Source organism: Diabrotica virgifera, chromosome 1 (assembly GCF_917563875.1).
Source record: "Diabrotica virgifera virgifera chromosome 1, PGI_DIABVI_V3a".
Classification (NCBI taxonomy): Eukaryota; Metazoa; Arthropoda; class Insecta; order Coleoptera; family Chrysomelidae; genus Diabrotica; species Diabrotica virgifera.
The window spans coordinates 31701735-31773823 of NC_065443.1; the positions used below are offsets into that span (position 1 = coordinate 31701735).

The 72089-nt window shown below is 32.8% G+C and overlaps 2 protein-coding genes across 3 annotated transcripts in view; one reads left to right on the top strand and one right to left on the bottom strand.

The window, feature by feature from the left end:
• The first annotated feature begins 11906 nt into the window (after window positions 1–11906).
• Window positions 11907–43922, top strand: LOC114325634 (uncharacterized). Of its 2 annotated transcripts, XM_028273749.2 has the most exons (3): window positions 12196–12356; window positions 42126–42233; window positions 43411–43922. In XM_028273749.2, the coding sequence occupies exons 1-3, from the start codon at window positions 12339–12341 to the stop codon at window positions 43543–43545; spliced, it is 261 nt and encodes an 86-aa protein (XP_028129550.1). In that variant the 5' UTR covers window positions 12196–12338; the 3' UTR covers window positions 43546–43922. The 2 variants fall into 2 exon arrangements, with proteins under 2 accessions (XP_050511643.1, XP_028129550.1); XM_050655686.1 differs by lacking the exons at window positions 42126–42233; window positions 43411–43922 and adding an exon at window positions 36144–39095 and having other exon boundaries at window positions 11907–12356.
• Window positions 43923–67453: 23531 nt separating this feature from the next.
• Window positions 67454–72089, bottom strand: part of LOC126887815 (zinc finger protein 726-like) — a 10180-nt gene continuing 5544 nt past the window's right edge. The window contains exon 2 of the mRNA XM_050655661.1: window positions 67454–68499. Coding sequence (XP_050511618.1) covers window positions 67571–68499 — 929 coding nt within the window. The 3' untranslated portion in view covers window positions 67454–67570. The remainder of the gene's footprint in view (window positions 68500–72089) is intronic.

Here is a 72089-nt window from a genome sequence, read left to right on the forward strand (position 1 = left end):
GTGAGCTGCTTTACCCGTCTTATGGATTATGCATATAATTGCTATCTTCCAATCTCCCAGAATTTCTTCTGTGTTCCACACATCTGTCATTAGTTTACGGAATGTATTTATCAATGTAGACAGCAGAAGGGGTCCAGGGAGGAAGAGACGCTCGTATCTAAACCTTGCGCCAATGGATTCGGATTGCCATTCAGATCTGCCGTAAACAAAGTCAGAATAGCCATGCTAATTGCCAACGTTCTGAACGGACAAGGTACATGAAAAAGAAGATTCATAAATGTATATCCTCCAAATATGAGAGTTTCAGCTGGCCTGTTGTCAATCTCTGGGGCTTTATTATCCTTCAGTTCTTTAATGGCATCCATTATCTCCTGTCTTGTGGGTGGGTACGTTAATTCATTATTCTAGTTCTGATATTCTCTTATCTCAATATCAGGTACTGCATGGCTGGGTTGGTTTGTACTTGCTCTGTACGCTCGAAATAGTTTTTCCATCTTAATTTTACTGCTGCGTCGTCACTGATAATTTGTCTTAGTATTTGGTCGTTTTTGTACCTCTGCTTCTTTCTTCGTTGTTCTTCAAATTTTTCACGCCTTTCTCGTGTTCTTCTTTGAGCTTCTACTTTGTACTTTGTATAATTACCAGGAGTAATTTTCCAGGTTTCTTCAATGCACTCTATGTCTCTTTTTACTTTTTTAATAGGCTTGAGTTTTGGCTTGAACTCTCGTCTTAAATATTTAACTTTCTTAAACATAACGTTCATAATTTTCATGGCGGTTTGTACGTTTGCATGTTAACTAAAGATAACTGACAGAAAATAGAATAGTATAGTTGATGAAAGAAAATGTTTCACCGATATTTTGGCGAAGGTTTTATACGATAATTTCTAAAATATAAAAACAGACATAAAACTGGTAATGATATAATTATCGATACAGGTTATATGACCATATTTAAAAAAAATTATTAATGTAAAGCACCTTTATGGTTAATTTACACGCATTAACCAATAGAGTGACGGAACGCAAAAGTTGAGATATGAACAAGAATCGTGAACCAAATAATGAAGGGGCGAGAGAAAAAAAGTGAGTAAACTTTGAAAAAAAAATTTTTGGATTAATCCTTTCTCTGCCTTTTTTATTTAAAAAGAAATTTCGCATATACATCTTATGCAATATATCATTAAGCCTTAATGGGCACAAAGCAAAGTGTGCAAAATGTGTGAAACAAAGTGCACTGCTGAGGAAGAATATCATAACACAACATGGAAGTGGACTATTCAGATGCTTCAGAGCAGAATAATATCCACAGACACGTAAGAATATGCCATCAATCTGAGGTAATAAGGGATGCCCTCATGGCGGTGTATTGGCACCGTCATTATAGAACATAGTTGTCGATGATCTGATTCATGGGCTAAGCGCCCAAGAAATCAGGATATTCAGGGGTAACTCACTTGGAATACTTATATTAACAATATAACCACTATGGTTAAGCGACTCTTTTATAACTGCAGACGAGTTGTACGAGTAGGTAAATCCTGGGGAGTGAAACCAAAGGTAATCTGTTGGATATACACATCAGCGATATGACCGACAGTCACTTATGGTTCAGTACTCTGATGGAGAAAAACGGCTTTGCATTCTTGTGTGACCACTCTCACCACCCTACAAAGCAAAGCGCTTCTAAATATAACAGGAGCCTTGAATAGTACAGAAACGGTTTCATTAGAGGCTATCACAGGTCTCCTTCTACTGGAATTATATATTTCGGCACCAGCCGTTATGACCATCCTAAGAATCAAAGCAAACAACACTTGGAGGTCAATGTATGTATTGAATAACCACACAAACACTACTGGGAATATACTTGAGGAATCCATCTTTAGGATGAACTCATATATATGATAACACAAGAACTAATCTTCACTGAGAAGAGTAACACAATTATACCATCTAGAGGATAAACAGTCTCAAATATTAATGGGGACTTAATATGGTTCACTGATGATGGTTCTAAAACTGCCCATGGTACTAGATCAGGAGCCTTTGGGCAAACATGCTTTGATTGACTGCATTGATGAAATCATTGATAAAGACCCTAAAGCTAAGAGAATAAACAATACAGATAGTCAATCGGCTCTCCTAGATTTAAAGAAACCACTCACCAAATCAAAACTGGTCTCCTCAACAACCTAGCAAAACAAGGCTCGAGAGAAACTTTTGAAGGCACAGAACCTTTCTGTGACTGCCATGCACATACTATGCCATTGCAGTGTGCTAGGTGATATAAGGCAGAACTTCACTGGTCAAATGAGGTTTGAACCAGAAGAGATCCTAAAACTACCAATAATAAAACTGTTGGCCTTCGTTGAGTAAAGGTATGGTACAAAGGTCTTATGACCAACTGCCAGAGACTAAAGAGTCTCGCCTGAGTTAAGATGAAGAAGAAGAACCCTTAATGTGCCAACAGATAGCTTAGTATTGGGCGTTTATTTTTCACTAGGTGAAGAAGTTTGTACTCCAAATATAAACTCTTAAATCAAAATTAAGTTTTAAATTCTGCAGTCCAATTTTATATATACCTACGGGGGTTCTACAGCCTCTGCCGCATCCCGCATTTCGATCTCCACCTTTTTCGGTCGGTCCATTCTTCCTCATTTATGGCTCTATCTCTCATTATTTCTCTGATTCCTTCTCTCCATTCCAGTGCTGGTCTTCCTCTTCTTCTTCTATTCCATGGGACATAGTTTAAAGCCTGTTTTGGTCAGTCCAATTGTAATAAGCAAAAATACAAGCAAAAGCAATTAACAAACGTATTATTTCAAAAACAATTCTGTATCTACCAAATACTGGTTAATTGGTAAAGTAATGGCTTATTTTTAAAATACCAAGTTATTAGCTATTGATCGCTTGTTTTTAAATTTAAGGCGTATAAATATAGAATATTCCTTATCTTCAAAACCAATAAACAAAATGAAAATCAATACAGAAGATTTTGGAGACAGTTCTTGTTAAGGCGGAAATGTGTGATGAAATTGTTGATAATCTCAAGAATATTTTGTTAAACTTTGATTTGTAGTTGTTTATAAGAAAAGTATGAAATACCTATCATTTGTCTACAAGAAGATGTGGTAGGAGAGGAAAGTATGCTAAATGTGCAGTAGCTCGAGCGCTTTGGGGACCTATTGGGTTGTGAAGAGTAGGTTCTAAAACCAAAAAAAGTTAAGTAAAGTTTTCCATTTTAGTGGGGACTTTCCATTTTTAATTTAATTTTCCATTTCCAACAATCGCTTTTTCCGATTACAGCGCCATTTATCCATAATTCGAAAAAATGTGTCAAATAAAAGTTACTTAATTTTACGCAAGGAATCCGAATCTGCAATAAAAATGTGGGCTACTATTAAAAATTTTAAAGGGGGAGGGGGTGGTGTTTTGGTGCAATTAGATAGATTTTTCAAACATATTAAATAAGTGTATTTTTCAGTTTTTCGATCTGATGTTCATTTCCCGAAATATCGCGGGATTTGGCACGCAGACGAAAAGACAAAAACACTAACATAGAATTAATTCACCATTAAAATATGTACCATCAACAAAAAACACGAATCATAATTCCTGGGATAACAATAATGAAAGGGTTAAAGCAGAACCGCCGTTTGTTGGCCTTCATATTTAGGGTATATCTCAAAGCCCTATTACAGAATAAAAAATAAAGGCTGCAGTAAAAAACAAAACATAAGGCGGATAAGAATCTATCTACCTTAAGATTTACATCACATTGTTTTAATCAAATATAAGTACATCATTTTTACAAAATTCACTGTGTTCCTTTAAAAAAGCCTACAAAATGATGTTTGGTAAACCTTAATCCAATAACTAACGGTCCTCAACGCCTAACAAAAATATTTAATGACATATATTTGAGCGGAGTAATACCAAGTACATGGCTGAAGTCAACGTTTATTGCTTTTACCAAAGAAAACAAACTCCGCATTCTGCAGTGATTTCCGAACCATCAGCTTAATGAGCCATATTTTAAAATTATTTCTAAAAATTATACATCAAAGGATATATATATAGACTGTGCGAAGAGAAAATCAGCCGTACACAGTTTGGTTTTCGGAATGCATTGGGTACGAGAGAGGCTCTCTTTAGTATACCAGAGTGCTATTTCAACGATGTAGAGACGTAAATTGCGATATTTATGCATGCTTCATTCATTACCATAAAGCGTTCGATACAGTAAAGTACGACAAGCTGATGGAGATACTAACCAATATTGGAATAAACACCTGTGATTTAAGAATTATCAGCAATATGTACTGGAATCAAAGATCAACTATCCGGACAGAGGCAGGAGAATCAGACGATATCAAAATCAAACGTGAAGTCCGTCAGGGATGTGTATTACCACCACTGCTGTTTAATATCTACTCTGAGCATATCTTTCAAGAAGCAGTGGATGATGTTGAAGCCGGAATTAGAATTAACGGAGAATGTATCAATAACATAAGATACGCAGACGACACTGTGGTATTCGCTGACAGTTCTGAAGCCCTCCAGGAGTTAATGCACAGAATCACAGAAGTCAGCCAGAGATACGGACTTTCACTAAACACTAAGAAAACAAAATGTATGATGATCTTTAACAAGGAACAGCAACTTGGACGAATGAGTGTGAACGATCAACAAATAGAAAGAGCAAAAACATACACCTACCTTGGTACGATCGTCAATGAAAACTAAGACCATTCCATAGAAATTAAATGTAGGATAGAGAAAGCAAGATTTGCATTTCAAAAAATGGCTATTCAAATGTCATGATTTATCATTGCCGATAAAAGTCAGGTTACTGTGATGTTGTTATATTTTTCCTATACTGTTGTACGGAGTTGAGTCGTGGTCTCTCGCAGACGTCACCTGCAATAAAATTGAGGCTTTTGAGATGTGACTTTATCGTCGAATCCTGAAGGTATCTTATACCGACCACGTTACTAATGAGGGTGTTTTGGTGAGAATGCAAAAAAAGAGCTGTTAACCACAATAAAAGCAGCCAAAATCGAATACCTCGGTCACATCATGAGAAACAGCGAAAGATATGGACTACTGCAACTAATCTTGCAAGGAAAAGTGGAGGAAAAACGCGGACCAGGAAGGCGAAGGATTTACTGGCTGAAGAATCTACGCACATGGTTCAACACAACAACCACAACAAGTCTTTTTAGAGCAGCAGAGTGCAAAGTAGAGATTGCCATGATGATCGCCAACATCCGAAACGGAGTGCAAAAATATTTTTTACTTGTAACGCGACTGAGTTTAGAGTAATCTAACTTTATAGCCGCTCAACCCATTAAGGGAAACACCACCAGCTTTGAAAATAAACCTTAATTATAAGATAAGTAATATTTATATAACAAAGTTATAACAATTATTATCAGTCAGGCAAATATGCAATAGTGCATATGCATATGCATTTGCATATTCTTGTAGTTTCTTTTGAATTTTGCATATACTGGTATATTTAAAAATAAAGTGCATATAATAGGTTTTCAAAGCGAATTTATTTGTTTATTCATGGTTCAAATACCTTCGTACCTGATATTTCTGTGTGGATCAAGGCATCCAGAATTGGTCATTGATATGGGAAAATTATTATGCTCAGCATGCAGTAAGTAAATACAAAGTAAACCTTAATATTTTAAATTGCATCAAAATAATCAGAAAACCAAAAAAATATACATTTTTAATTTAAAATGCTTTAAATAACCCCCGATCTAAAAATTATTTAGTTTACTGTAGGATTCTTTTTGCAGATTCCAAGCAAAAAAAAAATTCCAAAAAGTCCAGCATTGCAAAACTGCTTTACACATCGGTAAAAAAAATAAATTAGAATCGGGAGAGAAAAAGCAAGATTCGATATATAGGTGCTTAAAATCAACTAATCGGAAATCAAGTGAGCAAGAGACATTTTTAATGGGAAACAAGCCACAATTTTACCAAAAATGATTTTATTAACGTTTCGAAGCCCAAATCGGGTTTCGTTGTCAAAATAGAAAATACTACTAAAATAAACAAAAATGTTGTTGCTAAGTAAAAAAATTCTTCTAATAATTTATTTAATCTGACTCATTTATATTGGCAATTTAGACGTATATTATACATTTTAAAGTAGAAGACTTTAAAATGTTATCGCCAATATTTATGAGTTGCGTTCCTGGGACGACTTTACTAAAAGATAGTTCATTCGATTTCATGAAATCAATCCTAACTCAAGAATATCCGTTACAAAGAAATCATAGCATGTGATCTCTCTTTAAAAAGACAACCAAATGCAACGATGACAGTAAAATTCTCGCGTTAGAGATTCCATAGTAAATCACGAGGGAAAACCAGGAAAAAACCTCGTGATACTATCCCGACATCGTAAGTATTTGGTCTTACATTTAATTTACTTTCAAATAAATAATACCACATTCTGACTTTAATATGTTTAAATTATAAATAATATTAATAATACATAGATATACATTCAGTAATAATAAAATATAAAATTTGTACTAACTTGATATGTTATTGACTTACTAATCGTGGTATTTTCTTTCTATTGACTTCTTCTTTCAGTATTGGTAACCACATCCTACTGCATTCTACCGAGGAATTTGCAACACAATTGGTTTCATTTAGCATAATTAGAGCCGCCTCTTTGATTTTTCTCTTTTTACTATCTGATTCTTTCAGGACTATACTTGAATCTCTCCACTGAACTCTATGTTCATTATCCCATGCGTGTTGACATATTTGAGATCTATCAAATTCTCTATTTTTAATATAAGACTGATGTTCACTTATTCTAACATTTAGTGGTCTTGATGTTTCACCTAAATAAAATTGTTCGCATTCACAAGGTATTTTATAAATACAATTCTTTGTTCTTTCTTGTTCATTGTTAGGTTTAGTTTCAGATAGAAAAGATCTCAATGTGTTTGTTGTTTTGAATGTTGTTGAAATGTTGAATTTGTTTCCTATTGTTTTAAGTTTCTCGGATAGTCCTTTTATATATGGTATTCATATTTTCCTCGTATTATTTCTTGTGAATGTTGTAGGATCCCGTTCTAAGTTGTTTTGTTCCACAGAGTTGGGTCGGATACTGAAAAAAAGTATCCGGGTACCGGATACGGATACTCAAAATATATCCGGATACTTTTTAAAAAAGTACGAATACTTTTATTTAAAAATGTATTCGGATACAAGTATCCGGATATTTTTTTCGGATACTTCCTAGGATACTTTGAAGGATACTTTTTTTAAGGACATAAATTATTTAGAACTATGTATTAGAACTATGTATTATAAAGTATTAGAACTATGTGATGCATGTATTTTAAATGTAATATATAATAATAAAAATGCATTAAATGATGGAGAAAGAAATCAGAAAGTACTCAAAAAATTGTTTATTGCTTATGAATAATAAAACTAGAATATAAACTTATAAGGAAACATTAAATTAAAATAAAAACGTACTAATACAGAAAGTATTCCAATTGCTGACGAAAGTGCCTTTAAATTTGCCTTTGTAAGTACCAAGACCTCAAAGTGTTCATCGCTTAAAGCTTTTCTTTTAGGCGTATCAATCATAGTTGCAAAAGAGAAAAGTCTTTCAACTGGTGCTGACGAAGGTAAGCATGTGTTGTACTTTATTGACACCCTTTTTAAGATTGGGTATTCATTTAAGATGTTCAAATTGGTTCTTTTGTCCTCCAAATATCTTAGCAACTCCAACTGTACTTTTGAAGTTTTATTATTGATGCTGGAACCCTGTTCATTCTGTGTATAATTAATAGTACAGCTGTTGTCCACTTGCTGGTCTCGAAAATTGCTAAAATCAAAAAAGTCATCCAAATTTTGATCTCCACTTTCATCTGATTCATTGCAACTTTCCAATTCCATTTTTGTTTTGGCGACAGTTATAACGCATTTTTTTTATATCTTCTATAGTTTTTTTGGGATTTTTTACGACATTGTACCACTTAAGCTTAAATTTAGGAAGAAGAACTGCAGCTATAATTGGATCTTCCCATTCCAAATTTAAAATGTTTGCAAAACGAGTATTTAAGCTTTTAATGCACATTTTTGCTAGATGTTCTCCTCCATATTTTACAGATTAGGTAAAAACAAAGCTCCATTAGCTATACAGTGATGAGCGCGCTAATAACAGGCAAAATAGCGCAAAAGATGGAAAACATAATACATTGCGAAACAAAAAGAGATGAAACTAGTGAAGGTGAAAATGATCGTTATAAACGTATAAAATAACATTAAATTACATAGTTTCCCACCTTTAGACGTCTGTGACAGGAGTATTTTATAAAATTCTACTGTCACAGTGACAGTTGTCATACTCCTCTAATACGTCTAAAGGTAGGAAACTATGTAATTTAATGTTATTTTAGACGATTATAACGATCATTTACATCTCCACTAGTTTCATCTCTTTTTGTTTTGCAATGTATTATGTTTTCCATCTTTTGACCTATTTTGCCGGTTATTAGCGCGCTCATCACTGTATAATAATATATTATAACGGTGACGAGTACGAAAAATGGGATTTAACATATTAGACACATCTGTATTGAAGGAATGGCAGTGTTATGCCTACGTTAGGTGCATTATCGGCGGGCGATAAATATTTAAAAGTATCCGAATATCAAGAAAAGTATCCGGATGCCGGATACTTTAAAATTTGATCACGGATACGGATACCGGATACAAAATTTAAAAAGTATACGGATACCGGATACAGCTTTCGGATACATAAAAAGTATCCGGATATTGTATCCGGATACTACCCAGCTCTGCTGTTCCATTCGATCCCATCTTGACAATTCCTTATTTATAAACGATAAAGGATAATCATTTAATAAACCAGATGTTAACAATTGTTTTTATTCTAAAAATGAATTTTCGTTAGAACAAGTAATTTTGGCTCTATCATTTTTTTTCCTGGTTTTTTCCTGGTTTTCCCTCGTGATTTACTATGGAATCTCTAACGCGAGAATTTTACTGTCATCGTTGAATTTGGTTGTCTTTTTAAAGACAGATCACATGCTATGATTTTTTTGTGACGGATATTCTTGAGTTGGGATTGATTTCATGTAATCGAATGAACTATTCTTTTAGTAAAGTCGTCCCAGGAACGCAACTGATAAATATTGGCGATATCATTTTAAAGTCTTCTACTTTAAAATGTATAATATACGTCTGAATTTCCAATATAAATGAGTCGGATTAAATAAAATATTAGAAGAATTTTTTTACTTAGCAACAACATTTTTGTTTATTTTAGTAGTATTTTGTATTTTGACAACTAAACCCGATTTGGGCTTCGAAACGTTAATAAAATCATTTTTGGTAAAATTGTGGCTTGTTTCCCATTAAAAATAGTTGATTGTAAAAATGCCACAAGGAAATAGCTTCAGAACAATAGCAAGAGACATGATTTGTTCGAAGCATTGTTAAGCTAAAATATATCTTTGACCAAATTATCAAACGAAAATTTGCGAATATTTCTTGGAAAATACTGCAAATGTAATATTCCAAGTGAAAGAAGCTTAAGAAAAAACGAAGTCGATTCTGTAGGTATATTCTGCGGTACTGAGTAACATAAAATTAGAGACAATAGGAGACAATTATTTTTATGTATGTGTGGATGAAACAATTGATTCTTCTGGACGTTACATCGCACATTTATTAATCGGATCTCTTAAAAATGGGCAAGCTTGTAAATCGCATTTAATTGTTTCCAAGAAGTTGAATAAAACCAACGCACTAGGTAACAGTTTTAAGGGTTTTGCAAGACAGTTTAGCAATTTTTTTTTCTTCCTTTAGCTGTTCCCAACGAAAAATTTTTATTTTTCTTTCAGATGCTGCACCTTGCATGGTTAAAGTAGGAAGCAATTTGAAAATGTTTTATCCTCGCTTAGTATATACAACTTGCCTAGCACATGGTTTAAATAGGGTCGCAGAAGAAATTAGAAAAAAATTTCCTCTAGTTAATAATTTTATTTCAAATATGAACAAAATATTTCTTAAGGCACCTATAAGGTATCAGTTGTATAAAGAACATTTGCCGAATCTTCCTCTTCCACCAAAACCTATTGTTACTGGATAAGAACTTGATAAGAGGCTGCAATGTTTTATGCAGAAATTTTTGCTGAACTGAAGCCAATAGATTCTTCCGAACCACTTATACTTTTCAAAGAATTGGTGAAAAATAAAATAGTACCACAGCAACTTTCATCCTTAAAATATTATGTACATACATGCATATTTGACACAAATAATACATGCATGTACATGCATATTTGACATAAATAAATGCATATACATGCACATTTGATACAAATAATATGCATATATTATATGCGCATATATCTTCCTTTTCAGCCTGCATATTTGCCTGACTTTGATTATTATGATTACCGGCCACCGGGGTTATCATGATATTGACAGAGCCCATTTTACTTCAAATCAGGCTCGAGGCACCACACAATTTTCGGGCCCCTAAATATAATTTAATAGTAATAATAATAACTGTTTTAAATTAATTATTTAATAGAAATATATTTGCACCAGAAATTTAAATTTTTATTGCCAATAAATAAAATTTATATTTTGACAAAATAACAATTTGATGATCTTTCCCGGGCTCCATTAAAATGCGGGCCTAAGGCAGGTGCCTCACGGGCCTATTGGTAAAATAGGCTCTGGATATTGAATGTATGATCCGCAAAATCATAGAAAAGTACTGGAACTGGGGTTTAGAAGTGAATAACAAAAAACGGAATATATGTGCGTTGGAGGTATACAGCAGAATCTAGCGTTGGAAAATCACTGTCAGGAATATAAATAGTTGCGGCTTGAAATTATACAAGATAGAACATTGGACAAGAATATCCAAGAAAGGTGCACACAACGAAGGAAAGCTATCGCATTATTGAACACAATCGTTTGGGAACAAAGTATCTCCAAAGAAAATTACCAGCAATTTTAAGAGCATTATAACATATAGCAGCGAAGTTTGGCCACTTAAAGAAAAATCCGAAAATATGCTCAGAACAACTGAAATGGATTTCTAGAGAAGAGCTGCTGGTATATCAAGAATAGATAAAATCAGAAATACAAGAATATTGGAGATAATGCGGATGTAAAGCTTACTATAATTGACGATATAAAAACAAAGCAACTAAGATGGTTTGGCCACGTACAACGTATGAAAGACGACAGATTACCCAAGCAAGTACTACGATGGACACCAAAAGGACGGCGGGAAAGAGGAAGACCTAGGAAAAGCCGGATAGAGGGAATTCACAGGGAAATTAGAGAAAGAGGCTTGAACGAAGACATGTGTTACGATAGAGAACAATGGGGGTAGTTGAATCGAAAATATTACGGTGGATGTTGGGTAATACTAGAAGGGACAGGTCCAGGAATGACTTGATTAGGGAAAGAGCTAAGGTGAATATAGTCACCAAAAAGATTTAAGAACAAAGACTGCAATGGTTTGGGCATGTCAGACATAGAACTGAAAACTATGTGTGATGAAGGACAAAACTGTAGAAGTTAAGGGGAACAGAGCTAGAGTGACCCCTGAAAAAGGAAAAGCTTAGGGAGAAGAAGAAGAATGGCTAAGACTCAATGATTTACTAACGTCCAAAAATAATAGAAAAAAAATGTTTAATATACTAAAAATTACCGTGGAAATAGATTTCCCTGGTTAACAAAACTGATAGTGAGAGGAATTATCCAAGAACACATTTTTATCTTATTTTATAAAGGTATAACAAATTAGAAAGTTTAATTGTTAAACTTAAAATTCTTGATAAAAATATGCTGGTTTACAAACAATATTCATAAAAGCTTAGTCATTGCTCATAATACTAATCAATAGTTTATCAATACCGTTAAAAAGTACACAAGTTAAAATAACGTGAAGCGTGGCAATCAATTCTTCTTGCTGCAGAACAACACCAAACCAAAAGAACTGTCTCTCTTGATATCGAAAAACCTCGCTAGGTTACAAATTGGTCAGCACGAGGCTCCGTCAGACTTCCTGGATTGGACATGATGTCTCCCCAAGTGTGATTTTTACACTTCCTTGTGAACGTGATATAACTTTTATCAATTGGACTTTTAACCTAGATACCATATATAAATTATAAAGAAGCTTTTGCTGATCAATTCGACTTAAGATTCTGTAGTATGTGATTCCGGCATCTGTAGCGAGTTCTTCAAATTAGTGGGTGAATATTTTCGATATTTTGGAATAATCCAGACATGGCGTTACCTTGTGAGGTTAGTCATTTTTTTTGTTTTTATTTTGATGTCGCAGTTTTCAATTGTTTAGCAACTGTTTGGTGATAGGTAACTAAAAAATTACTATGTAGTAATTATTACAAAAAAGATTTAAGTCAACATCATTTCATAATAGAATATAGATAAAGAACATTATAAAAAATTATGTGCCTGTAATATATTTAATAATGTTTTTACAGTATGCATATGGTACATTCCATGTCTAATCACTCAGGCAAAGAATTTTGGATCTCCGATTTGTCTGAAAATTGGTATATAGCTTCTGCGGGACGTAAAAATAAGATATTTAAGGTCAAAAAATCTTCTTCTTTTTTTCTCAAAATGTGATTTTATGCGATTTTACAGTGATTTGGTGTTTATTTAAACAAATTTGCATTTTCTGTCGTAAACTATCAATGAAAAACATAATATTTTAATAGAAAGGACTCGAAAATGTCGTTATATGGCATTATAACAAGTTATTTTGAATCAAAACAAGTTTTTGATCAAATTTTATAGTGTAAAAAACGTTAAAATACCGTTTTTTACATTTTCCTCCATTCCCAAAATACACCATCATCGATTTGGCTGAAAATTTGCCCACAGATATCCAAAAGATAGAACTTTAAGTGGTTAGAAGGATTTGAATTATATTACAATACCAAAAAAGTTACATGCAGTAATATCAGACTCAAAAGTATATATTAGTCCAGTCGGGATAGCATTTGACCTTGAATGCCGAGCTGCCCAAAATTTTATTTTTCTGATCTTTAAGGGAGTCAATAGTAGCCTAAATTTAAAATCACGAATGAATTCCTCCGTTACGTTAGCCGCCATCTTGATTTTAAAGGAGAACCTGTTTGGCTCAATATCTCCGCCATCTTTAACTTTTCGACAAAAATGGTAGGAACTGAAATTGTTCCAAATAAATCGTATTTACAATTATTACAATTTCTTTTTAACAATTTTTGTCGTGAGGTCGATATTTTCGAGTTAATTTTACTTACAGTAGACGCCTATATTTTTGACTATAATATTGCATGTAACTTTTTTGGTACTGTAATATAATTCAAATCCTTCTCACCACTTAAAGTCCTATGTTTTGTCTATCTGTGGGCAAATTTTCAGCGAAATCGATTATGACGTATTTTGGGAATGGAGAAAAATGTAAAAAACGGTATTTTAACGTTTTCTACACTATAAAATTTGATCAAAAGCTTGTTTTAAATCAAAGTAACTTGTTATAATGCCATATAATGACATTTTTGAGTCCTTTCTATTAAAATATTGTTTTTCATTGATACTTTACGATAGAAAATGCAAATTTGTATAAATAAACACCAAATCACTGTAAAATCGCATAAAATAACATTTTGAGAAAAAAAGAAGAAGAAGATTTTTTACCTTAAATATCTTATTTGTACGTCCCGCAGAAGCTATATACCAATTTTCAGACAAATCGGAGGTCCAAAATTTTTTTTGCTCCAAAATTGAGTGATTTGAAATGGAATGACCCATATATATTCCTATAACCGGTATTCTAATAAGCGGGTTCGACTGTATTATAAGCAAAATAGGAGGACTTACCAACTTTTTATCTAGTCTATCTGTCTAATTAGGTTTCTTCGGTCCATCTTTTAACATAGGCTTCCCCGCCTCCCCAATCCTTTTCCATTATTCTCTGCCTGTCGCTATAGTCATCCACCTAGAGCCCAGGTGCTTCTTGATATCATCTGTACATCTCATTTGGGCCCTTCCTCTGCTTCGTTTATATTCTCACGGTCACCAATTTATAAGAATTTTGTTCCATCGGTCTTCATTTTGTCTTATATTGTGTCCGGCAAATCTCCATTTCAATTTTACAACTTCTAACATCCCTCATCCAATAACTTTTGTTTTCTCTCTTATCCGCTCGTTTCTCTTTTTATTCATTAGTCTTGTGTGTAACATTTGTCTTTCCATTGCTGTTTGCGTTTTTATGATTTTGTCCATGTTTGCTTTTGTAAAAGTTCACGCTTGGTAACCATAAGTGAGAACATTGAGTACAAATTGATTGCATACCTTTGTCTTAGGATGTTGTGGATATCTTTTGGTTTTAAGGATGTAGCTCAGTATGCCAAATGCCTCCCATGCCAGTCTAACTCGTCTTTTGATCTTTGCCGTTTGTCTAATACATTTGGAAAATTAAACTTTTCGATCATATATTAATAATCGTTACTAATGTGGGGCATGCCCAGAAAAATTAATATTTTCTCTAAATTTTATAAGGCTTTTCATACTTGAATACAAGTATTCCAATTATTTTTAACTTACCAAATATGTACCACGTGTTAGCAAAGCCGCGTCTGAAAAATTTATATATAGTGGAACCTCGATTATCCGTCAGGGCACCGGACCAAGGGTATGACGGATATTTGAAAAGACGGTTTAACAGAACATTAAAAAAAATAAAAATTCGTAGTACATATAACTCTCAAATTGTATTTGTATGTTTTATTTGACAATATAATAGGGATTTATGTTAGTACAGTAGAATCAATTTGATTTAAAACATTCCGAAATCTTTGTTTGTTTTATTGTTATATATCCAGAGCCCTGAATAAGAACAAAAATAATTTACATAAAAAGATGCGGTGGTGGCATAACTGCACGTATACATTTCAACGAATTTCGTTTGGCTTATCGCAATGCTCAAACAAAATGAATTGATGACATTTTGCAACGGCTGGATTTCTTAATCGAATTAAAATCATCAAATTTAATAATTATTGTGCTGTGTATTTTTATTTTCGGCTTGCGATTCTAAAAATAGAACTCTAAAAGCACGGTATCATTATTTATCATTACCTATTTAAATTGAAATTTAATCCAGAGCCCTGAATAAGAACAAAAATTATTTACATAAAAAGATGCGGTGGTGGCATAACTGCACGTGTACATTTCAACGAATTTCGTTTGGCTTATCGCAATTCTCAAACAAAATGAATTTATGACTAAATTTTTACTTATGTAGTCAATATAACTTATGTATGGACCCTGACGGATGATGAGACGGATAATCGAGGTTTCACTGTAATGTAAAATTGTTTAGCTTGTCTGTGGTTAACTTAGTATTTTAGTTAGTGTTATTGATTCATATTTTATCAAAGTTGAAACATACCAACATGTTCTCTTAATAAATTACGTAACTGATCATCATAATAATAACTGATCAGCATACTTATTGAGTCTCTATGAATTTTGATAAAAAGAACAGGTTTTAAGTTAAAAATGGTAAATTTATTATTAAGGGGGTAGGCGCAAAATCTTGGTGCAATGCTATTTAAACGCATTTATTTTTTTCGAATCCTGAGAAAACTAATAAATATTTTTGAAAAATTAAACGCAGCATGAAAGATTACATTATTACCGAGGGCTGGAAGTCCCTTAGAATAAACAAAAAGTTTCTTTTTAAAATTTTCTCTTTTATTTTCCACCCCTCTAACTTTATTAAAATAAACCCACCCCTTTAATTAAAATAAACATTATAGAAATTTTCAGGGACTTTCGGCCCTCGGTAATAATATAATCTTTCATTCGGCGTTTAAATTTTTCAAAAATACTTATTAGTCTTCTCAGTATTCGAAAAAATGAATGCATTTAAATAACATTTGACCAAGATTTTGCGCCTATTCCCTTTTAAATTAAAATGTTGGGTTATGTAGAAAATAACATGTCAGGTTTATAAATACCTTTCTCAGTTTTGATGTAAGATATAAACTTTTACTGGATTGTTATTTTTCATAAAGGTAATTATTTTTTTTAATACGTGGACTTGATGGCATAATCCCGTTTTCAAAAAATAGAAATCCAACATACACCACACATAAGGTAACTGAAATATATGTCTCGTGTGTTACGGCGTGACAATATCTTTTTGAAGACACATGACATCTAAGTGTACATTTTGCAATTAAGGTGCAAAAGTGAATTATCACGCAGCAACAACAAGTATTATTGACTATAACTACCTAACTGTCTAACCAGTAGCATTTTTGAATAGAAATCGTATATTCTAAAATTCCCACCAAAAAAACTCAAAAAAGACGTACAAAACTTCATGATTTTAAAGATTATTGATGTCAAGTTGAAGCTAGTCTCCATTTGTTGTAGTTTTTTTTAATCCGGCATGTATTTCCTTTTGCCACAAAACATTTCATAACCGAACTCTCTTAGCTTTATGTAGTCAGTAAACTTCAATTATTGATTCACTTGAAATGAGAAAGAATGACGATCAATAGTTATTTTCCTAACAAGTGCAGAAAGTCATTCTTTTCCGCACGCGACTGCAGTTTGCCGAACGACGCGAAGCGGGAGTTCGGCAAGCAGTCGAGTGCGGAAAAGAGACTTTCTGCAAGAGTTAGGAGCAATATTTTTTCTAAGAGTCTTTAAAAAATGAGCAAATCTTAATCAATTCATTTAATTAATATGAAAATACATACACAAATTATTTCTTTGACAAGGTTGTCAAAACCAAACTTTCAATATAATTAGTTAGCATGACGACGATCTTGGTTTCCATGACGATGATTCAAAACGACTATTATTGTCTACCGATTTGACTTTCGAATATTATGTCAAAATAATTTTATTTCATCGAATTGTCGCGTTAATTTCATTAAAACAGGAACACAATAAGATATATTTGAAATAAATTAGTAAATAATATCTAAATATTAGTTTATTGCATGTATTATAATTACTTTTAAGGCCATATTAACATATCTAAATTAACACGCGTACGGAAAAGTAAAAAACGCGTGCGGAAAAGTAACACGCGTGCGGAAAAGTAACACGCGTACGGAAAAGTGAAACTTTCTAACTAAAAAGCGTGCGCGAAAGTAGACATTTTTGCACGCTCGTAGAAAAAATAATTTCAGCAGCATAAATACGAATTTTTTTTATCTTTGCTTAGGTCTATAGTAAATATTCTCACAAGGTTGTAGTTGACGTCTTGTACATTTTGGTGGTGACAAAAATGCAGAAATTCTGCAAACAGTTTTATTGAAATTACTCTGTGACTAGTTTGCCATTTGTGCATATTTTCATGACAGAAACGTGAGTCATCCGAGATGTTGGTCTTACAATCTTGTTGGAGACTTCCTGTTGGTCTTCGGCCTTCTACCTTTTTTTCTACTCTCTCTCTCTCTCCTATTACGCTACAGTGGCGTCCCCTAGTATCCGCCTCCAAGTATCTCTGTCCCTGACTGCTCTCTTCCAGTTGTCCACCCTTAATATCTCTTTAGCATCGGTTCTCACTTCGTCTATCCACCTCTTCCTTGGTCTTCCTACTGGCGCACGTTCCACCATAGTTCCGCTAAGCGTTCTACTAGGTGTTCTGTCCTTATCCATTCTTAAAAGGTGACCTGCCCAGCGCAGTATTTGTGTTATTGCATAATTTGCTATAGAGGGTTCTTTGTAATGTTGATATAACTCGTGGTTGAACCTTATTTTCCATATAGCATTGTCGCAAATGGGTCCCAATATTCTCCTTAATATCTTTCTTTCAAAAGTATTAAAAAGGTTTATTGTCTATTCATGATTCAATAAAATTGTGTTTTGACTAGGAAAGTTTTGGGGTAGTTCTGATTTCTTTCATTATATATGGATTTTGGGCTGCTGAATCCGAATATGAGGTTTGCGGACAAAATTTCTTGCCGGAACATTGAAAAAATCGCGAAAAAAGCGAAAAATTTCAGCTTTTTTCCGCTTTTTTGCTAAAATCTCGAAAACTATTCACTTTTAGTAAATGGTCTGTTAACAGAAATTAAAGTACTTAAAATTATCTACAAATATCACTATTTACTCTTTTTCTCAGACGAACCGTTCGGTCTAAAGTACAAGTTGAAAATTGCCAATTTTTAACGGTCTCGGCAAAACCCAGTTTTTACATTCCAAATTTCTCCTAGTTTTCTGTACAAATAATAAATGTTAGTTCATAGGTATGGTATGTCTCTTGTGACAGCTTCCATGAGTCCATTTTGATAGAGCCACAGAAGATCAGGTACAGTTTCATTTGGTGTGAAAATTTCCTTCGGATTTGTTATCTTGATTTCTGATGAACCTTGAGGTTTTGTCCTTTCAAAATGAATTAGTTGAACAGCACCCTGACTTCCATAAACCTCAGGCGTAGGTTTCTTTTTTATCCGAGGAATGGATTGCTTAGGAGCTACTGCTTGTTTTGGTGTAATACAAGAAATGCCACATATGACGTGAAAAGTGTGGTATTCGTCGATTGTACTTGTACGTTAAAATCAGCGTTATCATACACCTACTGTATAAAGCACGGCCGGTCAATTTTCTGCGGATCGCTTGCGAATGCTGACACTTCCAGGCGAACAGCTTCTGTATAGGATGAACAAAACCCCAAAGAGCAAACTACATCAACCTATTTTCTTGAGCCGTACTTTTTGTAGGGAAAACGGCCAACCCTGCAAGGAATGGTGAGACCAACTATCTGGGCCTTACTACCGCTACAAGACTTTGAGCAAGCGCGTTGCTTATCTGGAAGTGTCAGCAGTGGCAGGCGATCCGCAAAAAATTGATAAGCTGTGCTTTACATAACAGGTGTACGAAAACGCTGATTTTAACCCTTTCTATGCCAGGCCTCAATCCCAAAGGTTTTTTCATGCTTAGAGTCAGAGTCCAATTGCCTTATATATACGTCGCATATAAATAAACAAATAAATGACCAAAACATGTTTTAATGAGTTTTTTTATTAACCAACTTAAACGTTTTCTTTTCAAAAGTACTCATCAGAGAGCAAAACCAACTTGAAAAGATGTAACTAACTTAAAAAAAATAATGTAATGTAAATTAACATTGAAAGTTTTCTTTTGTGTGGTACTCCTCAAAGCATGACACTACGCAAAGGCCGACTCCGCATCTTGCACACATGTATCTCGATTCGCTTCTTTTTTTTTTCTGGTCTTTTCTGTGGCTACAAACGCTTCACCTTCTAGCTGATACCTATAAGCGTTGCCACCAGTGCTACAATATAGCATATATCTAAAATATGTGCACCAATATATGCCCGCATGCACCAGGGCCCGCATGACCTGTTTTAGGTGCCAACATTTTGAGGCTTTGGGAAGAATAATCTAACATTTTCGGACATATTTTTACGGCATTGGGACACCAATGAGTCTAAAATTTTATAAGCAATGCATATTTTCGGCTTTGGTAAATTAAGACCATAACACCTTGAACGTATATGTATATACCGCGGCTGGGAATACAGACCCACTTTTTGACATATATATGCTGCGTTGGGACAGAAAGGGTTAATGTACATACAATCGACGGATACCACACTTTTTACGTCATGGGTGGCATTTCTTGTATTGCACCAAAACATGCAATAGCTCCTAACCAATCCATTCCTCGGCTAAAAACTAAACCCGCACCTGAGGTTTGTGGAAGTCAGAGAGCTGTTCAACTAATACATTTTGAAAGGACAAAACCTCAAGGTTTATCAGAAATCAAGATCCGAAGAGAATGTTCACACCAACTGAAACTGTGACTCCATCTGTGCCTGATCTTCTGTGGCTCTAAGGGAAAAGCAGAGACATTCACGGTACTTTAGGATGGAATGGATTCACGGAAGCTGCGAGAGGAGACATACCATATTCATATTATGAACTAACATTTATTATTTGTACAGAAAACTAGGAGAAATTTATCAAATGACAGCATTCTAATAAAAACTAAAGTTTTGGAATGTAAAAAGTGGGTTTTGCCAAAACCGTTAAAAATTGGCAATTTTCAACTTGCACTTTAGACCGAACGGTTCGTCTGAAAAAAAAAGTAAATAGTGATATTTGTAGATAATTTTAAGTACTTTAATTTCTGTTAACGGATCATTTACTAAAAGTTAATAGTTTTCGAGATTTGAGCAAAAAAGCGGAAAAAAGCTGAAATTTTTCGCTTTTTTCGCGATTTTTTCAATGTTCCGGCAAGAAATTTTGTCCGCAAACCTCATATTCGGATTCAGCAGCCCAAAATCCATATATAATGAAAGAAATCAGAACTACCCCAAAACTTTCCCACTAGGGAGCTCGTAGAGTACAAATTCACTGAATCATCAGTCATGATCAATGTTTCTACTCCATATGTTGCTATTGGCCGTATGATAATTTTGTATATTTTAAAGTTTACTTCCCTGTGGATGTCTTTGGATCCAAACAGCTGCGACATAGAGAAGTATGTTTAGTTAGCAAGCATTTTCCGTGTCCGTATTTCCTCCTCCTCGCTGCTATTCTCAGTTATCTATACACCCAGGTATAGTGTTGCCCAAATGCAAGACCAAGACGAGACTTAGACAGTCTTGGTCTTGGTCTTGCGCCAATACACCTGGTCTTGGTCTTACACTCTTGGTCTTGGTCTTGCAGCAAGAGTCTTGCAAGTCTCGCAGTTACCCATTAGCCTATTGCTATTTATTTATTAAGCGTTACTTTAGATCTTAGAACAACGTACATTTCACATATTCTAAAAGTGCCGGTGGGGGATGGCGTCTATTCGTAGTATTATAGTCGGTGTAAGAGCGAGAAAGTATTCGAAATCATGAAATAACAAATGTTATATTATTTGTTATTTCATTATTTCGAATACGTTCTCTCTTTACATCGACTATAACACTACGCATAGACGCCATCCCCACCGACACCTTTAGAATCTGTACACTGTAACAGAATAGGTACATTTTAATCTTGAATTAAAATAGCCATAGTAATGACCAATAAAATTAATAAATGTCTAAACTAACATTGGGTAAGGTGTGAACCTACGATCTAAGCGATCCGTGCCTATGCTCTAACTAACTGAGCTATCCATGGTCCACGGGAGTCACTCTGTTTCTTAATAAACGTTTACATTTAATAAGCTTACATGTGCTAAAACATGGTTAAACTACAAGAAAACCAAATTAATGACATAAAGTTGGCTGTATTTCAAAGACCATTATCTGTCTAGAAAGGGATTGATCGACCCCCACCTTATAGGAAATGGAATAAAAAGGTTTATATAATTTGTCATTTATTTAAATAAAAAATAAAATACAATGCAAATTAAATTACAGAACAGTACGCAATTGCTTTGACGTTACTGTTACTTTATCTTTATATTAATTTTTTTGACCAAGAATTAATACAAAATACAATTCTTTATACTCGTTACTATCAAGTACCCAATACCCTAAGTAGGATATTGTTACTTTCCATAGTCCAATAGTCCAATACCCTATACCGTTAATTCGTTACTTTAAATATTTGGGTATTTTGTTTATAGCCGTTTTGTTTAAAGCAGCCGGAATTATCTGTTAATTTGTCTCGTTACTTTTGAATAACATTAATACTATGATTAAAGTAATTTAACCCGCGAGTAGTCGCGCGGTGAGATAGAATCTCAATTTTTATCCTTTTTCGCCATAACTTGATGAAAAATTTTGCAATTTTGAAAAAATTTCGTAAGTGCCTCGAGGAAGGGTGTAGTAATGCGTAGGAATTTTTTTGTTCTTCTTTTTTTTGCGGAATTTATGGCTTTCGGGAGAGCCAATTAGGTTTAACCCGCGAGTAGTCGCGCCGTTAGATAGAATCTCACATTTCATCCTTTTTCACAGTAAAACCTGTCAGTAACGGCCACTAAAAATGAAAGAACTTTTGGCCGATATAGAAAGGTGGCCGCTATTGCCAGTTTTTGTAGTCTACATATAATTGGTTTGGGAAATTTTTAAACTGGCCGAGGTGGCCGATGTTGGCAGGTGGCCGTTAACACAGGCTTTACTGTACAGTAAAATTTGTCAGTAACGGCCACTAAAAATGAAAGAACTATTGGCCGATATAGAAAGGTGGACGGTATTGCCAGTTTTTGTAGTCTACATAATATAATTGGTTTGGGAAATTTTTAAACTAGCCGTTAGAACAGGTGGCCGATGTTGGCAGGTGACCGTTAACACAGGTTTTACTGTACAGTAAAATTTGTCAGTAACGGCCACTAAAAATGAAAGAACTATTGGCCGATATAGAAAGGTGGGCGGTATTGCCAGTTTTTGTAGTCTACATAATATAATGGGTTTGGGAAATTTTTAAACTGGCCGTTAGGACAGGTGGCCGATGTTGGCAGGTGGACGTTAATACAGGTTTTTTTAATAAAATTGTTAGAAATATATATTTTCAATATAAAAAGTAGATAAAAATAGTACAAAATAAAAATTTGTTTTAAATTCGTATTTTGAGATAGAATCTCACACGCGACTATCGACGTTACAGAAGTGAGCGCGACTACTCCCGGGTTAAAAAAGCATGAAAATAGAGACTTCATCTTTTAAGTTTAAAATGCGAAAGTCTCAATGAAATTTAAGCTGTTAATTTTTTGTTTGTAGTCTGCTGCGCGATTAAAAGGAATGATGAGTTTAAATTTCTTTATCAAAGATAAGCATACCGAAAACTGAAAAGGTAACATAATCTGTTTCGCGATTAACAACGCGACATGTGTCGGTGTCATAAACACCAAAAGAATTACATATCAAAGAAAGAAACTTATTGTTCATTATGTTAAAATATAATAGAAATATACTTTTGTTTGATAGTCGAAAATAGCCGTGCATTTTCAGCAAATTTCGGTTTGTTTAACTGATATTGCACACTCAGCACAAACAATGTTTAGTCTAATAACAATAACTCAGGCCGATAAAATTTGTAATACATATTATATTTCTTATCAGCTAAACTAAGATGACATATATTTTTAAAATGTTGTGGCGGTTATTATCAAAATCTGGACAATTAATTAATTTCAGAGCGAAGAAATCGTCTGCTGGGAAAGCATGTTCAAAATGTTTTATTTCTACATTGTACTTATGATCCCTGAGTACGTATCAAATGTGGCAAATTTTCGCTATGTATGCTTATGGTATTGTTCGTAATGCGCATAAGTCCAATTTTACAAATTTTTGTTTTACATATTCTTTTGCGTCTCATAGAGTCTCTAAGCATATACCCGAAATATTATACTACTTAAATGACACTCGGTCCTAACTGCAAGACGCAAGAGTCTCGCAGGGTTAGTCTTGTTCTTGCTCAGATCTTGCAGGCTCAGTCTTGGTCTTGGTCTTGCTAAAATTAGGCGGTCTTGGTCTTGGTCTTGTGAAAATGCAAGAACAAGACCAAGACCCATTTTGGGCAACACTACCCAGGTATGTTTTCTGCAAATAAACTCTGCAAGTTTCGTTGGTTCCTTGCTTGTATTAGAGCTTTAGTTTTATCTACATTAACGGCCAGCCCCATTTCCTTCGCATTTTGTTTAAACTCCACATGTAGTTCTGTGATGTCTCTTGCAGTTCTTCCCATCAAATTTACATCATATGCGTACGTTGAAATCTACTTAGACGTATGAAACAGTAAATTTTTTGGGTTTACAGACATTTTTCTGATGACATGTTCCATAATATTATTGATGACATGATTAAACATAGTCGGTGCCAGCCGATCTCTCTGTTTTACTTTAGTTATCTGGAAGGGATCTGTCAATTCCTTTTGAACTCATACTTGCGCTTCTGTGTGAGTCGTGGTGGCTTGTACTAACTTTACCTATTTATTTGGTATACCAAATTCTTGCATAATTACATATATTTTATCTCGATGTATGTAACCACAGGCTTGTCAAAAATCTACAAAGATTTGGTAGATATCTATGCCCTTTTCTTCTACTATAAATTGTTTTATAGTACTTGTCCTTCTGGCTATATAGCCAAAGTAATTTAGGCAGGCTCGGTTCAGTTTTTTATTAGCCTGTTATTTATATTAAGCTCTTCCAAAATTGACAGATTGGTTCCGTGTTCTGTCTAGGATATGCGTAAAATTCGTATGCAGTTTCGATCTTATTTTTATCGATGTTTTGAGAGACTATATTGTTCTGAAGCTATTTCTTTGTGGCATTTATGTAATTTATTATTCTAAATGGAAAATAAGCCACAACTTAACTTAAAAAATGATTTTATTAACGTTTCGACTTCCAACTCAGACGTCGCGTCGTTGTGAAAATACAAAATATTACTAAGTTAAACAAAAATGTTGTTGGTTAGTAAAAAATTCTTCTAATAATTTAATTTAATCTAATTCATTCATATCGGCAATTCAGACATATATTATACTTTAATTCTTCTACTTTAAAATGATATTGCCAATATTTATTAGTTGCGTTCCTAAGACGACTTTATTGAAAGATAGTTCAAGCAACTATATATTGAGAGGCTATGTTTCAACCGCGTATGTATAGTAGGTTGTAATGGGAAGAATATGAGTATTGACCGAATAGATAGCTCGGGTCGCTATTAGTCTACGCTTCATTTCTGAAGGGCTATCGCCATTTTTGGTTATCATGAAGCCCAAGTAAATAAATCTATATGTTACCGTTAAAACCCGATTTCAGTTAAAACAGAATTTACTAGGAAAAACTAGTTTTAACTATGCGCTTTAGACAATTCTAGTTTTAACTAGTCAAAACTAGATTTGACTGCTACATTCAGTTAAAACTAGAAATCCCGAACGGATTTCATTTAGAGTAATTTACAGTAGGAAAAATGAAAGAATACCCATGAACGAACATATAAACCACGCTGTATTTTCCTGTCACCGTGTCACACAAAAAATTGGCCAGCGCAAGTACATGTAATAATTATTGTTACATGTACTTGCACTGGACAATTTTCTTTGTGACACGGTGACAGGAAAAATACAGCGTGTTTTATATGTTCACTCATGGGTATTATTTCATTTTTCCGACTGTATACTAGTTCAAAGTAGCTTTTTTGGAATTACTGGCGAATACCAGTTAAAATTGTTGCAAGAGACAAGTATGTATTACGGCTTGTTCGGGGTAGTGTTAATGACGAAGGCGGCCGGTCGGTAGCAAAGTAGTGTGTGAAACTGTTGATTGTTTTGCATCGTTTTTATTGGTTATATTACACCACTGTGTATTATTCACCATTAGTAATAATATCGAAGATCAGATTGAGAGCAGAGATATAAGGACGTGGAAAAATTTGTTTTGGAAATGATTTTACAAATGGAAGAGACAGAGAAGAAAGAAAGTCACTACAATGTTGTGACCAAAAGCATATATAAATTAATGGTTGAAGTACAAGATGCGGAACTATCTGCCAAGAAAACACTTTTTATATAACACAATAAGTATAACTTTTTATAGATATGATCAATACTTTTATATCAATGTGTGAAACCTGCCAACGGAAGAAGAGTAAAAAAATAAAAACGAAGAGAGCTCTTGTGTCCAAACCTATATTGCATTCAGAAATGAATAATCGCTGTCAGGTAGATTTGATCGATATGCAATCACAAGAGAATGGCATATAAACGACTCTAAATGAAATCCGTTCGCAATTTCTAGTTTTAACTGAATTTAGCAGTCAAATCTAGTTTTGACTAGTTAAAACTAGAATTGTATAAAGCGCTTAGTTAAAACTAGTTTTTCCTAGTAAATTCGGCTTTTAACTGAAATCGGGTTTTAACGGTAACATATTATATACCACATCGAAATTTATCACTTGGCGTATGTGCGATAGATTATTATTTGACAGAAAATATTTAATTGATTGCTTTTATCTCTGGTGCACATAGATTTTATTTTTCTTCTTGGCTGTGCTATTTCTTGAGTGTTGTTTCGTGTTTTTATGGTATGCTGTAGGTTGTAGAAAGTCCTTCTTTCTTTAACTAATTTTAAGGTTTCCCCTAATATCCAATATTTGTTTTGTGAATTTTATACTTTTTCCGATGAATGAATCTGGCGTTTTATTTCATTCCATGCTTTATTTTTGTCTCTTGTGCTTTTTCCTTGTTTTTCAGGTTTATCTGGAATTTCTTCGCATTATTTATCTTTAGCTGTTTTGTCTGATCTGTGTTTCTAGTTGTGAGGAATTTGAGCATGCAGTTCATTTTTAGCAACTTATGATCTCATCTATTAGCAACATAAGATATGCAGATGATACCGTGACAATGGTAAGCTCTGCTGGAGAACTCCAATTACTACTTACTAAACAAAACAAACAGTTTCTGTGAAGAATATGGACTAAAAATTAATATAAAAAGACCAAATACATGATAATAACTAAGAAAACAATCATACAAACAAGCATACATTTGGTAAACATGCAGATAGAAAGGGTTCTTCTTCTTCTTTAAGTACCGTGCCCAAATTTTTAGGCGTGAGTAGCTTCCATAACAATTTGCCGATATCGTTCTCGATCTTGTGCGGCATGTAACAATTGATCTGCTGATAAGCCAGTCCATTGACGAAGGTTTCGGAGCCATGAATATTTCTTTCAACCAATTCCTCTTTTTCCGTCGATCTTTCCATTGAGTATTAACTGCAGCATCCTGTATCTGCTACCTCTCATTATATGCCCCAGATATTCAAGTTTTCTCTTTTTTATCATCTCAATTAAGTCACCTTCGCCTTGACCTACTCTGTTTAAGACTTCTCTGTTTGAAATGCGTTGAACCCAAGATATTCTGAGCATTCTACGATACGACCACATCTCAAAGGCTTCTAATTTGTTCATCATGTTTCATAGATCTAAGTTTCATAAATGCTCCTCTTGCAATTTCTATACGAGTTTTAATTTCTTCATCCGGATTTAGTGTCTCGTTTATCCAACATCCTAGGTATTTAAAATGGTTAACTTTTGTTATTGATTCATCACTGACAATTAGTTGCATAGGGCCGACGTCTTGTTTACTAACCACAAGTAACTTTGTCTTTGTTGCATTTATGTTAAGTCCGTTATTGGAGCATTCTCTAGTGACTCGATCAATAAGGAATTGAAGATCTTCGATATTTTCAGCCATGATCGCGGTGTCGTCTGCATATCTGATGTTGTTAATAGTTTCTCCCCCGATTCGAACTCCACATTGTCCTTCCAAGGCTTTATTAAAAATTATTTCTGAGTATACGTTAAACAAAGTTGAGGATAACACACAACCCTGTCTGACACCTCTTTGAATGCAAATTTTGTCTGTTTCTTTGCCGTCTACCAGAATAGAAGCTTCTTGATTCCAATATAGATGTTGCAAAAGTCTCAGATATTTATCATCTATTCCAATCATTTCTAGATATTCAAACAACCTATCATGTTGAACTCTATCAAACGCCTTCTCAAAATCTATAAAGCAGACGTAAATTGGTTTCTGTACTTCCCATGATCGTTGAAGTAATGTTAACATTGAGAACAAAGCTTCCCTTGTTCCCAATCCTTCTCTGAAACCGAATTGTTTGTTTCCCCATTGTCTCTTCACATTTCTGCTTGATTCTATTAAGAATTATCTTAAGAAGTAGCTTGAGAGAGTGGCTCATGAGACTAATTAGTCTAAAGTCTTTACATGATGATGTATTAGGTTTTTTTGGGAGTGGAATAAATGTAGACTCCAACCATATCTGTGGCATCATTCCAGTCTCGTGTATATGGTTATAAATATTTGTTAATTGTGAGACATTATCGTCATCCAGAAGTTTGAGCCAGTCTGATGGTATTTGATCAGGGCCTGGAGATTTCCCATTTTTGCTCTGTTAGATGGCTTTCTCTACTTCCGCTTTTAAAATACTAGGACCAGTATTCGTATACTTTGTGGTGTTAAGTGGTGGCCTCGTATCCAGGAAGAGCTCTTTTATATAGTTAGTCCATTCTTCCCTTTTTTCATCCAAGTCGAGAATTATGTTACCTTTGGAGTTTCTCATAAAGTGAGAAGTTCTTTTTCTCTGAATATAGGTAATTTCTTTAAGCTTTTTATGTATATTAAACTCGTCATGTTTTCTTTGTAGTTCTTCTATTTCACGACATCTTTGTTCCATCCAGTCCTCTTTTGCTCGCTTAACCTCGTATCTTATTTGTCGATATATCTCTCTATACCGAATAGAAATACCGATATAGAAAGGGTTGATTAACACAAATACATAGGAATCTGGATTTCAGAGAAAAAAATGATCAAACAACATATCTAAGAATAACAGAAATAAAGACCAGGATAGAAATATCAAGAAATGCGTTTGTAAAAATGAAAACAATTATCTGCAACAAAGACCTTAGATTAGAACTGAGAGTAAGAGCTTTTAGATGCTACGTGTTCTCGATACTGCAATATTACTCTGGGCTAATTAGCAAAATTCATGGAAAAGTTATTTACCAGCAATTTTATTGCTGGAATCGAATTATAAAATCCTATATATTAATAATATAGGTATGCAAAGTCCGCAGATAGTGTGCTACTTTTTTTATAAACAAAATGGCGCCGACAAATCGTATTTTTTTCAGTTATTGCTCTATAACTCCGAAGATTTTAACTTTACAACAAAAGCACCCAAATAAAAATTCACCGCAATTAAATTCTGCATAGAGATATGTTTTTCACGATTTGCTCTGATGAAAATTTTCCTCGGAAAATGCGGGTTTTCCTAACAAAAACTATAATTTTCAAATAAAGTTTTAGGTAAGTAATTATTAATCAATAATTAAATAACTTAGTGACATCAAAGATTTCTTGGTATAGATTGTAATTCCAGAAGCCGGTGAAAATTAAACGAATATTTTAGCAACAATTCAATTGTTAATTAACAATTTACGATCGCAATAATAACCAAAATAATCATGATACATTGATCAAACTTATAAAGATTATAAAGATGAGATGCTTGTTTAATATTTTATCGACAAAATATAAATTTTTCTTATTTTTGCATAATCTTTAAATTTTGAAAAAAAAATAGTTATAATGCGTTGGTCTAATTAGTAAAGTACAAAGAAAGGTTATTTACCAGCAATTTTATTATTAATCGAATAATTATTAATCGAATTATAAGATCCTATATATTATTAATATAGGTATGCAAAGTCCACAGATAGTGTGCTACTTTTTTTATAAACAAAATGGCGCCGACAAATCGTATTTTCTTCCATTATTGCTCTATAACTCCGAAGATTTTAACTTTACACCAAAAATACTCAAATAAAAATTCACCCCAATTTAATTCTACATAGAGGCATGTTTTTCCCGATTTGCTCCGACGAAAATTTTCCTCGGAAAATGTGGGTTTTCCCAACAAAATCTCGAATTTTCAAATAAATTTTTTGGGCCAGTAATTATTTATCAATAATTATATAGCTTGGTGAAATAAAAGCTTTCTTGGTATAGATTATAAATTCAGAAGCCGGTTAAAATGAAATTAATATTTTAGCAACAATTCAATTGTTAATTAACAATTTACAGTCGCAATAACAACCAAAATAATCATGAGACATTGATCAAACTTAGAAGATTATAAAGGTGTGATGCCTATTTAATATTTTGTCGACAAAATATAAATTTTTCATTTTTTTGCATAATCTTTAAATGTTTAAAAAAATTGTTATAAACAAATTAACATTTCTTAGAAATTGTTTATTATATTCTAATTTTAAAAAATACTTAAAATGCGTATTTCATAGGTCTTGAAAATGAATGCTTTAAAAAATTTTTCCAACCATTTGCAAAAAAGTTAGGAAACAGCAAAATAAATATACGATATCTCCATTGTTTATAATTTGTTTTAATTGTTTCAAAGCTTAAAAGTGAGTCTATGGTACAATCTAATTACTCACAAAGAATGTCAAAAATTAGTGCAATGGTTATATTTTAATCAAAGATTAAAAATACTTTTTTTTGTAATTTTTAGCGCAAAAGTAGGCTTGATAGAGCCGGAGATAAAATGTTCACTCGAAGCGACTGACACGCTTAAACTCGCGCGAGTTGTGTATGTTGGCGGGTAGCTACGGTACTGTATTATTCTACTTTCGCGCGTGTAAATTAGAAAAAAATATATTTATAATCTTTAATTAAAATATAACCATTAAGCTGATAATCGATATTGTTTTATAAATAATTAGCTTGTACTTTAAACTCACTTCTGCGCTTTGAAAGAATTAAAAAAAATTATTAACACCGTAGTAATCGTATGTTTACTTTGCTGTTTCATAACTTTTTTGCAAATGGTTGCAAAAAAGTTTTAAAGCATTAATTTTCAAGATATTTGAAATGCGCATTTTAGCTATTTTTTAAAATTATAATATAATAAAAACTTTCTGAGAAACGTTAATTTGTTTATAACTATTTTTTAAACATTTAAAGATTATGCAAAAAAATAAAAAAATTATATTTTGTCAACAAAATGTTAAATAGGCATCTCATCTTTATAAGATTTCAAAGTTTGATGATAATTATTTTGGTTATTATTGCGACCGTAAATTATTAATTAACAATTGAATTGTTGCTAAAATATTCGTTTAATTTTCACCAGCTTCTGGAACTATAATCTAAACCAAGAAGGCTTTTTAGTCACCAAATTATTTAATTATTGGTAAATAATTATTTATCTAAAACTTTATTTGAAAATTAAAGATTTTGATGGGAAAACCCGCATTTTCCGAGTAAAATTTTCGTCGGAGCAGATCGGGAAAAAACACGTCTCTATGCAGAATTTAATTACAGTGAATTTTTAATTGAGTGTTTTTGTTGTAAAGTTAAAATCTTCGGAGTTTTAGAGCAATAATTGAAAAAAACACGATTTTCGGGCGCCATTTTGTTTATAAAAAAAGTAGCACACTATCTGAGGACTTTGCATACCTATATTATTAATATATAGGATCTTATAATGCGATTCCAGCAATAAAAATGCTGGTAAATAACTTTTCCCAAAAATGGCCTATTCTCCGATAATCAGCCCAGACTACATGGACTTGAAAGCTAGACATTGAAGCAAGAATACATAAATAAGCTACAGTCATTTGAAATATGGTTTTACAGAAGGATGCTTATAATAGCATGGACACAGAAGAAAGCGAACACGGAAGAATTGCGAGAAATGGGCAAAGAATGCGAAATAATAAACCCAATTAAAATAAAAAAAGTTACAATATCTGGGACACGTAATGAGGGGAAGACAATATGAAATGCTAAGACTGATAATACAGGGAAAGGCAAGAGGCGAAAGGAGTATAGGAAGAAGGAGAGTGTCATGGTTGAAGAATTTAAGGAACTGGTTTAAATGCAGTTCTGTAGAACTCTTCAGAGCAGTGGTAGATAGAGTAAAGGTAGTGATGATGATATCCAACCTTCGATTCTGCAACAATACTTAATGAAGAAGAATAATATGATCCACAGTATCTTCCAAGTATTACTTTTGCGTTTCTTACTGTGGTTTTCCGTCTTTCCGCATGTATTTTGCTACGACCTGTTGTTAAATTTTTAGCTATAACCATTTTTTTATATATCGCAGCCGCTTAATACAAACGTGATATTGATAATTAGATATTCGAGCGATTTAAAAAAAAAATAAGTAAACCGCAAAAATAGGGATACGAGTTTACTAATTTGTTTTCGAAATTCGAAGCGCCAATTATTTTATTAAAATTAATTAACGTCTGAGATAATATTAATGTAGGAGTCAAGTTTTATAAATAAATTATTATCTTATTTATGCAGTTTATTGGAATGGATCGATTAAAAAAGGATATGAATTACGCAGTTAGCTTGTGCCACAACTTTAAAATGGTGGAAATTAGGACACCGAAATGACACGAGATGTAGTAGTTATTGCGACAGTTGTTTATTTAAACACGATGTCAATAACATCAATTTATTTGGAACAAAAACAATAGCAAACTTACTAACATCTTACTAACATAAATAAAAAAAATTATTGGCAATTTTTGGTCCTTTTAAGCTTTTAAGCTAGTTTCATCTACCAGGACTAACTTTTGTTCAAGTACTAGTTACCTTTTTATTTTTATTTCTCTTTTATTTTTTATCTGTCTAGTATTTACCCTGCCTGTTTTTACCGTTCAATCATTGCTGTCATCCGTTCTTTTAATGCACTTACTCCAGTCCTTTCAGTTATTCCTGGGCAGTTATTCGGTTATTCTTGTCAGTCTGGGCAGTTCTTTCAAGAGATCTTCTTCTTTACGTGTCATATCCGCAGCGGAGGTTGGTAACGATCATGGCTATTCTGATCTTAGATGCGGCTACCCTGAAAAATTCGATTTATGCTCATCTATGCAAGTGAGCAGTCATGAGATTCTTTTCTTTCGTCCATTTCTTCACTTGCATAACTAAAATTTTCCTTGCATAACCAATTGATGCACGTAATATATTTTGCCATGCAGATCTCCCAGTTACTAAAGCTTTCTGGTTTTGATGCTTTCTTACGCATTCTTCTCATGACTTCATTCTTTATTACATAATCAATCCATAATATTTTCAGTAGTAATTGCACAAGAGCTCTAAAATTATCGAATTTTTCCCGAGTGACACTTTGACAGTTTTAATTTCACGACCCGAAGGGGAGTGAAATTATGTCAAAGTGTCACGAGGGCAAAAATTCGACAATAATTTTAGAGATCGAGTGCAATTTGTTGCGATTATTTCAAAAATAATACTGTTCAAAACCAAAATTTTATTGTAATTTATTTATGTAAGTATAAATTAGTACAATTAAACACAAAGTTGTTATAAATATTTGACGGTTGAAAGTCATCACTTTTATAATTTTTAAACCATTAATTGTCATTAATATCACTGAATGTATTTTTTCGTAGCAACGAAGGGCATCTGACGTAATATACTTGACGACGGGATATTATCAAAAATTATCAGTTTAATTTTTATTTCTGTAGCTTTCTATTGGTCAGAATCTCCTATGAATGAAATAATCAGGATTATCTTGTATAAGTATAACCATAATTCAAATACTTTCAGTTTTTTAAAAGTTGAACATGATTTTTCTACACGCAATCTAATTTTTTTGAAGTGATCATTCATAAGATCAGAGATCATCAGAGACTGATTATGATGCCAAGATAATTGTAAATATTTACTTGTTCAAGAATTTCCCCGTTAACTGTTAATCTTTTTTTTTTATTATTTTGTGCTGATTTTGAAATCTTCATAAATTTTGTTTTCTTGATATTTACTGATTATAGAAGCTATTTATTGGAATTGCCAAATTGCTACCCTGAAATGGAACTGGGCCGGACACGTCGCCCGAATCAGTGATGAGAGATGGACTTGAGATTAGTTGAGTGGAGGCCGAGATTAGACAAAAGAAGTAGAGGAAGATCACCTACTCGTTGGACTGACGATATCAAGAAAATGTCTAGAAATTGGATGCAAAGTGCTCAAAATAGAGCACAATGGACAAAAATGAGGGAGGCCTATGTCCAGCAGTGGACGCAAAGGGCTGGAGGAGGAGGAGGATGATGATGATGATGATATTGGAATCAGACAGCATAAAAAGCAATCGTAACACGTCAAGGCAAATTAAAATACAACGAGGTGTCAGACAGGGTTGTGTGCTATCACCAATACCGTTTAAAATCTACTGTGAGGTAATATTTGCGAACGCATTATCGCACTCTTCAGAAGGAATCAGTATAAACGGTCAAAGAGTAAATAACATCCGCTATGCAGATGACACTATTTTAATGACCGATTCGGACCATAGTCTTCAGATACTGTTAAAAATAGGGTTACTGAGAGCGGTGAAAAAATGGGGATGAAGATCGATACTGCGAAAACCAAAGTTATGAAAATATCAAGGAACAAAAATTTACCCCTTCCAATATTATGTGAACCACCAACAGGTTGAATGCGTAAACCAACACAAATATCCTAGCTACTGGTTCAACAATCAACTTGGTTATAAACAAGAAGTAAGAGCGAGACTAGAGGTAACCCGACAAGGCTTTATCAAAATGAAAAGCTTATTTTAAAACGTTTTTATATTCTTGGCTTGGTTGGTGTCACGGACTCCGCAAATTTTGTAATCCATTTTAAAAATAGTTCTAGGCTCCCTAGACACCTGAAATTTTCAGGATAGCTTAGAACTAGCTAACAATGCAATATTTAACTGCTATTATACAGGGTGATTAATTATATAGTGGGGTGAAGCTCCGTAGATCCGTTATAGTACTGTATAGCGATAAAACTTAATAACAAAAATTGTAGCGAACTTTGAGCTTCATATTACAAAATTAGTTAGAATGTTACAGGGTGTTCGACAACATAGTGGCAGACCAAACTTATGTTTTTTTAAATAGAACACCCTATATTTTATTTTATATTCGAAATCTTCGTAACTTTTCGATTACAAAAATATTAAGGTTTGGTATGTTATACGGGGTATTTACAAAGTTATAACCAATTTTATATGAAAATCGTAACAAGTTTAACTACCTGTATAAATAAAAGCAAGCACAAGGTCAATAGGTTATTGACGTCATATTTTTTTATTTATTGTCAAAATTTTCGTAAATATTTGTTTTGCTAATTTTCTTTATATTGAATACAGGGTGAGTCAAAACGCAAGTACATTATTTTCTCAGTAATTTTAAATAGAACACCCTATATTTTATATCATTATCGAAAAGTACCATGACCAGACTATAATTTTTGTATAACATTCCCTATGTGTAAATTTATTAGTATTCGAGATATTTTCATTTTTAAGAGCAAACTATTAATTAGGGGTCTAAATCTTTCCAAATTTTAAGTAAGCCATGGCTGAATAATTGTCTAAAATTTACAATTTACGATTACTGATTATCAATCTGTAATCAAAGTTGACTACAATTTTTGTTATTAACTTTTATTACTATCTATTACTTATAACGGATCTACAAAGCTTTACCCCACTGACCAATCACCTGTATGGATAAATCAAATCGATTTTTTTTTTAATTTCAAACTATTTTAAAAATGTGACTAATGCAATGATATTTTAAAGTACGTTAATAAATCGATATTTTCAAATTGTTGGTGCCTCAGTGGCATTAGACTGCAGATCGAGAGGGCCCCATTTGGAACTCGGCTGTTGCGTATCTTTTTTTAATTGTTTAGTTAAATAATTAAAAGTTTATATACTTAAAATTATAAATACCATGTTAAACAACCGTGGTATTATAAAAAATACTATTTTATACTAGTCTATTTTTGGAATCATAATTATAAATAACAGATAATACACCTACTAAAAATTCATATTTTATAAGTTAATTATTCTTTCCAAACATGTTGTGTCCTACATATCGACGCTCGCAAATAAGAACATCGTAACTCGATTTTTTGCAAAAATGAGTTAAGATCGTTTTTCTATATAAAAATGCATGCTTTTTCAGGTAAAATAAAAATTAAAAACGTTTTTTCAAAAAAATGCATTTTTTTGAAAAAAGTTGTTATATCGTATCTTATTTCGTGGTAAACTGGCCCTAATATTAGCGTAACTTGATTTAGCACCTTACGGCATTACATACAAAGCAAATAATTTTGTCGTATCTAGAGTTACAAGAAATTTATCAACAATATTACTCATGTACTTTTATCGTAAGTACATACTTACATACTTACGATAATATTGTAGCTCTAGAGTTAAATCGTTTTATCGTATGTAGGAATAAGATTAAACATTTTTGTTTTACCCAGTGCTGATCGCATCGAAACTTGATATACGATGTTATTACGCCTACATTTCTGCGACTCACAGTTTCTGTAGACAAGCTGAGACAAGTTACGATGTGAATACGCACTAGTTCCGATAATATTAGTCTTTGTTTACAAATATCTAGTAAATACACGGTATTTAATTTTCTGTGTAGTTTTTTCTTTTTAAACTAGGTATAAAAGAACAGGTCTTAAAAGTTTTTTTTATTCCAGATTGATACTGAAATTCAACAGCAAACCTTATTTGATGATTTTACTGTTGAAAAGGAGTCCAGTTTGTCCTTAAGTGCGGGTCCATCGGAGATTTTTGAAAGTGCGAATGAGATGGATCAGTCCCAAATGAATATAGCAAAGACCCCCGGTAGAGAAAGATACAGACAACCACAGAACTGGAAAGTTCAAGAAGCAAAAAGAAAAAGAAATTCGGGCCAAGAGTATGTCTCGTACTCTACAAAGAAAACAGTAAAACCTAGAATAATAAAAGAAAGTTGTGAAAAGAAAAATTGTAGAACGAAATTCTACACAAAAATTTCGGAAGATCAAAGAATTATTTTTCAAAAATTTTGGGCTCTGGGTAATCAAAACAGGCACATGGACTTTTTAGCAAAACATGTAACGAGAGAACAAAAAAAAGTAGAGACTATTAGAAATACAAATTCTCGGCGTCAGTTTACAATGAAATAAATATTTCTTAACATTTGGAGAATCGAGCGTTAAAGTTTGCACACAATTTTTTTTCAACACCCTTGACATTAGTGACATTTGAGTACAAACTGTCATGGCCAAACTTGAAAAAAATGAATTTGGAATAGGAAGTCCAGACAATAGAGGCAAATTTACTAGTAAAGATCCGAAAGTAGAAAGAAATAGAAAATTTATAAGAGAACATATAGACTCTCTGCCCACAACTGAGTCCCACTACATTCGTAAGGACTCAAAACGTCAATACCTACAAGTTGATATCCAGTCTTTAGCCCAAATGTATAGATTGTGCATTGACTGGGCCAGAGATAAAAAATTCCTATTGCTACTTGCAGGCAGTATAGATGTTTTTGAACATGACTTTAACATAGGATTCTTTGTACCTAAAAAAGATCAATGTGACATATGTGACAAATTTTTATTGGCAGATAGTAACAAAGCAGAAGAATTAGAGACAAATTAAAAGACAACGACCAGCAGCATGCAAAAGGGGACAAATCATTCAACGTGACTTCTTACGATTTACAGAAGATTTTAGTAACCCCCTACAAAGATGTCAGTATTTTTTATAAACTAAAATATAGCACTTACAATTTAACCCTATTTGACATAGGTAATAATCAGGGGCATTGTTACATCTGGCACGAAACAATTGCAAAGCTGGGAGCGAACGAAATTGGAAGTTTTGTACTGGATTATATAAAACACAAAATTCAAGATGGAGTTAATACGTTTGTATTCTACACAGACAATTGCGCCGGACAAAATCGAAATCGTTTTGTTTATGCAATGTATGTATATGCTGCGGAAAAATATAAAGTTTCTATAATCCACCGTTTTTTAGAAAAAGGGCCGACCCAAAATGAGGGACACAGTGTACATGCATTAATAGAGCGACAAAAAAAGGTATAGTCGTATTATATACTCCTGACCAATGGATTATGCTTATATGGCAAAGGCCACTGGAGAACCTTATAACGTAATAGAAGTTAACCAAGATATTGTATATGATTTGAAACAGTTAGTAACAAATGATAGAAATTGGAAGACTGATGAAAGCGGAAAAAGCGTTAGATGGAATGATGTAAGGGAAATATAAGTCTCTAGTGAAAAACCGTTAAAAATAAAAATAAAATATGACTTTATAGATGAAAATGAAAAATGTATTTTAGACTTAAACAAGAGAAGCAATACAAGAATAAAGAAGCTTTTAATATGTCGACCTAAAAATTTAGTCAAAGCCTCTAAAAACTTGATTCCCAATTCAAAAAAAAAATATGATCACTTGCAATACCTATGCAAGCACGGAGTTCCTGAAATGTATCAAAACTTTTACAAAAATCTTCCCCATCAAATACATATCCAAGAAGATGTAGATGATGAAGAAAACTAATTACGTTTACATTGTAATGTACATATTTCTTTTCCAAAATCAGTTTTTTATGTTTTTAAACAATAGTTTTTTTACCTTCAAATCTTAAAGTAATCAAAATAATGAATAACTATTGTCAAATTTATCTTTGTCTTTTTTTGTGTATCTTTAGATACGATGTTAGTGACTTCAGAAATAGCAAGTAGTTGCATCGTATCTTCACATACGATATAAGTAATTTAAAAAAGAGAAACTGTTATATTGTATCTCTTGATAAGATATGAGCTGCTTCAAAATAAGTAAATATTTACATCGTATGTTTTTTTAAGGTAAAATTTACAAATATTTATGTATTTTCTTAATTTCTTAATTAATAGACATATAGAGACGAATCCCCTTTTAGCTCTAGCCAAAATTTACGTTTAAATCAATAAAAACTTAGTTTGTATCGATGAAAAACCTAAAAAACTTTGAACTCGTTTTCTGAAAAGTTGTGATTTATGAGTTACGATGTTCTTATTTGCGAGCGTCGATATGTACATACATGTACAATAACAAAACCGTGATATTATAAAAAGTACTTTTTATTAGAGTGTAATTTTTAGATTTTTAAGCATTTTATCGTTAAATCGTTTATCGTTAAATTATTTTATATTCTTTCCTATAAATAATAAAAAGGTTTTATTATAAAATAGTTCTTTTTTATAAAAGTGTAATTATTATAACAGTAGCAATGATGTCAACATTATAGAATCTTGAAAATACCTTGGACAACCCACACCATCAACGAAAACGTTCTGAGGAGAATAGGTATAGAAAGGGAGCTGCTTAAAATCAAAGCTGCATCAAAGTTAGAAAAGTTTGCTACCTGGTGACACATAATGAGAAACAAAAAGTACCGCCTCGCGCAAATGATCATCCAGGGCAAGTTTGAAGGAAAACGGGGTCCCGGTAGGCGCCAGATTTCATGGCTTAGAAATATCAGACTGGAACGTCCTTGATTCGACATCTTTGTTTAGAGCCGCATTGGACAGAGACAGATTTGCCAGTGTAGTCGCTAACTAAAACTAAAGGAGACCAGAGCCGGATTTAAGCCTGTGGGGGCCCCTGGGCAGAAATGGTGTGGGGGCCCTACCTCCTACCATTAAAAAAATATTAATCTACTTTTATAAATATAATTTTAAATAATAAAAGTACAAGAGCTGTAACTTGTTACAGTAAAATACTAAAAATAATAGTAAGATGTATGGTTAAAGTCCGGGAACTTTTCGAGATATTTTAATTAAAAATTTCTTGATTATGTGGGACACAAGTTGCATTTAGACATCGTGGCCAATGCTCATTGTAGGGAGATGAGTCTAACACTCTTGGCCCATCATAAACCGAAGTCGATTTTTAATTAACTTAAATTTTAAGAATGATCTCTAACCACTGCAGTTAGTTAGCATCAGACCTAAATATTAACAAAGTGTCACCTCAACATTTGGAAAAGCATCATTCATATTCTTTTTTTTTTAGCAGTTGGTACATTTGAAATTCTTTGCTTATATTTGATGAGCTGATTTCCTCTTTAAATGAATTAAAGAATCTTACAAACTGTACCAGATGGACACATAAGTTTTCATCTAAATCATTGCTATAAATGTTGGTAAGCTTTAGTGAGTGAGCTTCAATTTCATTCCGAGTTAAATTTTCAAATTTTCCAAAATGATGTAAAAATCCAAAATTGGAATGGATGGAATCCTATGCAGAAAGCCTCTGACTTAGACGTAATCTATAATACCGATAAAATTTTGAGTTCTAAACTTCCCCGATGTTCTCATATCTTTCTAAATTGTCACGTCTTGACTGTAAAATTTGTATAAGTGATATAAGCGCTGAAACTCCTGAATTAAGGTCAATATTTGGATCTTGATGAATACGACTTGTGCTGTTTGTCCTCCCTGATATCCTCTCTGTTTCCAGTAAACACATTCGATTATAGGTACAACAAACCATTTGCAATGAGTTTTAGATTGTTGCTCATAGTCTTCCGAAATTTTGGATATTGCTCCTTTAATCTGAATATAACCTTTAACTAGTTCTTTTGCGGCATTACCTCGATGACCATCTAGTAGTATTTGCTCTTTTAGGAACAATAATATTTTTGGCACGGTCTGTATTGCTGTCGCTTTAAGACGCAGCTTTAAAACATTCTGTTAAGTTGTATCTATATGTAGAGGAAGTGAAAAATATATAATATAAGCTAGTTCTTCTAAGAAATTAAAGAATGCGGTGCTATGCTAATGCATGATAACACTCAGTTGCAGCTTTTGAAACTAAATTTAGAGAGTGGGCGACACAAGGAATCCACAACTCCAAGATGTTAAGGTACGTATCCATACGTGGGTGCTCCGTGCTCGGTGTAGCAGCTCCACATAGTAGATACGTTGGTGATCGCCAGCCAGTGATTTAACCGGTTTGCTGTTTATATGTAGGGGAGCGCATGCCGTATCCATTTAAGCAGCTACACCGAGCATGGAGCACCCACGTATGGATATGTACCTTTTTGTTCTATAATTTCAGCCTGAACACCATTGTATTTTCCATTGATATCTGACGCATTAACGTAGAACGGTCTCCTGCAGTTTTTCAGATCTATATCATGTTCTTGCAAAAATGTCATTAGATAATTAAATATATCTTCTGCTTTATGACGGCGATTTGGCCAAAATATGGTAAACCTTTCAACAGGAGTGAAACCTTCTATGTAACGAAATGTCACAGTTAATTGATTTGTATGAACTGAATAATATTTTGACTTCTTAATCCTTGAAACTACTTCATTTAATACGTTTTGACCCATCAGATGTACAATTTCCTGACATATGGTTGATGAAAGATAGTTGACATGTCCGCTTCCAGGATTTGAATATTTATTAAAATATGGTGCTTCAAAAATTGATCATATTCAGGTAATAACTGGAGTGTTTTCAAATAATTTTCATTTTGTGATGAACTCGACAACTCCTTTTCGCTGCGAAATGCTAAATCTCGTTCACAAATAAACTTTATAACTCTAAAATTAGTCTTTGAGTTAACATTTTCCAATAACTCTTTATATCTTCGGTCTGTTTTGCTACTTCAGTATCAATACGCCCAATTCTTTCGTGTGCTTTAGACATTTCGTGATCCATAAGCCTACTATATGCATCTACATGTTTCCTATCACAAAATTCTCTTCTCATCACTTCATAAGAATTTACAAAGGAAGCAATACACCCACCCGGTGGAAGGTCAAAAACATAACTATGAACAATGCAATATTATCACTCCTTCGCTCCTTCATTTTCTACTTGTCATACATTGTTCCTGTATCTCCTGCCAATATCTGTTTAAATGAATCTCTTATGTTTGGGACTTTGTGGGGGCCCTCGAAATGTGGGGGCCCCGGGCAGCTGCCCAGCCTGCCTTCCCTTAAATCCGGCCCTGAAGGAGACAGCACCACAAGAAGTAAAAATATTTATTGAAAGGCCATATTCTTTTGCACGATCAAATATCTTGTTCATCAGTCTCTGCTAATCTTCGAGGTTTTCTGCCAATATAACAGTATCACCCTCATACCTAATGTTATTGATTGATATTGGGTTACGTATTGGCTATTAGATCTTAAATTCGGTTTTCGTTTGAAAATTTTTTTTCATGTCAGTATCTTCAACTCAGAACATTCAAAATGGTTCAAGTATTACTAATTGTAACAGTAGCGAAATTACAGTTTTCAACATTAATTGTTATTTAAATTTTTATTTATTTACTTTCGTTCAGGAAATGTGAGCTGGTGTATATTGTATATTGTTTTTATTGATCACAAAATGTTATGTTTTATAAGAAAAAAATTAAAAATAAAAATCCTTGACTTAAATTTGGCATAACAAGCAAAACAAGTTTTCTTTTCCTTTTTAAGTTTATAAGAAGGTAACCTTAAGATATTTTTAAATATTTATTTATATATTTTATTATGCAAATATTTCCAGACATTTTTGTTTAGAAAATATTCTTATCAGAAAGTACAACTTTGTTAGTTCATAACACTCGTATTTCGATTAAATTAGTACATAACTAATTTTTTCTATTTGTTGCAGAAAAATCGCATATTGAATATAATAATCATCATAATGATGATCACTTATGAAATATCAGCTAGACCGGGAAATGAGTGGAGACAGATCAACGCATGTCAAGACGGAGATGTAAGTATAAAATACTTTATCAACTTAGCAAATTTTTTATAGTTTCCTCATGATCTCTTAAGAGTTTTATAAAGTTAATACTCCTAGCCTTGTTTGATTTTTCTAGAAATTCTGGTTGCTGCATATTAATGAGATTTATTATAGTATTTTTCATCATTAATTATAATTAGTTAAATCACTGCTAACTGGTTCTTCTATGATTTTACGGTACTTTTTTCTGAATGTTTTTTCATTTTTATCAATTTTGAGTTAATCCTGCCTTTAGTTTAGGATAAGCTAATAAAATTTTTTTGAAATTTTTGTTTCCCATGTACAAATGATGAGTTCTGTTGTCCACCGAAAAATCCATTTTTTGATTGACATCGTTGGCTTATTTTTCAATATTTTTCCTTGATTTTTTTAATAGTCTTTGAATTGCCTTATTTAATTTAAAAGTAAAATAATTCTACCATACTTAAAAAAAATTCACAAACATATGCTCGACTTCAAATCCCCCTAAAGATAGCTATGATCATATTATTTTGATAGGCAACCCATGCAAGTCGTATGTGTCTATGTATGTTTAATAAAAAAATGTTTAATCTGGTAAACAGATGGGTGAAGGTCGAGCTAGATTCGGATCTTTGGCTACTACGACCATATAAAATATTGCAAGCTATAATTACACAAATTAAAACTTATAAAATAGTAAAATGTTTGATATTTTGGAATGTGCACAATATGCTTCTATTTAACAATATTTTGTCATAAAACCCAAAATGACTTATATACCATAATTACATTGACTAGTGATTTTTCTTCTTCTTCTTTTTCCTTTTTATAAGCAATTCTACTTGTTCATTGGCGGATTGATACCTCTATGGAAGATTGTCACTCCATCTTCTGCGCGATCAGCTGATGCTTCTTCTACCGATTTTCCATTCGTTTATACACTGTACGTTACATAGTCTTCTAATGCCTTCACTCCTCTTTCGATTTCTTAGCGTATTTACTGTAATTCTACCCAGTACTTTCATCTCTGTCATTTCTAGTAGTCTTTGTGTTGTGGCTGTATCGGGTCTTGTTTCTGATACATATGTCAATATTGGTCGTACATTTGATTTATAAATAATTGACTTGATTTTTTTTAGTTAAAATAATTTAAGATAAAATACTTATTTATATTTTTTTGTTATAGTCTACAAAGCGTGAAATCTGCCAGAGATGTGCCAAACAGACCAAATCCCCCAAGGTCTACCCTATGTGCTGTAATGAAGAAGATGAAGTCCATAAATGGTGCTATCGTTACACCACCTACGGCAAGGTCGCATAGGAATAATAGCGATGCTACTTATTAATAAATTAGTGTGATAGAGCATTCAATACGAAGCCACCAACAATGCAATTTTCAAAAAAAAAAATCTTTGATTTAGTCAGAGGAATGGTGCGTGTGGACGGACTTTTATTTGTGATATTGTAAAGTATACAAGTGTATGTTAAGAATCGCGTGTGGATATATTTTGTGTTTATACTAGAACAGGATCCGATATAAGGCCAACCTGCACCGATCTATTTAATGAATTAAAGTTATTTGATATGAAATTTAGTACGTTAAAAATTATAAAAAACAAGGGGTGCCATATCTAATTTTGACATAACTATAATTAATTAATAATTAAAAAATTACGTTTTTATAAATTAAAAAAAAAATCGTCCCAGGCAGATATCATTTTAGATTTTTTGATTCATTCAAAACAAAAAACGTTTGTTGTAATTTTTCTCTTAGTTGATTGTTTTCGAGTTATAAACAATTTACAACTAAAAAAAACGCAAGTTCACAATTTTCAAGGCTGAAAACACAAGTAGAAAATATTATATAAAGTACCTAAATTCAAGTTCAAACCTTCTTCTATCAGCTCATGATATAGTCCATTCTTTCACGGTTTTTGCTCTAAATTTTAAAGAATCGCTTGGATTGACATGAAATTTGGCATACGTATAGCTTACATGTCAAAGAAAAAAAGTGATATTGTGCCGATGTGTGCTTTTGCCCTAGGGGTGACTTTCACCCCCTCTTGGGGGTGAAAAAATATATGTCCAAAATAAGTCCGGAAATGGGTAAACTCACTAATTTTAAGTAACTTTTGTTCTATAGAGTTTTTTCGCCAAGTCAACACTTTTCGAGTTATTTGCGAGTGAATATGTTCATTTTTCAACAAAATAACCACATTTTTAGACGGTTTTTTGCAAATAACTCAAAAAGTAAGTATTTTGTCGAAAAAAACGTTCTTCACAAAAATATAGCCTATAAAAAAGTAAAAAAAATGGTGTACGCGTTAGGTCTCTGGATCTCGTAGAACCAAAGTTATAGCCAATGAAAAATATATTCATATTCACCAAATTTCAAATAGAATATTTAGACGTGAAATATCTAAAAAATTAAGCACTTTTTGGAGAAAACCCATTATAACTTTTTTAAAGTGTTTAAAATAAGCTTTATTTCTGTTTTTACAAAAAGTTTCTAGCATTAAATTTAAGCAAGTTACGCTCAAAATAAAGTTGGTCCCTTTTGTTTTTGCAAAAGAAAATCGGTAATACCACCCCCTAATTAGCAACTTAAATAAAATTAGTCGTTACCGCTCCACAAATTGTTTTACTTATGTGGTGTTTATATGATCTGTAAGTTTCATCGATTTAAAGTGCTTATTTTTGAAAAAATTTGGTTTCAAAATAAAATTTTTAAAAATTTAAATTTTGAAAAATATGCTTTTTTTCAAAATAACTTAAAAATTGTTAGAGATACCAAAAATCTCAAAAAACAAAAAAAGTCAGATTTGCTTTTTTAAATATCATGTATTTTTTTTGTTTTTCTGTTTAGTGTAGGAAACAAAGGTTGAACCTTGCAAAATGGACACAAGTCCGGTTTTATTTTTTTTCTGGTATATCAAGGGGTGCTTATTATAAGACTAACTTTTTCTGAAAAAATTTCGCCCCGGAACCTCCCTTTTCACCCCTTTAAAGGGGGTAATTTGTGGTTTTTGCGGAACGTAGCCCTTCCTGTAACTTTTACAAAAAATTTCTTTTATAGAAATATGAAGAGGACTATATTTTCTACGATTTATTTCCAACACCATCTCTCTATCATCCACCGTTTAGCGGGGGTGGCGCCCTAAAGTTGACAAGTTTTTAAAAAAGATGTTTTAAAAAAAAATATATTTTTCCCTAACTGTAACGGAAATTAAGAAGAAATCCTGCGGCAATTATTCACAAATAATTGACTGATTTTTTTGGTATAGGCTTTACTTAAGGATAATTGCCCTTTTTTTAATTACAGAGTGTTACATTTTAAAAAACCTCTTTTTATACCATCTGAACCGTTTATGCTAGAGTAAAAAGACTTTCAGCGATTACCCATGTACTGGTGCTATTTACAAATTTGTATAATGCACCCCCATTTTTTCCCCGGAACCACCCAAAAAAAAAGAAGAATTAATAAATAAATTGATTTTCTTGGAATCCTTCACACACAATGCCCTTTATTAATATGCTTCATACATCATTTTGTGGACGTTATTATTACCCATGCATGGACACCAAAAGCAATTTCCTAGTGCAACCCCTTAAGCAAAAAAAAAATAAATAAAATGGGGGGTTGAAAATTTTTTTTTGTTTTTTGCTTCTTGATCCATATGGGCATATGCTTCATCCATAGTGCTTTTCAAAAATATATATGGTTATTGCAACATCTCTGCGAAAACCACCCCTATCCTTGAAAATGTACTGCAGAAACTACCCCTATCCCTTGGCGAGATGTTTTTACGATTTTCTCATTACCTATGTATTATTTTTAAACAAAACTTATACAAGGTTAAAGACCACTATTTACTCTAAAAATTATGTCCTATTCATTTTTTCGTATAAGCAACGGTTACGGCACAGTGGCGCCGTAAACCTCATATATGCTTTGGCGGGCTCCAGTTTTTGTTTTTTTTTTCGTCATCTGTTCGTTTTATTGATAAAGTACTTATGCAAAATAAAACAACACAGTGTAACCTACAAATTATGACTTATGCACATTTTACATTCTTTGCTCCCCAAAGCCACAGTGGTGGCCCAAAATAAATTTTTGCGTATTTTCGCCACCTACATGCATTTTATTGCATTAATGCTACCTTAACAGCACAATATTTACCCTTAGGTGGTCGCTACGCAGTGGCGGATCCAGGGAGGGGTGAAGGGGGTGAACACCTCCCCCCTCTCAAACCAAGTCATATTATATTTAAAGATTATAAAAATATTCATTTATTTTTATAGAAATTTAACCAATTGGCACCCCCCTCTTAACGATGCTGGTTCCGCTACTGTCGCTAAAGCATAAAAAGTCATTCTTATAAAAATAATATTAATATTATATAAGTATTTCTATAAAAAAAAATGAATATTTTTATAATCTTCAAATATAATATCACTTGGTTTGGGAGGGGTGGGGGTGATCGCCCCCATCACCCCTCCCTGGATCCGCCACTGCTTAGCGACCACTTGGGGGTGAATATTGTGCTATTAAGGTAGCATTAACGCAATAAAATGCGTGTAGGTGGCGAAAATATGAAAAAATTTATTTTGGGCCACCACTGTAGCTTTGGGGAGCAAAGAATGTAAAATGTGCATAGGTCATGATTTGTAGGTTACACTGTGTTGTTTTATTTTACATAAGTACTTTATCAATAAAACAAACAGATGACGAAAAAATAAACAAAAACTGGAGCCCGTCAAAGCATATATGAGGTTTACGGCGCCACTGTGCCGTAACGGTTGCTTAAACGAAAAAAATGAATAGGACCTAATTTTTAGAGTAAATAATGGTCTTTAACCTTGTATAAGTTTTGTTTAAAAAAAATGAATAGGTAATGAGAAAATCGTAAAAACATGCTGGATAAGGTATAGGGGTAGTTTCTGCAGTATATTTTCAGGGATAGGGGTGGTTTGCGCAGGGATGTTGCAATAACCATATATATTTTTGAAAAGCACTATTGATGAAGCATATGCCCATATGGATCAAAAAGTAAAAAACAAAAAAAAAAATTTAACCCCCCATTTTATTTATTGTTTTTGGCTACAAGGGTTGCACTAGGAAATCGCGTTTAGTGTCCATGCATGGGTAATAATAACTTGCACAAAATGATATATGAAGCATATTAATGAAGGGCATTGTGTGTGAAGGATTCCAAGAAAATCACTTTATTTATTAATTCTTCTTCTTTTTTGGGTGGTTCCGGGGAAAAAATGGGGGTGCATTATACAAATTTGTAAATAACACCAGTACATGGGTAATCGCTGAAAGTTTTTTTAATCTAGCATAAACGGTTCAGATGGTATAAAAAGGGGTTTTTTAAAATGTAACACCCTGTAATTAAAAAAAGGGCAATTACCTTTAAGTGAAACCTATACGAAAAAATCAATCATATATTTGTGAATAATCTCCGTAGCATTTCTATTTAATTTCCGTTACAGTTAGCGAAAAATATATTTTTTCTAAAAACATCTTTTTTAAAAACTTGTCAACTTTGGGGCGCCACCATTGCTAAACGGTGGATGATAGAGAGATGCTGTTGGAAATAAATCGTAGAAAATATAGTCCTCTTCATATTTCTATAAAAGAAATTTTTTGTAAAAGGTACAGGAAGGGCTACGTTCTGCAAAAACCATAAATTACCCCCTTTAAAGGGGTGAAAAGGGGGGTTCCGGGGCGAAATTTTTTCAGAAAAAGTTAGTCTGATAATAAGCACCCCTTGATATGCCAGAAAAAAAATAAAACCGGACTTGTGTCCATTTTGCAAGGTTCAACCTCTGTTTCCTACACTATGTTAGACAAAAATTGATAAAGATTTGGTGTTTCTAAATTTGCATACATTCGTGATCAGTGACTCGTTCAATCTCTTTTAACTACAGCCTTTTCAATAATAAGGACTTTGAACCAATGAAACTTGCAGATCATATAAACAATACACGAGTCAAGAAACTTGTGAAGTCATAACGATTAAGTTCATTTAAGATACTAATTAGGGGATGATTTTCTCGATTTTTTTAGCAAAAAAAAGGGACTAGCTTTATTTTGAGCGTAACTTGTTCAATTTTAATGCTAGAAATTTTTTTTATAAAACCAAAATGAAGCTTTTTTAAACACTTTAAATAAGTTGTAATGAGTTTTCCCCGAAATGTGCTTCATTTTTGGTTATTTCACGTTAAATTATTTCATTTGGAATTTGACGAATATGAACCTATTTTTCATAAGCTATAACTCTGCTTCTACTAGATGTAGAGACGTGATATATACACCATTTTTTTAAATTTTTTAACAGGCTATATTTTTGATTTTTGCTAAGAACGTTTTTTCGACAAAATACTTACTTTTTGATTTATTTGCGAAAAACCGTCTAAAAATGTGGTTATTTTGTTGAAAAATGAACATATTCACTCGCAAATAACTCGAAAAGTGTTGACTTGGCGAAAAAGCTCTATAGAACAAAAGTTACTTAAAATTAGTCAGTTTACCCATTTCCGGACATATTTTGGACTGATATTTTTTCACCCCCAAGAGGGTGTGAAAACCACCCCCAGGGCAAAAGCACATATCGGCACAATATCACTTTTTTTCTTTGACTTGTTAGCTATGTGTATGCCAAATTTCATGTCAATCCAAGCGGTTCTTTAAAATTTAGAGATTTTTCAATATTTTACCGTTAAAGAACGGACTAATAATAATTTTTGCCATGTTTTATTCTAAAGTATATTTTTATTAAACGCTTTTCTTTACTTCAATAGTTTGCATCAGATCTTTAGACGTTAATTTGACTGACTTTTCTTCAATGCAAATGAATGAAAATTTGTAGACATATGCATTCGCGGGAAGAATACACGAATAGTCAATAAAAAAAAATTTATGTTTATTAATTGTTTAAATAAAAAAAAACGATTTTAATGGAAAATACTTAAATTTTCTTGTTTTTTACAATGTAGAAACTTGAAACTTTTACGGATTGCAGCTGATGATATGAACTATACATAATTTCACTTTTTACGTTAATTGTTTACGTTATGCTTCATAAATAACCAATAAAGTTTCAAATTTTGAACGCTCATGTATTTGTTTATACAGAGTGGGCCAAATAAAAGTATCTACCCCGACATTTGGCAGTATTTATTGGATTTTAAGAAAATAAAAAACAGGTCAATTTTTGATCTAAGAGGACACATTTTTACAAACATCTGTCATTTGTCAACTCCCTCCCTTCCACTTCCCCCACCCCTTATTTTTAAAAATAGGGAATAGGGGTCGTGTGCTAGCTCATTTGAAAGGGTATTCAATTCTCAAGTTAGTAATATCTACATTGACATAAAAATTTATACATGGTGTCCAAGAAAAATTATTTTAAATTAAATTAATTGACACAAAAAGAAGAATGTATGTAATTTATTTAACTCAGAATACATTCTACTGATGATAGAAAACAGAAAAAAATGTTTATTTGATAAATAAGTACTGTTTGTTACTTAAATTCAATATTCAATTTACCAAGAGGCAGATGGGTGGAGGCTTGAACATTGAAATTAAGCGAAAAGCAGTGTCTGTGTATCAAAAAACATTTTTTTCTGTTTTCTGTCAGCAGTAGAATGTGTTCTGAGTTAAATAAATTACATACATTCTTCTTTTTGTGTCAATTAATTTAATTCAAAATAATTTTTCTTGGACACCCTGTATACTTTTTGAAGTCGATGTTGATATTACTGAATACAGAATTGAGTACTCTTTCAAATGAGCTAGCACACGACCACTATTCCCTATTTAAAAATAAGGGGTGGGGGAAGTGGAAGGGAGTTGACAAATGACAGATGTTTGTACCGTAAAAATGTGTCCCCCGTTAAATCAAAAATTGACCTGTTTTTTTATTTTCTTAAAATCTAATAAATACTGCCAAATATCGGGGTGGATACTTTTATTTGACCCACTCTGTATGTAAATCGGCGTTTATTTGTGTCAAATTTCAATACGATACGAAACAAAATTTCAACCAAAACTCGAATTCAAAAAATTCGTGTTTTTATCGTAGTCCTAGAAAAACCACCGGTAGAAACGTTTTGTGCTACAATTAACATTAGAATTCGTTTTGTCGTATTAATTAATTAAACGCTTTTCTTTAGTTCAATCGTTTTGGTCAAATCTTTGGACGTTAATTTGACTGCCTTTTCTTCAATGCAAATGACTAAAAATTTGCAGACATGTGCATTCGAGGGAACAATACACGAATAGTCAATAAAAAATTTTTTTGTTTAACTGTTTAAATGAAAAACGATTTTAACGGAAAATGCTTAAATTCTCTCGGTTTTTACAATGAAGAAACTTAAAACTTTTACAGATTGTAGCTAATTATATGAACTATACATAATTTCACTTTTTACGTTAATTGTTTACATTATGCTTCATAAATAAAAAATGAAGTTTCAAATGTTTTGCCGATTCCGACTACTTTTCATATTTGTACATCATATTATGTTTTACACATATTTTAATAAACATGACGACATATTTTAACGTTGAAAAAGTGTAGGACTAAAAGGCAAAAAATAAAAAAATATTAAAAAAAATATTTTTAAGAAACGCTTTTCTTTTGTTACGAGTGACTAAAATTAAACATATAAAAAAATCAACTAAATAGCAAAACATAAAAAAAAATTGAAAAATCTAACACATTCGTTAAAGAAAAACGTGGTGCGAAAACCGTTTATTCGATGAAGAGGCGCCACGCTTTTCTTTGACGAATGTGTTAGATTTTTTCAATTTTTTTATTTTTTGCTATTTAGGTGATTTTTTTTATAATATGTTAAATTTTAGTCACTCGTAACAAAAGAAAAGCGTTTCTTAAACATATTTTTTTTTATTATTAATTAGGAAGGTTCCTTATGGGAAGGCGTGCGATCGAGCTGTATTAGCAACTGAAAAACATTGTTTTATAATGAAATAAGTCGAAAATACTTATGAAGAACCATAGCCACCTTTACTTTGCCCATAGCCACCTTTACTTTACAAGCCATGAAGAGAAAAAGGCAACGTCGCAATTGATGACGTCCGTAGTCCGACTATCGGACTACCGCTTTCTAAACTACGATTTTAAAGTACAAATTCTGGTAAAATTTATAGTATTTTTTGAGTCGAATAAGAAAATATTATTAATTAGAAGTTTGTACAAAATAATATTAAAAGTAATTCCTTGTAAGTAACGTTTATTATACAAAAAAAAGCAATAACAAGAATATAAACGGGATTCATTTTTTTTCGAATCCTAAGAAAACTAATAAGTATTTTTGAAAAATTTAAACGCAGAATGAAAGATTACGTTAGGACCGAGGGCCGAAAGTCCCTGAAAACTTCTATGTTTATTTTAATAAGTTACAGGGGTGAAAAATTGAGAAAATTTAATGTGATTTTTAGTTTCAAATATGTCATTAAAAAAACATTTGATTCATTCTAAGGGACTTTCTGCCCTCGGCAATAAAGTAATCTTTCATTCTGCGTTTAAATTTTTCAAAAATACTTATTAGTTTTCTCAGGATTCGAAAAAAATGATTACATTTAAAATACAGGCGTCAAAATTTTACATTTTGTTCCTGTCCACTTAAAGTTTGTCGCACTTATTTAGAAACACCCTGAATTGATCAAGAACAAAACTAGTGGTTAAACATAAGCGAATTAATAAAAAAAAACAGAATGTTAAGAAAACCGGAGTCTATAGTTGGGTTTTAATTTCAGTATTTTATAAATGCCCGGTACACCATAAAAATTTAACTGGTTAGCAACAATATTATTACAGCGGTATTGTAAAGGAATTAGGCTATAACATATTAAAAAATCACTTAAATCTGCCAACAGATTTAGGAAATATAAGACATTAAAAATGACAAAATTTTTAAGTGGACGGATTTCTATATGCACGCAAGTTTATATAAAAATATATTATATTGAACTAAAATCATCTTAATAACATACCTTTAAATGTTCTTTATAATTTGGAGCACGAAATATTGTAAAATATTTCAGTTTCTCTGTAAATACAGTGAAAATTATTTAAAAACAAATGAGAACTGTCGGAATTAATCGGTCTACCAATAGATGTTGCCAAATTTCAACTTCATGGCTTGTTAAGTAAAGGTGGCTATGGAAGAACTAATACAATAAGGTTTGATCTTGAATTTAGGTACTTCGTAATTTCAAAAATGATATTTTTACTTATGTTTGTAGCTTTGAAAATCGTCATTTTTCGTTCTTTTTTAGTTTTAAATTGTTTATAACTCAAAAACAGTCAACTTAAAGAAAAATTACAAAAGACCTTTTTTGGTTCGAAAGATTCAAAAAATCTAAAATATCTGCCAGACCGTATTTTTTTTAAAATTTATAAAAAAAACAAGTTTTTTCAGTTATGAATTAATTAGTCAGGACAAAATTATTATGGGCACCCCATATTTTTTATAATTTTTAATTACAAATTAAAATTTTAAATTAGGTACATAATTAAATAAATTTTATTCATTAAACAAATCGGTGCCAGTCGACCTTATATCGTATCTTCGACTAAATTAGTGATATTTATAAGATGAATTCTTACATTTTGAGTTTGACCAAAAAAAGGATTAGACTATTATAACGATAAAAAGCTTTATGAGCTTATTTCAACAAGAACAATTGGCTCCAGTCTGAAGTAAAATTTTGTAGCATCAAATTATTTCAATAAAACTTTGATAATACTTTTTTCTTCATGAGAAACTAACAAATGATTTTCTTGTAGTGTGTAGTGTACAATATTCTTGTTGGGATGTCATATTAGGATTTTTTTATTGGTACCTCATTTTGCTTATTTAAAGTACGCCTCAGCAAATTCAACTTTCAAAAACGCGCGTGTTTTAAAGTTACCATGACAACATCCACATATTTAAATATTGATCTGACCTGAGGACAGGAGTACATACCTTGTAACTTCAAATAAATAAAATATACAACCAGTAAGAATAATTAATCTTATGTGACAGATTGCAAATTAATTTTTGTTTTTCTCTCATTTGCATAACAACGAAAGATATATTGATGTACATCACAAATTCAACCATTTTATATTATTATTTCCTATTTGATTTTTTTTGTAGTAATGTAGGTAATACATGATTTCAAAGTGTACCAATAAAAAAATAGAGTCAAGTATTCGTGGATAACTGGTCTTTAAAACACTTGCTCTATTTCGAGCACTCCGGCTGCGCAGTAGCGTCGTGCCCGATAAGTCGCGCGTGTTTTAAAGACCTCAATGTCCACTTATACTTTAATTGAAAACAATTATTGAAAACAACAGAACTTTCTGTGCTTATGGGAAAACAAAATTATGTGCCGTGCAGGAAGCTCAATCTTGTATGTACAATAATATACAATTCTTCTTTCGCCCAGAGCAAATACCTAAATTTTTGTACACCTTGCCCAAGCAAACATGTCTTTTTTACAGTTGAAGATAAATTGAAGGTTCTATTGGTTTAAAGCTAAGACATTAACTTGTAAACAATCTTCTAGATTAGAAAGGAAGAATTTGGTGTTGCTTAGTTGTAAATTTAACAAATATTTATTATCTTAAATAATATTTATTTAAATAATTTAAGAATTCATCTTCTGCTTTGTAGTTATTATATAACTTGTATATCTGTTACCACAACTTTTATATTATTTTTGGAACAGTAGCTACGTTTACATATGTCTCTTTCACTTTGTTCTATAAAATTTTGCCCTACTTGTACATACCTCGGCTTCACACGTTGTGCGTTCGGACGACCATAGCGGCTGGCTGCCAGCAGAAATCGGCTGAGTGGTTGCATCCAGCCGTGATAGGGAAAGCTTAGTAAATCTCTCAGCGGCTGGCTTCCAGCGGTGACGTCTGACAGCTACTGCTGGCTCAGCTGTCCAGCCGCTGTGGTCGTCCGAACGCACCCGTTGGTTCCTGTATAGACCGTGATAGTCGTGACGTCAAAACGTCAAAAAAAGTTTTCCAAACACGTTGTGTCTAGGTACACGCTAAAATGTACGCAAATAAAAAAGTTAAACCTCATCAAGCTAGTGACTATTTAGCGTGGGCAGTGACTGTATATTTTGATACACGCTATTTTGATATGTTTAGTGTTTGTTTGATAGAAAAATATTTGTTACGACGTTTAATTCTACCTAACTTTTTTATTTGCGTACACGGTAGCGTATACCCTAGACACAACGTGTTTGGAAAAATTTTGACGTTTTGACGTCACCAGGATTCTAGTTCTCTAATAGACGGAGAGGCAGCGCCGAAAAATCTCTCTGAATTTACTAAAGCTAGTTTTTTCACAGTTGATTACCGTGATTGTTTAGAGAAACACACTGCAGTCGGTCAAGCGAAACGTAGAACAGGTGGTACTGACAGCTTGTCAAAGTTGCTTACCTGCGGAGGTAATTAAATCCATTTACTAATGCTGAAAATCAGTACACACATTCTAAATTGAATATTCTTCTTCTTCTTCAGCATGTGTTCGTCCACTGCTGGACATAGGCCTCTTCCATTTGCTTCCATCGATTTCTACTTTTGGCAATTCTCATCCATTGTTTGCCCGCGACTTGTTTGATATCATCTGCCCACCTCTTCTGCGGTCTGCCTACTCCTCGCCTGTTCTCTCTTGGTCTCCAGTTTGTTAGTCTCTGTGTTCATTTTTCGGGATTATCTCGGGCAACATGTCCGACCCATTGCCACTTAAGCCTTGCTATACGTTCTACGACATCGGTAATCTTTGTTCTTTCACGAATGTCGATGTTTCGAATTTTGTCTCTCAAACTAATCCCTAGCATGGCCCTCTCCATCGCTCTTTGAGTTGTACTGAGCTGCTCTAAGGTTTTCTTTGTAAAGGCCATGGTCTCCAGTCCATATGTAGTTACAGGCAAGATACATTTGTCATAAACTCTACGTTTTAGACACATTGGTATATCTCTATTCTTCAAGATAAAGCTTAACTTGCCGAAAGCTACCCAAGACAATTGTATGCGTCTTTTTATTTCGGCTATTTGGTTTTCTTTGCCGATTTTAATGGTATGTCCAAGATATATATAGTGGTCTACATTTTCAAGACTGACGTTGTCAATAACAAGATTAGTTTGTACATTACTCATTATTTTTGTTTTCTGAAGATTCATTTTGAGACCTATTTTATTTGACTGCTGGTTTAGTTCCTTCATCATTTGCTCCAGTTCCTTGATATATGTACTGAATAATACTATGTCGTCCGCAAACCTCAAATGACTCAAACGTACACCATCAATGTTTAGACCTTTTTCCTCCCAGTCGAGCTGTTTGAATACATTTTCCAATGCTAAGGCAAAAAGTTTTGGTGAAATAGTATCACCTTGTCTAATACCTTTACCAAGGTATTAGACAAGGTCAAATTGAATATAAATAAAAGTTATTATAGTCGGTCAGCTGTATGACGGGACAGAGCCGGTCGGTCGGCCCCAATGAATGTACAGGGTTATTCACTATATTTTGACCCCCTCTAAATTGCTTTATTTACAGAATTAGAAAAAAATAGTAAAAAAAAAGTTATTCGATTTTTAATTATGACTTTTTGACATAATATATGTTGTACTAGTGACGTCATCCATCTGGACGTGATGACGTAATCGACTATTTTTTTAAATGAGAATAGGGGTCGTGTGCTAGCTCATTTGAAAGGTTATTCAATTCTCTATGCAGTAATATAAACATTAAGATCATTATTTATACAGGGTGTCCAAAAAATGAATTAAAGAAATATTTTTGAATTATAAATAAACAATTAATTTAATTAAATTTTTTTTGGACACCCTGTATAACAATCATGTTACTGTTTATATTACTGAATAGGGAATTGAATAACCTTTCGAATGAGCTAGCACACGACCCCTATTCTCACTTAAAAAATAGTCGATTACGTCATCACACCCAGATGGATGACGTCACTAGTACGATATATATGTCAAAAAATCATAATTTAAAAATTGAATATAGTGAATAACTCTGTACATCCATTGGGACCGACCGACCGGCTCTGTCCCGTCATACAGCTGACCGACTATAATAACTTTTATTTATATTCAATTTAGAATGTGTGTACTGATTTTCAGCCTTAGTAAAGGGATTTAATTACCTCCGCAGGTAAGCAACTTTGACAAGCTGTCAGTATTACCTGTTCTATGTTTCGCTTGACCGACCGCAGTATGTTTCTCTACACAATCACAGTAATTAACTGTGAAATAACTAGCTTTAGTAAATTCAGAGAAATTTTTCAGCGCTGCCTCTTGGACTATAATATTTGAGTATGATTTTAATCAGATACAATAAAATTTAACGTATTATTTCGTCGATTAGCACGTTATGTTGAAGACAATGTTGGAACTAACGAACGTAGCCGGAGGTACACAGAATAAAATTGTTAAGTGATTCAGATAAGAATGTGTCATAATAATTTTTATTATTATATTTTAGTTTTTAGTGCATTGATATAATTATGGCTGTGAAGCGTGCATGTCTTAGATGTACTTTTTTTTATACTCCTTTGTATTTATTATTCTAGTTTGCATGTTGAATAAATGACATACCAAAAAAATGTTTCCTGTGTAATTTTGTCCTCTACAAATAAAAAGGAAGAGGATACAGAATGGGAAACAAACAGGTAAAAATACTCTGTTACGCAGATGACGCTATATTGATAGCCCAAGATGAAGATGGTCACAGTGGACATTATGGTAGGAGAGCCCAAGTGGGGATTTTTGCAGTTACTCGAGCGCGTCAGATTATTACATGGAGAGAAACCTTGTACCCTGAAAATGTACCTCTACCATATATTGCTCTTAATGCAGGGGAGTTCGTTAAGGGAAGGGGGCGAAAAAAAAATATATCCTTAAAAATACTCGAAATTGTCAGATTAAGATAAGGTAAGTTACAAAACAGTGTATATTTAAAAATCTGACGATTTGAGCGGGGCTTAAGGAAATGGGTGAGTCCCAAAGCTTCACCAGAAAAAAGCGAATATTTCGCGAAATGAATGACAGATCGAAAAACTAAAAAATACGTGCTCAATATTTTTTTAAAATTTATCGAATGATACAAAACACGACTTCCCACGGAGAGGGGTGGGGGGTAAATTTAATATTTTAAATACGAATCCCGCGATATTTCGCGAAATGAATATCAGATCGAAAACTGAAAAATACACTTATTCAATTTTTTTGAAAAATCTATCGAATGGCACCAAACACAACCCTCCGTGTAGGTGGGGTGGGGGTTACTTTAAAATCTTAAATGGGAGCCCCCAAAAATAAGTAACTTTTATTCGAGACATTTTGTCGAATTGTGGATAGATGGTGCTGTAATCTAAAAAAACGATTGTTGAAATTGGTAAATTAAATTAAAAATGGAAAGTCCCCACTAAAATGGAAAACTTTACTTAACTTTTTTTGGTTTTAGGACCTACTCTTCACAACCCAATAGGTCCCCATAACGCTAGAGTGACTGCACATTTAGCATACGAAAACTGTGTCACACACTTGATTTATTACGATTTATATTTATTTATTTTTAAAGAGTCCACACTGTATTTAACTCGAAGATTTACGTTGATTTTATTTATTTCAAGTATCCCCACTTCTGCACCATTTGTACTGGTTTACGCGGTTGACTTTACTATTTTATTATTTATGTTTTTAGGCACTAATGTTTAAATCTTAGTTGACTTTATTTATTTTTAATACCTTACAACTAAACAAATGAAAAACAATGAATTTATATCTTTTATTTTACAAACTACGATAAACATTTAACTACATTAATTGTTATACGTTACAAAATAACCACGGCTTTATTCAAGATTACACTAAAACATATAATAATTTATTTACAATTTATTTCGCGTCTGAACATCAAATTGTTACACGACGACTACAAATTTATGACTAACTCTAATTCTAAAAATGTCTATTTATATAGTTACGTACAATTAGTCTACTGATTTCCAGAAACATCGAAAAGGTAAACATTATTTAAAGAGCAATAAAAAAAAGGTCCATCGATGGCATTCTAGATACGCCGATCGTAAACAAGTTTCTTTCGCCCTCAGACAGTTTGTCGCCAGAAGCTTCTGGCTTTGACAGGGCCGGCCTGGGACCGTGACAATATTTTAATTAAAATCTAAAATTATAACTACACTTTTTGAAGTTTTTAACCAAAAATTGACTTTATCTTTCCTTGTCATGTCACTCTTTGTCATATTGAAAGTTCATTTCCTATTTTATCAGTTGGTCTGTGCCCATTGAATTGGCAAGTACCTATTTTTTCGAGCAGGGAAGCATGTTGCCCTTTGAGCATGTACTTAATTTAATCTTATAACATCGACTGGTAGTCACCATATTTTGATAAAATTTAACATGTAAACCATATATTATGAAGTTACCACTTTAATTAGTGTGCTAGTTACAACTAAGTAGCAGAATGTAAGTATTCTACACATGTTTTTTTCTTATTAACAGTCACAATTTTAACTTTTTGCCTTAATCTAACGTGGAAATACTTCATTCTATGCACTGAAGATGTTCTGAATTAGAACGAAAACGTTTTGCACGACATTTTATGAAGTTTTTAATAAACAATTTTATACCAGTATACAACTTGAAGTTTTTACTTCTGTATGGATTTTGTTAAACAATGGTATACAGCCAACTATTGGAATTTTTCTATTGATTTTAAGTAAATGTATGTTCAGATTGGTAACGAAATTTCTGACTCTGACAGTGACACTTCTCAATTAAGTCAAAAATAACATTCACATGTAAGTGCTCGCGATGCTATTTGTAATGACGAATCGGAAGTCGAACATCGGAGTGTGGCAAGTGATTTAAAAGCCTTTTTCAAAAATAAAGTGTTAAGTGCGTGGAACCGGGAGTGGCAAAATTCTGTTTCGAAACTAAAACTGATTAAAAGTGACATTTCTCCGTGGCAACCGACAGCAATAAACAGAAACTCCCAAATAATCTCAACACGTCTGAGACTGGGCCATAGTAGGTATACACACGCACACCTATTTACAAACAACGAAGCTCCAAAATGTTCCGTTTGTAATGTAGCAGACAGTACAGATCATTTCTTAATTGATTGTCGTAAACATACTATTGAAAGACGTCTATATGACATCTCGAACAGCTTGCAAACGTTACTGGGAAATAACTTTGATTACAGAAAACTAATATATATCTTGTATCAATATGTTGTACAAAATTTAATCATGTAAGTACTAGGTATTACCATTGTTATATTATTAATATTTGTATACATTGTAAATTATAACCGTTATGTCGCTAATATCCTTCGGGAGGATGCGGCTTTGCTTTGAATAAAAAAAATAACGAATTCTTAAAATAATACACTACTGCACTGAACAGATATCGATAAAGATAGAACAGATAAGAAAAAATCCGACGCAGGTTTGTCCAAATGATAGTGACATTTTCTCTATGTTTCCTAATAAGTTATAAGGTATAATATGTTCGATTTCTTGTAAGAAATAAAAAATTTTAGTAGGTCCAAAATGACACAAAATCTAGGCATGAAATAAAAAAATTTATTCGAAGAAAGTGTATTTTTTGTTCTTCTTAATGGCGGTACAGGCTCGTTTTTTTAATATTGTATTTAATTACAGAGTAATTTCCACATACTAAGATAGTTCTCAAATTGGGCTCTGTACCGCCATTCTTTATTATATTACGAATATGTGTGCCAAATATTTCCAACAAATATTCAAAATTACAGCCACAATCTTGGACTGCGTTTGTTGCTACTTGTTGATCGCTACTTTATCCTTTTAATGATTTAGCAAATATGTATAAAATAAAAACTAACTTTAATCCAATCTCAATTTCAATAAGAGTTAAAAAACAAAAAATATAGACTTTTAATTAAGATATCTGGATAATTTGAATTGCAGACGCCAAATTATTAATCAGATTTTTATTATATCTCAGGGTTCTAATTTGAGTTCAAAAATACCGTTATCTTTATCTATGATTTGTTTTTAAACCGTGAGCAGTGAACTAAAAATACATATTCACACCCAAGAAAATCACTAGAACAATCACCAAATACATTTTTTTTTGGTTGATTATATCGGCTTTCGACGATAATCCATACATATTATATCATACTAATACGTCGCTAAAGAGTACTAAAAAATAACTGTTTTTTATTTCAAAGTAGGTACACTCAAAATCTAAAAATTAAAGGAATAACACAAAAAATATAAAATATCGCCTATATAACTTAATCAACCTAAGAGATGTCAATAGTATCAAAATTTCATAACAGTGGAGTAAACTTGACTGCGGTTGGACCGATTACAAACAAGCATTGCGGCGCGGTAAATTTGAATTACTCCTCCTCATGTTTTCAATGAAACCAATGAAATAAAAATGTTCCATATTTTTATATCACTCTATCTAGACATTACATATTGCTGCTTCCTCGGCTCCGTACAGCTCCATGAATCTAACGCTCTGCCTTTCAGGACACTTTCATTTTGTAATTACATCTCGTTTTCTATTTTCCGACAACGACGCCATTTTAATTTTACACTTTGAAAAGTTGGCCAGCGTCCAAGTGGATAGTTGGATAGAACCTGTTGACACAAGTGTATTTGGACTAATAGGTGACACACGCTCAAAGTAGCTTCCAAGTGTTGCGCGCGCAGCGCCCAAGCAGGCTTTGAACAAGTACACTTGGATCGTGTCAACCCCATAGATATAATAACACATAGATTAGGCAAGGTCCGAAAAATACCGTAGCGCGGAGCAGTTCGGGTCGGTGGTCTATCTATCTCTCTCTACCGGCGCTTAGCTTTCGCTCTCTAGCATAATATGAGGAGCGCACAAGCAAAAACAAACAAGTCAAATAGAAATTTTCAGGAAATGAGAAAAACGTTTTTTATAATATTAGTCAACTGTTTCCAATGACAAAAAATGTTACTTGTGACAAATTATTCTTATATACAAGAATAAAATAACGAAAATCGAAAATGTTATTTTAATTAGTTATTAAATATTTAATATTTGACATGTTTGGTTTTGACTGAATTCAGGAGACATGTTTGTTTTTGGTTGAGTGGAAACCTGACATGTTTGCTTTTGGTTGGATAGAAATATTTGGTTTTGGTTAAAGAAAGTGTTGAAATAAAATTATAGAGAACTAAAATTGATTTTATTGAATCACATTTTTTAAAATAACATTAAAACTAAATTGTTAGTTGTAAAAATTCACTTGCATTAGACCTATTACAAAAATTAAAAGTAGTCAAAAATTCGTATTGTTAAAAACATGTTTAGGCCTATCTAAAATATTGTGTCATTTTGTCCTACTTCCTTTCGAACCGTGATTAACAGTAATAAGACTTTCAGTATCAACTTCCATTTTATTTAGCTGAACTTTTTACTATAACTAAAATTAAACTTTTCGTTAAAATTAATATTAACAAATTTCTACGCCAAAGTAACAACCACTATTAACCTTACTAAAGCTTTCTGCAGTCTGACTGTTTGTGTCACGTGACTTAAATAGACGTTCCTGATTGGTTCAAGTCACATATTTGTTTCTGCTTGAGTTCAAGAGGAACAAATGTTTGCTCTTGCATAGGTCTATGATTTTCTAAACACAAAATCAGTAAAGTGCACTTTACATCAACAATAAATTGAACAATAAATTGACCAAGTTATTCAAGGCCAAATTTGACGTGTTCTCAAAGCACAATTTGACATCCAAGTTTGTTCGTTATTAACTTGACGCCAATAAATTCGTGAATTTCTTGAAAGCAAAATTTTCTTGTCCTCAAAAAAATTGAAGGAACTTGGAATAAATGTTGTAAAAATGTCAATATTTTCAGTAGTACCAATGCAATGATTTTTTTATTAGAAGCTTTTGAATGTCGTTTGTTTCTTTGTTTGAGTAAAGTGTTTGATTTGAAACAGAATAGAATAGAACAGATTAATAAAATAAATAAAATAGAGAGATAGATTAGAATAGATATATAGTATAAAATAAACTGAAATAGAATAGAATAGATGTAATATATATGTAGATACTTACTAATAAAGTATTTGATTTAAAACAGAATAGAGTAGAATGTAACAGATTAAATGAAATATATAGATAGATTAGAATAGATATATAGTATAGAATAAAGTAAAATATAATATAATAGGTGAAATGATTGTGAAAAGCAATAGTTTTAAGTACCTAGGATCGGTATTACAGAGTAATGGAGAAATAGATGGAGATGCATGCAGTAGAATTAGGGCTGGATGGATGAAGTGGAAAGAAGCGAGTGGTGTGTTGTGACAGAAAAATTCCAATGAAGCTGAAGGGAAAATTCTATAAAACAGCCACAAGACCGGCTATGATGCGCGGAACTGAATGTTGGGCAGTGAAAAAGAAAGCGGAACAACGAATGCATGTGGTGGAAATGAGAATGCTTAGATGGATGAGTGGAGTGACAAAGAAGGATAAAATTAGATATGAGTATATTAGGGGAAGTCTAGGTGTGGCACCAATTGATGCCAAAATGAGAGAGCATAGGTTAAGATGGTTTGGTCATGTTCAACATCGAGACGTTAATCACCCAATACGAAGAATAGCTGAAGTGCAGATTCCTGGAAGGAGTAGGAGAGGAAGACCAAAGAAGACGATAAGGCAGGACATGTTGGTAAAGGGGATTAACATTGATATGACTCAAGATAGAATTGTGTGGAGAAATGCAATTAGGGAAGCCGACACTGCATAGGGATAAGGCAAAGAGAATGATGATGATGATAATAGGTGTAATGTGTAGATACTTATATAGAATAGGTTTGAAATAGAGTAGAATATAATAGAATAAAGATACTATATACCTACATCCCTAATAGCACAAGGATGTCCTTCACAGACTTTAGGGAGGTCCGTTTTCGTCCAAGGAACGTCCTATTTTGGTCCAAATGTCGCGCTACCGAATGTCTGTTGGACATCCACTTAAGGTCCGAAGGGACGTACATTGGACCTTAATCGGACGTCCTAGTGGACGTAAATTGGACCTTAACAGGACGTCCTATTTTGGTCCCAATGCCACGTTGCCAAACGTCCAATGGACGTCCACCTAACGTCCGAGGGGACGTTCAGTGAATGTCAATTGGACCTTCATAGGATGTCCCAGTTTGGTCCAATGTCTTGCTGCCGAACGTCCATCTAACGTCCTGAGAGGACCTCCGGTGGACGTCTAGCATCGATATTTAGACCTGTGGAGAATGTATGGTGGGAAATAAAAAATATATTTTTAAGGAACTTATATTACATCTTATATTAAATTACAATTATTGGATATTACATTATTTACATTAAATTACAATACACTTCTCCAAGAAATTAACGCACCACCTTAAAAATAGGGCATTTTTGATGTCTCGAATTTTCTAAACCTGTTGTCTCATCTGAGTGATTTTTTTATAATATAGCCTAGGCTATAGGTTACATCCTTAAGCTTGTCATGCACTGGTAGCTATACTGTAATATATGTATATTATATCATATCGCTCTCTATAGTAATGAGTGAGCCTGCAGACAGGGAACTAATGGTTCCGTATGTGCAGGCTCACTCATTACTATAGAGAGCGACGTGATATAATATATATTACAGTATAGCTCCCCGTGCATGACAAGCATAAGGCAGTAACCTATAGCCTCAGGCTATATTATTATAAAAAAATCACTTAGATGGGACAACAGGTTTAGGAAATTCGAGACATCAAAAATGCCCAATTTTTAAGGTGGTGCGTAATGCACTGTATATATAGGTAAACTTATATACAGGCTGTAACAAAAATAAAATTTTTGTGTTTATTTAGTTGGCTATCTATTATAGTGTACAATCATCTAGAATATTTTGAACAAACTAAAAACATGAATATATCATCGAAAAAATAATAAAAAGGTCTTAAAATGCTTGGTTAGATATTAAGATCTAGTTAAAAAGAAACCAAAAACTGTATATTTTCTACAGAACGTAGATTATGAATTTTTAAGCCAGCTAATCCCATTTATTATACAGGGTGTCCCGAAAAGATTGGTCGTAAATTAAATCACATATTCTGGGACCAAAAATAATTTGAATGAACCTAAATTACCTTAGTGCAAATATGCACACAAAAAAAGTTACAGCCCTTTGAAGATACAAAATGAAAATTCGATTTTTTCGAATATATCGAAAACTATTAAAGATTTTTTATTGAAAATGGACATGAAGCAATATTATTGCAGTAACATCTTAAAGAAAAATTATAGTGAAATTTGTGCACCCCATAAAAATTTTATGGGGGTTTTGTTCCCTTTAACCCCCCCAAACTTTTGGGTACGTTCCAATTAAATTATTTCTGCGGTACCATTAGTTAAACACTGTGTTTTTAAAACTTTTTTACCTCTTTCTATTTTTTCGATAAAGCTCTTTTTATCAAGATATGGCTTCTTTTTAAAATGGTTCAAAATATACCTAAAAATGTAAATCATAAATAAATTTTCATATTATTAGTCTCTACAATCGTACTTAACCATATACAAATATGTGGTGGATTTGACAAATATTCAAAATATCACGATAAAAACTGACTTCAAAAAAGTACTAAGAGGCAAAAAAGTTTTAAAAACATTGTGTTTAATAGTACCACAATAATAATTCAATTGTAACTTACACAAAAGTTTGGGGGGGGGGGGGTTTAAACGAACAAAACCCCCATAAAATTTGTATGGGGTGTCGGGTGTCCAAATTTCACTATACAGTGGAACCTCGATTATCTGTCTCTCTATTAACTGTTAACCATTTTGTAAGAGAGACTAAAAACTTTTTTTACAGTCACCTCCTGTTTTCATATGATATTTTTTGACATGTTTTGTAGTAAATTCAATTATCTATTTACTACAAAAAATGTCAAAATTTACATGTGAAAACAGATGACCCTAAAAATGGTTTTTCGTCTCCTACAAAATTCATGAAAAAGCAGATAGGAGGTATTGTCACATCACCGACGATATACCAGAAGTATATGTGGCCATACCAAATAATACATCCTTGATAAATATAAACATTTTTATTGCACAAAATATATATATTTCTATATATATATATATATATTTTTTTCCATAATCATCACTACGATGATGATTCATTTGTATTGAATAGTACATTGCAATTCTCTGATGTTTGGGAAAAAGGGCTTAAGTCAGAATTGCACATCGATAATGTTTTGATGATTTCTGGACCAGAAAAATCGGCTCTTTTTATTGGTACATACAGTTTAAGTCTGCAACACTTTTTTTATGGTCCAGAAATCATCAAAACATTATTGATGTGCAATTCTGACTTCAGCCCTTTTTGCCAAACATCAGAGAATTACAATCTGGTCATAACTGACCAATGAGCAATTTTAATTTAACCTAAATTACTACTGTTCCTTAAAATGAAGAGCTTACCCTATACCGTCTCTTATCTAATCTAACAAGATCGTGCACTATTCTAACATACACAGGCACACAAGCACTACGCTCTGCTTTTCACTATCACCTATCACTCAAACTAGTTCAAAAGGCTTTGTCCTCTTCAATCTTCTAGTTTGTCCAGTAGTAGATATCGAGGAGCTGGATTTCCTCAATATTCTCATACTTATGAAGTTGTTGTTGCTCATGACCTCCTGCTATCTTCTTGATGACTATATTATCCAGGTTCCATTCCTAGGTCTTGATATTTGTTTATAAAGTAATATCTTATTATGCATCGACAATGTGGAGTTTCTTCCAACTAGTCAATACACTTTTTATAGGTATCTTTCTTTTGCCTTTCATAGCCACAACAAGGCTATAATACGTTTCCTTCCTGGTTTTTTTGTAGACCACTTTCAGCTGATTCTAAAAAATTAAAATGAATGGTAATTTTTCTATTCTTTACAATTAAAAATCAAAAGAAATAGGAAATAGGTACTACTATTTACAGGTAATAATATGCATAAATAATTCGTTTCCTAAAGAATACAGAAAATTAAAAACGTTTTTATAATACTTACATAATTGTTTAAACAAAAGAGACCCAGCCAGAGCAAAACTAACAGACAGAACTGCAAAAAAGCCACTAATTTCCATTTTCCCACCCCCTTATCTTATATGCATTTTCCAATCAAAATTTTTAGGTTGTCATGAACAAGAAAGACTCAACCTCAACAAATAATAATAAACAAAAAGCTCTACAGCTCTACTTCCACTTCCCGCCAAATGGACACAGGTTGGTGACACTGAATTCACGCCAAATAAATGAAAAAATAGAACAATTTTCTTTTTCGTCAATTTCTTCACGTGAAGTTTATAACGAACAAACTTAGATGTCAAAGTGTGCTTTGACACGTCAAATTTGGCCTTGAATAACTTGGTCAATTTCTTGTCCAATTTATTGTTGATGTAAAGTGGACTTAAGAAATATTTGTTTTTGATCGAGTTAAACGTTTGAAATATATTTTGTTAAGGCCGCTTAATGGAAATCACTGCTTACTTGAATTTTTTTGGTTTGTGCATTTGTTTGTTTTTGCATGCGCGCTCCTCATATGATGGCCGCTGCCTCTGTGTCGTTCTATTACTCTCACCTATTGGTAGATACGCTCACACTCGTACGACAGACAAAGATAGCTAGACCACCGTACTTGATATTGGCGTTACACCCCGATGCATTGAGTGGCATATCAGCAGCCTGGTCTATCGTTAATATGTCTATGGTCAACCCGCCATAAGAGACGCCGTGCGCCCAATCTTGATTTTTAAAAGCGTGCCGGCCCGGGGATAAAACAAATCCCGCATTTATAAGTTTTTTACCCAGTGTGTATTCTCCTCAGATGCCTTTTTAAAGTACTTGATTCACTAAATTGCTTAAGACAAATCTCACACTTATAAGGTTTTTCCCCAGTATGCACTCTCATATTTCACACTTGTAAGTCTTTTCTCCGGTATGCTTTGTCAAATGACGTTCCAAATGTGATTTCTGAGAAAACTATTTGAAACAAACCTCACACTTGTATGGTTTTTCCTCAGTGTGCACTCTCATGCCTTCTTAAAGCACTGACTCTAAAAAAGTTCTTAAAACAAATCTCACACTTGTAATGTTTTTCTCCGGTATGCACTGTCAAATGAATTTCCAAATTAGCTTTCTGCGAAAACTGCTTACAACAAACCTCACACTTATAAAGGTTTTTCCCCAGTATGAACTCTCAGATGACTTTTCAAAGTGCCTCTTTCACTAAATTGCCTAAAACAAATTTCACATTTGTGAGGTTTTTCTCCATTGTGCGCTCTCAAATGCCTATTCAAATTTCCCGATTCGGTAAATTTCTTAAAACAAATTTCGCACTTGTAAGGCTTTTCTCCAGTGTGCAATCTCAAATGAGCATTCAAATCACCCCTGACAGAAAAATGCTTTAAACAAATTTCACACTTGTAAGGTTTTTCCCCAGTATGAACTCTCAAATGTACTTTCAAAGTGCCTCTTTCACTAAATTGCTTTAAACAAATTTCACACTGGTAAGGTTTTTCCCCAGTATGCACTCTCATATGCCTTTCCAAACCATCGACTCTAAAAAATTGCTTAAGACAAATCTCACACTTGTAATGTTTTTCTCCGGTATGCACTGTCAAATGACTGTTCAAATGAGGTTTCTGAGAAAACTGATTGAAACAAATCTCACACTTGTAAGGTTTTTCCCCAGTGTGCACTCTCATATGCATTTTTAAATCACTAACTCTAAAAAATGCATTAAAACAAATCTCGCACTTGTATTGTTTTTCTCCAGTGTGCTGTATCAAATGATATTCCAAATTTGCTTTCTGCGAAAACTGCTTACAACAAACCTCACACTTATAAGGTTTTTCCCCAGTATGAACTCTCAGATGTCTGTTCAAAGTGCCTCTTGTACTAAATTGCTTAAAACAAATTTCACACTTGTGAGGTTTTTCTCCATTGTGCACTCTCAAATGAATTTTCAAATAGATTGCTCGAGTAAAGTGTTTAAAGCAAGTTTCACATTTGTAAGGCCTAGTACATTTTCCTTTATGAGATGAATGTGCAGTTGAAGTTTCCATAATTTCAATTTTGTTATCTTCTTGGGGACTACCTAAAATACAAACCAATTGTAATATAAACATTCTATTACACGGGAGAAATAAATGTAGAGACAAATCAAAATAAAACATAATAAATACGCATATGTAATCGTATAAAAGCCCTTGCTGTGGTGTCGTGCAGTGATATTTATAAACATTAATACATGGTTGCACCAACCAGAATCTTAAGCTCCAGCTTAGCATAGCTCAGCTTATAGATAGGGCCGATTATTATTATTATTATTACTGAGACGAAGTTTAAGATGCAATCCAGGTGGCAATTCATTTATAGGTATATAAAATGGGGAATTTCTAGAGAATGTATTATTAGGGAATAGTGGATATCCAGTGCTCAACTACCTAATGACACCATTGCAGAATCTTCAGACAGCAGGAAGTGCTGTAGAATCAATCATAAATTGCTTCAAGAATTGTCATCAAAAGAGCATTTGGTATTTTGAAGAGATTTCCCAGTTTAACATGTTGAATGAGATGCAAGTTCCTTCTATTCAAAGAATACTATCAGCTTGTTCAGTTTTACATAATAGGCTTGGATCCCGCGTACCAAAAAAAAAGTTGATTAATAGCATGCTGAAAATAGTCAGAAGCCAGTCGGGCAAACTTTGATGTACGGGAACACTGGAACAGGGGAAGTTTAATTGTGGGACAGTTTAAAAATTTGGAACGTCAGATTACGAAAACGTCCCATGTATTTTGTCGGACAGAACATCCAATTGATTTGTTACCCTTTTATTACTCTCATGCAAAAATCAGACTGCTGTTACTAACCAACATGATTCCTGTCATTTGACATGTTCTTCGTGTTCCACTCATTAAAATGCCCAGTTGGTGATAAACACCAGTCGGATTTTTGCATGAGAGTTTAATGAAATGGTAACAAATCAACTGGAAGTTCTGTCCGACAAAATACATGGAACGTTTTCGTAGTCTGACGTTCCAAATTTTTAACCTGTTCCACAATTAAAACTTCCCCTTTTCCAGTGTTTCCATACATCAAACTTAGTCCGACTAGACACCGTTAAGCTATTAACAAATTTTCAGCTTGCTATTAATCAACTTTTTTTGGTACGCGGAATCCAGGTCTATAATATTGCAGTAGTTAATAGAGAGAACATGGAAATACTAGCAAATGAAGATGCTGTTGATATTTATATAGTATAGAAGCTGTGGCAGTACATTTTCAACCAGGAGCCAATCTAGTGCAACTAAATTTTGTGCATGTTTTGTTTTTTTTGGCACAGGCTTTTGCCATTCAGCCAGTCACAACTTTTTAAGTTCTTCCTAAAGCAAAGAAAAGAAACTAATTATCACAATACCTATTTTTTGATTATCAGTAAGGAATGAGAAGACGGGGCAGACCAAAGCTGAGGTGGATGGACGGGGTAGCACAGGATGCCGAGAAGATCGGAGTCGGCAACTGGAAAATGCAAGCAAGGGACAGAACATAATGGCGTACAGACTATAATTTATGGTAATACTACTGTAATATTGTGGCTCCCTTCTATTTAATTAGTTATTGAATGATGTGCACTCTATTTTTAAGAAAGTTAACTGTTTAATGTTTGCCGATGATGTTAAAATATATAAGACTGTCAATAATGAGGAAAACATTTTTCAGCTTCAGTCACAAGTAAATGATTTTTATGAGTGGTGTGGTAGAAATGATATGGAAATTAATATTAATAAATGCTTTTTAATAACTTTTGCTAGATCCCATTCGCCTATTCACCATCAATATTTTATTAATAATACTCCTGTCACACGTGTGAACGAAATTAGGGATTTAGGTATAATATTTAATTGTAAATTAACATTTTACGAATGTATTTTTTGAATTAGCACATTCCAAAACGAGGGTGATTCAATTATATAAAAACTTAAAAAACAAGTCGTATATGCACCAGACCAATGGATAACCATGATACGATGTGCCAAAGCATCAGGCAAGCCTTAATCCGTAAGTGAAATAAATCAGAGGTAAATTCTAAATTTTAACCTATTAAAAGACACCCATGTTAATTTTGAAGTAGATGTTAATAGTAAGAGAGTAAAGTAATAAAGCAAAATGGTCTAATATTAAATATTTACAGATACGCAATAGAAATGCGAAAAATTTGAGATATTTTATAACATGTTTTCTTCATAGTGACAGAATATTATTGTTATTGTAAAATTTATAATTTCCAATTAAAGTTTTGAAAACTATGAGTTGATATTTTGTTTAAATATGCCATAAAAACAAATTTTCTCCTATCTATATTGCTAATGACTCAAAACATACAACTTTTTAATAGTAAAAGTGGAAAAATAATTAACACGGAGAGTGTAAAATGGTTGTTAGGCAAGTTACAACCTTTTTCTAAGAAGAATCATCTTTATTCTTAAGGTTGTATCTCAATCAAACTCAATATTTTCAATAGTTAATAAAATTACAAAATAAAAATAAAATTTTTCGTTTTTTACCTCTCCTGTAAAATCGCTAAAAATGAGATACAACCTTGTTCGATGGGGGTGTCGAATTCACACAATAAAAATCTTATATTGCAGTATCGTGAGATCAATTATTGAATATGGTTCTATTGTCTGGTCACCTAGTTATTCATATCAAATCCTAAATATTGAAAAGGTTCAAAGCAAATTTTTACGTTTTGCAGCTTTTAAGATGGGTTTAACAGTTAGAAATTATACTTATGACAATATATTAATGAGACTAAATTTACAAACTCTTGAACGCAGAAGAGTCATACTGGATATTTCAATGGCTTAGTGTGAAAACCTCGTATCTCATTAAATTACAATTTTATAGGAGAGGCAAAAAACTGATTTTCTGCATAATATAACCTAAAAACAAAAATTACGTTACGTATTTTTCATTCAAGCACATTGAGACAAATATCTGATATTGGCACAGAGCTAAAAGTGTTAAATGTTGGTATTAAATTGGAAATACAAATATTAACTATGAAAAACACATAAATATTCTTGCAGTATATTTGCCCAAGTAGGGTCAGTCAGGGTAATTGGAAACACTATTTGAAATATCATGACATTTGAAATTTATTTAAAAATATACTGTTTCATATTATAATAAAATAAAAGCTTTTGGCTATTATACAATAAGTGTACAGTAGAATGTCTTAAAAACTAGTAAGAAAAAGTCACAAAAAAATAAGATATTCAAAGTTTCCATTTACCCCAGAAATTTTAAGAAAAAAACTAAAAAATGGGGTAAAAGTAAACAACAATCTCAGGCTGTTAAACATGAAACAATATTGTTTTCAATTTTGGCTCATCATGCAGTAGATACACTAGTTCCATCTTATCAGTTCGTATGTTTCTACCCTTTATGCGGTTGTAAACAACGCAATGTGGAATACTTTAGTAAGCAGAATCTTCCCTATATGTTATTTTTTTTTGTTTTAACGTCTGCCACCGCATTTTCTAAACCATTCAAAGAGTATTTCATTAATTCTCTCTTCCGTATGTACTTTCTCAGCATTTGGAAATGCTCTAAGCATTTAACTCACATTGTTTCCATTTACCCCTAATAGGGGTTTTCATTTACCCCATGCTCAATATT